The 72,089-nt window shown below is 36.5% G+C and overlaps 3 protein-coding genes and 1 pseudogene across 4 annotated transcripts; all 4 read right to left on the reverse strand.

Moving 5' to 3' along the window:
• Window positions 1-10,753: 10,753 nt before the first annotated feature.
• On the reverse strand, window positions 10,754-11,799 carry LOC100619788 (olfactory receptor 4B1-like). Its single transcript, XM_016422846.2, has one exon. The coding sequence runs from the start codon at window positions 11,752-11,754 to the stop codon at window positions 10,825-10,827; it is 930 nt and encodes a 309-aa protein (XP_016278332.2). The 5' UTR covers window positions 11,755-11,799; the 3' UTR covers window positions 10,754-10,824.
• Window positions 11,800-30,978: 19,179 nt separating this feature from the next.
• LOC100619908 (olfactory receptor 4B1-like) lies at window positions 30,979-31,777 on the reverse strand (annotated as a pseudogene).
• A 13,357-nt stretch (window positions 31,778-45,134) lies between these two features.
• Window positions 45,135-59,767, reverse strand: LOC100017853 (olfactory receptor 4B1). 2 transcript variants are annotated; one of them, XM_007497447.2, is made up of 4 exons: window positions 59,604-59,767; window positions 53,436-53,648; window positions 52,260-52,751; window positions 45,140-45,623 (listed from the first exon to the last, which is right to left on the reverse strand). In XM_007497447.2, exons 3-4 carry the CDS (start codon window positions 52,705-52,707, stop codon window positions 45,304-45,306), a joined length of 768 nt encoding a protein of 255 aa, XP_007497509.1. In that variant the 5' UTR covers window positions 52,708-52,751; window positions 53,436-53,648; window positions 59,604-59,767; the 3' UTR covers window positions 45,140-45,303. The 2 variants fall into 2 exon arrangements, with proteins under 2 accessions (XP_056657734.1, XP_007497509.1); XM_056801756.1 differs by having other exon boundaries at window positions 45,135-52,751.
• A 6,047-nt stretch (window positions 59,768-65,814) lies between these two features.
• Window positions 65,815-66,761, reverse strand: LOC100017748 (olfactory receptor 4B1-like). Its single transcript, XM_056803700.1, has one exon. It carries the CDS (start codon window positions 66,724-66,726, stop codon window positions 65,815-65,817), a length of 912 nt encoding a protein of 303 aa, XP_056659678.1. The 5' UTR covers window positions 66,727-66,761.
• Window positions 66,762-72,089: the final 5,328 nt, after the last annotated feature.

Consider the following 72,089-nt stretch of genomic DNA (forward strand, 5'->3'; position numbering starts at 1 on the left):
TATAATGAATTGTGAATGATTTAGCTCTTTTCAGCAATAAAATGATCCAAGACAGTTCCAAAGGATTTATGATGAAAAATGCTATCCATCCTCAGGGGAAAAAACTCATAACACCTGAATGCAAATAAAAGCACACTTATTAAAATTTTCTTTATTTTTCTTGCTTGTTTTTTCATCTGTTTTATTTCACTACACAGCTAGTATGAAAATATGCTTTGCATTAGTACATATGTATAACCTATAGAAAATTGCTTGCCTCCACAAGAAGGAGGGAAGGAAGAGTGAGAGGGAGATAATATGAAACTCAAAATTTTTTTAAATGATAATTTTTTTACATATAACTGGTAAAAAATAAAATATAAAATTAATTTTTAAAAAAGAAACCATGAGGTCCTATCCATCCTCTCAGACTATAAATGCAGTGGGCTGACAGCCATTTAATAGATTTTTTTGTAAGGTTAGGTATTATTCATTATATTTGTTGTTGCTATTCCAAAAACAAATGTCACATATACTATTGGCAAGATAATTTTAGGGTTGTGACTTAAAATCTAGATTTAATTGGTCACCAGGGGAAATCCCAAATAAAATACCCAAGTCAATCTGGAAATTTATGGTAATTTAATTAATATAGAGGGAAGGAATTTAAGGAGAAGGAGGGAAGAGGATATAGGATTTCTCCTGCCTGGCCTGTGCCAGGGGGAGTTTAAAATCCCTGCCTCTAGGTCTCTGAATAAGATTAGAGGCTTCTAAGAGGATAAAGTTGGAAAGTAATGGAGGAAAACTCAGCCTAGAGACTCACCACTGAACCAGACAATAGCTTGTAGCCATGCTAAGATGCCGAAAGGCCCAGCACACTGCTACCAGCCAACTCTCCGCCACAAACAGGCCCTGGAGAGAGAAAGTTAGCCAAATATATAGACCTTTCACCCCTGTGATCCCACCTCTAAATACCCATTCTTTAGTTTTCATCCTCTTTGATTTGATTATATCTTTAGAGTAATTTAACACTTCTTTAAGTTCACCTTTTGTTAGTTACTTGACCTTTTGTGATTAATTTATAGTTTTATAGTTTATGTATATATATATATATAGTTTATAGTTACTTAACACCTTTTTGTATTAAGATCTAAAACTAGACACCTTAAAGTTCTGGTTTCACTATAAGGTAAGAGCTAAGTATCTTCATCATTCAATCAGGAGTTTACAACTTTATCTTCCCAAAAAGTAAGATCTAGTGAGGTGGAATAATTTAAAGTTCACATTATCTAATCATGTTTGTCTGCTTCTATGAAGAGTTGATTACATTGTGCCACTCACTAGGCATGCATATATATAGTTGATGTCAATGTGGAATTCCTGAAAGAAAAAGACTCTTTGCTGAACAAGGCCAGATGAATGGTTATCCATGTTATCTGGAGATTAAATGGATGAAGGACAAAATGAAAGACACCACAATGAAGAGAGAATTGATTTGAGGGGTAAGAGTGGAAAGTCTTTACTACATCATATGAGAGAGAGATATGTGTATAAATTAAACTATGCCTTGCTTATTTTTATTTATCTAGAGATGAACATACACAAACATTATTCTTCATACACATACACACACATACACATACACTTCATACACATACACAAACATCATTCTTCAAACATTAGTTCCATTGCTCTACTTAATGTTCTCTTGGTTTTGCTCATTTTGCTTTTCACTATTTCATGAAGATTTTCCCATATTTCTTATGATACAGTAGTATTCCATCACATTCATGTGCCCCAACTTATTTAATCATTCTCAAATTGATGGACATCCCCTTCATTTCCAGTTCTTTGACACCACAAAAAGAACTGCTAAAATATTTTAGAACATTTAGTTCCTTCTCTTTTTTTCCCTGATCTCCTTAGCAAATAAACCTAATAATGGTATGGCTGGGTCAAAAGCTATATAAAGTTTTATAAATATTTGGACATAATTCCAGATTATTCTCCAAAATGGTTGGATCAGTTCATAGTTCCATGAACAGTATATTAGTGTTCTCTTTTTTCCATATCCCCAGCAACATTTCTCATTTTGTCCTTTTATCATTTTAGCTAATCTGTTATGTGTAAGATGATATCTCAGAGTTGTTTTGATTTGCATTTCTCGCATTAATGATGATTTAAGCATTTTTTCATATGCTCATATAGCATTTTGATTCCTTCCTCCAAAAACTATCATTTCATATCCTTTGATGAATTCTCAAATGAGGAATGGCACATATTCTTATAAATTTAACAAATTTCTCTATATGTTTTCAATAGGAGTCCTCTTTCTGAGAAACTATTAAACTATTTCCCCAAATTACTGCTTTTCTTCTAATCTTGGCTATACTACATTTACTTGTACAAAACCTTTTCAGAATAATGTAATCAAAATTATCCATTTTACATATCATGATGCTTTTTATCTCTTTATCCATAAATTACTCTTCTATCCCAAAATCTGATAGTTAATAAGTTCCTTATTCTTCTCATTTGCTTATCTTTCCATTTAAGCATGTTATAGATCCATGTCGAACTTATCTGGGTAAATGGTTTAAGATATTTATTTATATCTAGTTTTCAAATACTGAATTCTTACCCTACAGTCTAGAATCTTTACTTTTGTCAAATTAAAGATTACTTGAATCTTTTCCTTCTGTTTGTTGTATACCTATCCTGTACTTCTGATCTAATATTCTATTTTTTTTAATTCTTGTCCTCTGTCTTAAAATCAATACTGTTGTAATGATGGGGAGTAAGACAAAAGAACCATGGTGGGGAGATGGAAGTTGAGAGCTCTACAATGCATGAGGCAAGAATGACAGTTGGAAACTGAACAAGGACTTCTGGGAAATTCTCCTGAGGGGCAGGGTCTTGAGGGAGGAGACACAAAAGGGAGTGGAAGAAGAAGCTGTTTCTCTGGGCCATTTTCAAGACACCTGTGGAGATTTCTGGCACTGAGAAATCTTAATATCACGGGTTCCTGTTTAAAACTTTGCTGGTTCCTATCAAGAAAAATTAATTCCTCTGAAGACTTTCATTGCATAAGGTACTGGACTCAAATCTTGGTGAGCAGTACTCTTCCCTTTTCTACCTCTCCCCTGCCTATGGGAAAACCTTGTACTTCAGTAATTAAATTTATTTAGAAAGAGATTTAGGGCAACCCCTCTAACTCCTCTAATCTTTACCCTTTTCCCAATCAACAATTAAATCAAATAAGCAGTCAGATAGAGAATTCAATCTTGTTTATTTACATCTAGAGAGTAAATCCATTAGCAGACTCCATCTTGTTGCCAACTTTCATGAAGACACAAGGGGGAGGCTTGGGAGCTCCCCAAAGCAGTGCATATCCGGATTGAGGTCCCACATTCCTTTCCTTGTAGAGAAGACTTCCCTGTCAGCACGGCCATCAAGGGGTAAGCCTTCACCAAGGGGAGATCTCCACTGTGTCTCCTTCAAGTAATTCAGGGACTCAGGGAGGGAGTAGTGAGGAAAGCCATTTTCATCAAAACTTTGATCACTGCCTTCAACCCTCATTTCTCCATCTAAGGAGTGAGTCCCCCCAAACTTGCAGTTGGCTGAGCCAGTTTTAGGAGGAAACGGTGCTATAAGATAATAGAAATTTATTTTTAAAGAATCAAACATTTCTCAGAGGAGAACCAGGAGGTAGACATTTTGTTTTTCCACTCACTACAGTAGCCTAAGAGGTCCAACCATCTCAGAGAAGAAAATTTAAAGGGACAGCAACACAGTAAAAAATCAGACAGGGAAATACAAAACAATGGAAAAGTCTATAATAACAATGCTATTTGCAATATTCAGCAGCATCTTCTTGCTATATGAATCCTGGTCAATGCTGTATGACATATGGGTATGAGAGATTCCACAATACCTCTTAGGAATCATAGCCATTTATGAATTACCATTGGCTAAAAATAGAACTGGAACAAGTCTTTGCATTCTTACCTACAGTTTTTGCAGCCGTGTTTTCCTTCCTATAGTTCTATTACTGTCTAAAAAAATCTAATCAAGAAAATACTTAGACAAAAGGAAGATAAGGAGATACAGATCCTGACACTAAAAGAAAAGATAACCAAATTAGAAAAAAATAGAGATAATGAAAAATCACATGGAGGAACAAACACTAGACATGGCAACACAAATTGTAAAAGAGATAAAGGCAAAAGTGCAAATAGCTAAAAAGGAAGTAGAGAATCCAGTATCTATCCTACCCATTTACAATTGGGCCTTGATACAACCAGATTCTGGCATCATTCATGTAAAGATTCTGAACAAAGATCCTCAGATCTAGAAAATTTGAAAAAAGGGACATCTGCTTTTCCTGAGCCCTTTCCAGGCCATAAGAGAATTCAGACTCTCAATCAAACTTTTGATCTGACATTCTCAGACATTGAAATTCTTCTTTCGGAGATGTTTACTCCAGCAGAAAAAAGTAAAATTCATTCAGGAGACTAGAAGTAACCCTAATTTCACTTCACGGATAGAGCATTTTGAGGACCTGGAACTTTACAACCATTCAACTTTAGTTTATTTAAGAAAGGCTAGAGAAGACTTGGTGGAGAGTATGAAAGTTTTCACCAAGCATCCCGACTCATGGGGGAAATTTGAAAATATAAAGCAAGAAACAACAGAGCATCCTCAACATTCCTCGATCACTTGCTAGAAGCTGGGGAAACTTTACTAGGGTTTCAGGACTGGTCAGAAATAAACCTCCAGCACATTAGGAGGCAATTCATTAAAGGCAGTTCCTTACCTATCAGGACATATTTCAAATGATATTGTCTAGGTTGGGAAAACCTCAACATTGAGTACCTTCATAAAACTGCATCTTATGTTCATGAAGGATCCAAAGAAATCATTGACTCCAAACAAACTCTAAAAGAAAAAGACCAGATCAAAGATTTAAAGCATCAATTAAATAATGCAAAGGAAAACATAAAAAATAAGGAAATCAAGGAAGTGAAATCATGAGCTACTTTCCAAGCCCTTAGACCTAGATACCAAAGTCAACAGTGTAGGCAACCAAGAAACTCATACTAAAACAAGAACACTAACAAAAGATGTTTCTTATGTGGAAAATTTGGACAGATTGTCAGATTTTGCCACTACAAGGCTCAATTAAACTTGAACACAAACAACAACAGAACTATAACATAGTTCTATATTATATAGGAACTATAATAACTACAACATAAAAAACTTAAACAATTCAAACAAGTTAATCAGATGCTGGGACCACAATTGTAAAATATATAGACTAAGTTCAGATCTAAAGAGCATGCAAGAAGCTATAGCCCAGGGAGCAAAGCCACATTATTTGAGCATGGTTGCAGGACATAATGCAGAATTACGAAGCCAGGATCCAGGCTTAGCACACAAAAGAAAATTTAAGGGGTGCAAAACTGAGTCTAAACATGGGAAACAACATATAAAAGTTTGGGGCTTGGAAATAGATGATGGGGATGGTAAAGCACAAACTAAAACTGAAGAGCAAATAGAGGAAGAACAGCAGATGTTAAGGAATGTAACAGAAAACAAAGATAAAGTATATAGGATAGAAACTAAAGATTCAAAAACACAAGAAAAATACAAAAATGTTCTTACAACAGACTTAACATCAAATATAGCAACAGTTTTGATTAACAATGATAGGGAAATTGCAAAATATAGAGTACCAGAAACTATATTAGTTCAAGAAACAAATAACTGAGTGTTCTGAGCAGTTTCTCATACAAACTGCAACTGCCAGGAAAAAAGCTGAAAAGAAGACTTTAAAAGTGACCCTTGGAAAATAAAAACTATAGAGTTAAGCAGAGAAACAAGTAGATCTCCTGGAGAAGCAGTAGAAAAGAATATTAAAAGGGACGACAATACCTTTGACATATCAATACAATCAAACCTCAATCCAGAAGTCAAAGAGTTTTACCCCAAGCCAAACAATGCTACAACTCCAAGCTTGTGATCTTTGAGAGAAGTCTCCAACTGAAAGTAACTCCACTTGCTTAACTGTCAATCAAACTGAGGAATTAATCCAAAAGAATGTACAAACAAGAGAAAGCAAGGAAAAGAAAGGAAACAGAGCAAGCAAGGGAAATAGACACAAAGTCAAGCAATACCAAAACTTTGTTGCCTGTACATTCAAACTAGATCAAAATGTTACCTTCACAATCCCTGACTCTATAATCTAAAAAACATCTATACCAGAAGCACCTAAGGGGAAGGGAAGCTTAAATCAATCATGCATTCCCATCACAGATATATGCATTCCTCAAATGCAAGCTTTCCCTGGGTTTGACTTTGTACAGCCTCTGCAAAGCATGTTCAGGGAAGCAGAAGAATGCTTACCTTTACCATGGTCACAAACAAATCCCACACAAGATCTTAACATAATTACTAACAATACATATACAGAGAAATCTGAATCAAACAACACTTTGCAACTCAATGAAGGAAACAGTTATAATAACAATATAGAAGCCAACCAGCACAAATGGAGAAAGGAACCCATTGCAAACTCAAAACACATTGAAACCTGATAGTCCAGAGCTAGAACAAACATCATCCAATTCAAACCAAGAATGGGACATAAGAACAATTGAGTTACAAGCACCTGTGGTTCAAGTCAATCAAGATACAGAAAATGGGGAACCACAAGTAATGATCACAGTAGGAAATGAGATATACAGAGCTTTGAGAGATACTGGTGCCACAAGATCAGTTCTCAAAACATCACCAGAAAATAGTTCCATCATAAAGTTTGTCCAAGTCAAAGGGTTCATAAATTAAAATTAAAAATGGTAAAACTTGGTCCTCTCACCATTGATAACAATTTTCTCTTGATACCTGAATGTCCTTCTAAATTGCTAGGTAGAAATCTGCTAGGCAAGTGTGAAGATTGGATTTGGCTATCTCCTGATTGTAATAAATAATGAACGTACTTAGCTCTTCCTTTATTGGGAAGATTGAACTGTAATCCCCTATCTATTTTTAGATTTTAATCCCCAAAAGTGTTAACTCAGTATTTAAAGTAGACCTAACCATTTTAACCACAAGAAGGTGTGAACAAACTACAAAAAGGCGAGAACTACCCACAAAAAGTTGTGAACAGGGGTCAGCAGGGTAGCTCAGTGAATTGAGAGCCAGGCCTAGAAATGGGAGGTCCTAGGTTCAAATCTATGCTCAGACACACTTCCAAGCTGTGTGACCCTGGACAAGTCACTTGACCCCCATTGCCTAGCCCTTACCACTCTTCTGCCTTGGAACCAATACACAGTATTGATTCCAAGACGGAAGGTGAGGGGTTAAAAAAAAAGTTGTGAACACCCATTTCATGCATTAAGTTGGAGGTCTGTGACCCACTTATGAAAGAGTGGGCAGTCCTGGAGAGGAGCATCTGCTGTGATTGGTAGACATAAAAATTTAGGGGAGGTGGCACAAGAGGAAAAGGTATTTAAATAGAGGAAACAGAGGGTTACATTAAAATGAAGGGTAAAGAATAGTCACTTGGAGGAGAGACTTCAATCAGTCTCTTGGAGCCAGACTGGAAGACAGACACTTGAGGAAAGACTGGAAGACAGACATTCAGACTTGGAGTGAAGACACCTGGAGGAACTTGGACAGGAGACCTCAGACTGCTTTACTTTTAGATGATCACCAATGTGAAATAAAGGCTGACTTAATTCCTTGCCCTTTCTGGAGGTGTGAACCTCTGAAAAAGGCCCATCATCTTGAGACTCCTTTCCCCTGATTAGGGCCTTAGAATTTCTACCTGGCTCAGACGAAACCTGAGTTCTCTCTCTCTCTCTCTCTCTCTCTCTCTCTCTCTCTCTCTCTCTCTCTCTCTCTCTCTCTCTCGCTCTCGCTCTCGCTCTCTCTCTTTCTTTTAATATCTTCCCTTCATAAATTCCATTCTACCTTAGTAACTCATTTTGGGATTTTTGTGTCCCTGGTGACCACCAATTTAAATATTCAAGGTCCAAACATAAAAATTTAACATACAAGATAGATGCAACACTTCAATTGATAAAACTGGACAGACTCTGCCAATAGTAATGTTTCATCTCAGGACAAAGCCAAGAGAAGACTTACACCTATCTCCATTCAAGATGTTATATGATCCAAACAATCAATAAACACTTAAATGTTTCCTATGTGCCAAGCACTGTACTGAGTTCTGAGAATATCAGGATAGACAAAAGGAACCTCTACCATCTAAGAGCTTACATCCTAATAGGAGTGACATCATGTGCTTAAACGTGCAAGATACTACATACATAATACATGGAAGGGAAACTGAAAGAGGAAGATGTTAGCAGCAATGAGGGAAGGAGAGGGGCTTCCTGGTGTTTATGACTGCTGAGATCATATATGTAAAATCAGTCATGAGTCTGACAATGAGCATTTATTTAGCACCTATAATGTGCTAGGTGCTATGTTGTGAAAAACTTTTTTATAATAATTACAAGCATTATTAGATTTTTTATACCCTTGAAGAAGGACAGTAATGGATTAAGTGATTTGCCTAGAGACACATAATCAGGAAGTAAGGCTAGATTTGAACCCAAGAACTCCTGTCTCGAGGTCTGACTCAGTCTATTGCTCCACCCAGCTAACTTCTACATGTACTATTCTTGTTGCTATTACTATTACATCCAAAATGGGAGAGGAGCCATGGAACTACAGAAAGACAAATGTTCCAATTTTTCTCAGAAGCAATTGGAATGGAATCAGAAAACCAGTGAATTTGACTTTTATTTCTAGAAGAATTCTCAAATATAGGATTAAGGACAGGTTTTCTGAAAGCATTTAGAAAATGAAGGAGTGGGTGCTAAATGCCACCACAACTACAACAGGAGCAGGCAATGCCAGATTGAGTTCTTTTCCTTTTTCTCACAGGATGACTAGACTAACCTAAATCTGGAGGATGTTGTAGACAAAGGATATTTAGATTTCATCAAAGATTCAAAACATTTAAGAATCTTTTCATAGACATGCTTGTGGAAGAGGAGAAGAGATGCTGTCTAAATAGTAGCTGGATTCAGAACCATTTGGATAACCTGGACCAAAATACAACTCATTCCTTTCCTTCAAACTCATTTCTATTCCTAACTTCTCTATAACAATCTTCCTGGCCACCAAGGTTCAAAAACAAGTGTCATTCTCAATTTTTCTACCTCACTCCCTATAACCAGTTTTAAAGTCCTATCCTTTTTACCAACCTACAATCCCCTAATGTATGCCCCTACTGAACTCTTACACTAAATCCATCCTGTGAAAATGTGGGGTAGGGCCATACTAGTTTAACTGCATGGCATTGAATTACAAAGAGGAAAGAAAGAAGGATAAAAAGAAAAGGCAGACAGAGGAGAAGGAGGAGGAAGAAGAGAACAACAAGAACAAGAAGAAAAATTGATCTAGTACTTGAAAAGTGCCTGTATATAAATATATGTAACATATATAAAATCTCACTTGATTCTCACAACATGGTGACTTGATACTCTCATTATTGTTGCTTTCAGAAGAAACTTAAGCTAAGAAATGCTAATGTGCTTCCTCAAGACACGCAACTAGTGAGTGTCTGAGGTGGGATCCAAAAGCCCTTTGCAAACGCTAAAGCATGACCTATGGCAGTTTTATTAGTATTACTAAGGGGAAACAGATGCATGTAACCATTATAAAATGATCTGTAGATGTAAGAGATTCATTCTACAAGAGAATCAGACAATGAATAATTGGCAAGAGAATAGATTGGTTTGAGATTTCCTTTCCCCAAGAAGTTTCCTTCAGAATCATCATTTGTTAAATGGGTATTGACAAAGAGAGTGAAGGGACATGAAGTATCACACTATTTAATGACATGCATAGATTCATAATGGAATATATCATTTATTTTCAATCAGAGTAGCAACAAAAAGAACAGTAATGGTTGGAACTTTCTGTAGGTTAATTCTGAAAAGAAAGATCTAAGGGCAGTGATACATGCACTGCTTAAAAATATTTCTTCTTCATTCACACCTGTGTGAGGATGGTCACCTGTTCTGGCAAACAAGTTAAAGAAATTTGTTTTAATTTAGAAGATATGAAAGGAATTCTGAGTCCAATTGATATCACCACATCTCTGAGACATGCTATTCTAGACATAGATGTGGTGCATTTTGCTCAGCTTAAGCCAGCACACCTATAAATTCTAAAATGCAGATGCACAAATGATTTGCACCTCCTGAAATGCAAAAACTTTCCTCAAACAGTGAGACTGAGAGCTCAGAGTTAGGAGGCCATCTAGTTTGGGGGGACAATTTCACCCTAAATTCTTTCTATTTCAAAAACAAATTATCTTTACTTTGAAAGGTGTTTCTCCCAAGATAAACATTGTGTAAACTATCATTAAATCAAGATTAAGGAATTGGGAACACCTTACTATGAAAGAATTTGAAAATACTGACAGCCCAAGTGTATCTGAGGCCGCGCTGTTTGGGAATTGAAACTAAAGGTGGCTCCAATGATCCTTTGATGTGCTGAATTCAGCTACCAAACATTCAAGACACAGGGACCAATAGACAGAGGTAATGTAAGTACCCTAACCTAGATATTTTGATCCTAAAGTCAGTACTCTTACCCCTGGACCATATCCATCCTCAGCTCACTACAATCATACGATTATATAGTCTAATTCTCCCTCTCTCATGTTTAATGAGGATTTTCCTGTATCCAAACATGAATCAAATACAATATAAAGACCCACTACCCACAAAGTCACAATACATTGTCTTCACATGCTCATTTTCATTCCCCTCCCAAGTTCATTATCTTGACCCACAACCTCCTCATTGCATTCTTCACTTCTGCATTTCTCAAGGTATAGATGATGGGGTTCAACATTGGCGTAAGCACTGTATAGAACACAGACACAAGTTTGTCTTCAGTAAAGGTGGAAGAGGGCCTCAAGTAGAGAAAGATGGCAGGACCAAAGAATAAGAGAACAACAGTGATGTGGGAGGCACAGGTGGAGAGAGCCTTGCGCCTCCCCTCTGCTGACTGGTTTCTCAAGTGAACCAGGATAACAACATAAGAAGAAACCAAGAAGAGAAAGGAAATCACAGAGAATAAACCACTATTGACAAACACAATAATTCCTGCCACAAAAGTATCAGTGCAGGCAAGCTTGAACAAGGGATAGAGGTCACAGAAATAGTGATCAATCACATTGGGACCACAGAAGGGCAATTGGACAGTGATGAGAATCTGAATAACAGAGTGGAACATACCCCCTACCCAGGAGCTAAACACCAGCATATGGCACACAGGACGGTTCATAATGGTCATGTAATGCAGGGGTTTGCAGATGGCCACATACCGGTCATACGCCATCACTGTGAGAAGGAGGATCTCAGCAACTCCAAGGAAGTGGGAAAAAAAGATCTGGGTCATGCAGCCATCCAATGAGATGGTTATATTCTGAGTCAATAAGCCAGAAATAAACTTAGGAACAATAGTAGAGGAGTAACAAATCTCTACTAAGGAGAGGTGGCTGAGGAAGAAGTACATGGGGGAGCTCAGACTCTTGCTTATGTTAACAGTCAAGATGATGAGTCCATTGCCCAACATTGTGGCCATGTACATGGGAAGAAAAACAACAAATGAAACTCTCTGTGCTTCTCGATCTTGGAAGAGCCCCATAAAAATTAACTGAGTCACATTGTTGGTAATAGCCATGGAATCCAATTAGGTCATCACAACTCTAAAGAAGCTTGATAGACCTGAAATAAAACAAAGGAAGATGAGGTCAGCATCATTAGTAAGGGCAAGTATCCTATGGGAAGTAAAACAAATGGATTCATGGATGCATAGGCTGATGAGCTGATGCACAAATGCATGAATGCAGGGATTAACATATGCATGGATAGATATAGGGATTCATGAATGAAGAGATGTTGGTAATGGATGGATAGATGAATGAAAACATACTTATTAAGTGCTTACTATGTGAAAAACTCTGTGATTAATTCTGGGATTAGAAAAGATTGGAGCACATTCTCTGATCTTAAGTAACTCCTATTTGAATGGGGAAGATAATATATAGACCAGGTTTTTTTTTTAATTTTCTGTAATTCAGATGCTTTAAAATGTTAAATGAGAAGGGTGACCTAAAATTTATGATATTGGTCCTAACTCTATAAATTAAAGGGGAATTATTATATTGAATAAAAAATTTAATTTAAAACATGAAATGATAAAAAGAGAAAAACAGGTATTTTGTTACATTTTAAGAGGCAGTGATAGGGATAAAAAATAAAGAGACAACTGAAAATTAAAACCATATAAATAATAATAAAAATATCATAAAGGCTCTCTTAATTTAGAACTTTAAGGTCTGCAAAATGCATTACTTGCATTAACTTTTTTGATCCCCCCCCAAGAACCTTATGAGTTATGAGAAGTAACTCAATATTTACTTCACATGTAACTCATTCCTAAGTGCTACCCATTTCAATATCTGTTTGATTTATTAATCACTCAGCATTCATGACATGAATCCCAAGAATGAGACGTGTGAATATACTGAGCCTCAGAGAAGTCACATAGCTAGTAAGTTCTGGAGATAAAATTGAAATCCAAGCATCTCTTGACTCCAGGTCCAACAGTCTTTCCACCATGAGAAACTGAATAAATACATGAACATCCAATGATATTGCAATTGAATTGCAAAAGGACTGAAACAGAAAAGCATCTTTAGTGTGAGACTTAAGTGATCTACTAAAGAAATATGTGCCAAACAGAAAAATAAATAAGATGTTAGAGATTAGAACAGAATATTAGAAAGATTAGCCTTGAGATTAAGTGCAACTGTCTGAATTATAATATCATCAATCTAGTGCCAGAAGGCATTACAGAGACCACTGAGTCCACATGTCTCATTTTACTGCTAAGGACACTGAGATCTAAGAAGAGTAATGTAAGTAACTTACCTAAGGTCACACAGGTAGTAAGCTTATCAGTGAGGGTTCTAACTCAACTTTGCTGACTCTAGAGACAATAGTCTTCCCCCTGCATAATGCAGAATGTTAGGGCAGTTGGTCTCTGTTCAAGAAATATAGGGAATGTTTACCAACTGGTTTGCATTTTGGACCACACAAAGAATGTATCCAAAAATACAGAATGAATCCACTGATGTCAGAGTTTTCAATTGGTTCAAACTCTTGGAAAGCAACATAATATAGTGCAACAATAAAAACTACAAATCCAGGTTAGCTACCCAAAAAAATGCTTTCAAATAAAGGATATAGAAAAAAGACAATGACTATGTTGTAAATGCAGATAGGTGCCAATTAGTAAGAATAATGAATCCCATTTTGGGTTATAATTGTATATATATAATAAGGGGATTGGATACAGTTCAAGTGTCAAATGCAGTATACGCAACTTCTGTATTGAACTTAAATGTCAATGAATACTAGAAATGTGTGGTATCATCATTATTTAAAATCTTTTTACCTTACCTTGTGTATTTTAAATGGCATTTTTTCTATATTCTCAATACAAAAACTGAAGAGACAAGGGAAATTGGGTAAGAGTTTGACGAAAAATTCAAAAACATTTAACATTTCATGACAAAATTTCAATGGAATAAAAAAATTGAAAGTTTATGATGGTTAATTAAATTTTTCTCATAGATTTAGAGACCACAGATAGACAGCCAAGAATTTACCTTGGTAAACTTGAGATCTTTTTAGAGAACTGCAGGAAGACTTATAGTGCTTTCAGGAAAAGAGAGTAAAAGAGAAGGGAGAAAAATGGAGTGAATGGAAAGATGAAAAGACTCACACAAGATGAAGATAAATAAAGGGGGCTTAATACAGCAGAGGATATTGGTCATAGAAGATAAGAAGGTAGAGAGGAGGACATAATAAGAGAGTCCTTTTTCATTCTCATGATTCTATTTCTTACCAAAAAAATCATTTTGTAACTGACTTTTGACAACAAAGGAATCTGTATTTCAAAACACATACATGTAAATTGTCATTTATATTCACTCTTTAATTAAACAGGTCAATAAATACTGTAACTTACATTGATATATGTATAATTAAAATAAATATATGCTAGTTATGACACTTCTAAATTTTTCAGAGATCAAACTGCTAGGAAATAGGATGAATAGTAAGTGATTCAATCTAAACACTGAAAAAATATATTAAGCATTTATTATACATGGAAGTATCATGACAGGCATAAAGAGTAGAAAATTTATTTTACAACAGATCAGACTTCAAGGGGTTCACATTTTATTAGAGGCAATTATGCTTGTTTCAATGTTAGGGGTTTGAAAGTCAAAGGATTAAAGACCGCACAGTTTCTCTTAACTGGGGTGGTAGAGTGCACAAGGAGACAAAGGAACTGAGGGATAAGAAAAGGAAAATGTACTAGCTGGTAGCCTTCTCCATCTTGCTTTATTTTTACTCTCTTCTCAAAATTCTTTGCATATAGTTTCTCACTCTGATCTCCCTTTCTAACCATGCAGAAGTGATACTTCCTCAACCTTTGCAATACATACTCCCACCAAACCCAGACCAAGGGAATTAAAAGTGAGCCAGCCAGTGGCAGGCAAGGATATCCCTATGTTTATAAACTTTCTCAGCCTATAAAATTCACATCTGGAGAAATATTATAAACAGCCATGGAAAAATAAAATCAATAGACCTTTAAAAGCATGTCTAAGATGATAACTGGAAATCACTAACAAAGACTGAGGACAGAGGCAAGATGGCAGGGTACCACAAGGGAAATCCTTCAACTCCTCAGAATATCCATCCAAACTGATCTTTAAAAAGTGCTTAAAAGGCCAGAAAGTAAAGAAGGATGAGCAAAGAGTCTCTCCCACTAAACAAAAGGTGAAAGGCACCCAAAGGGAATGGATTAACACAATATAAGGGGAACTAACCAGGGGCAAAATTCCACAAGGTAAAGCGCAGGCAGACCAACACCTTCCACCTACTGCATCATTAAAGAACCAGGATCTGGTCAACCTCAGGATTAAGGAACGTAGGCTACACTAACAAAAAAAGCACTTTGAACTTTTACCTGGCAGTGAGATTTGGAGGTCCATACCACTGGGCTCTCTCAGACCTCGGACAAGGAACCAAAGATAGCCCCATGCCAAAGCCTTGTGAGACAGAACCTAAGATAAAAATTACCAGCAACTTGTAGGATTCCCAGTCCTCAAGCAGGAAAATTGGCAAAAAAGCCACCAAAAAAAAATATCCTGACTCAAAAAATTTCTATGGGGGAAAAAAAGCAAAAAACAAAAGTAATATTAGAGGTTGAGAAATAAGAAAGCACATGCAAACATTCCCCAAAAAAATAGTTGCAAGCTCTGGAAGATGTCAAAAAAATGTTCAATAACCAAAAAAGATAAGTAGAAGAGAAATGGAAGGGAAAGTGGGGAAAAGAAATGACAGTAATGCAAAAAAGAAAATAACAGTTTAAAAAGTAAAATTGATCAAATAGAAAGAGAGATGCAAAAATTGAATGATGAAATAAGCAGATTAAAAACCAGAATTGACATACTAGAGGAATAGGCAAAAAAGTTGAAAGATGAAAAATGCACAATGACAAGGAGATTAGACCAAATGGAAAAGGAAAAACAAAAGATCACAGATGAAAATTGGTCCTTAAAACTGAAACTGGCAAATACAAGCTAATGATTTCATGAAATCAATAAATAATAAAACAAAAACAAAGGAATGAAAAAATAAGAGACAACATGAATTTTCTCATTAAAAAACACCTGAATTGAAAAATAGATCCAAGAGAGACAATTTGAGAATTATTCCACTACCTGAAAATCATTACCAAAAAAAATCCCAGACATCATAGTATAAGAAATTATCCAGGAAAACTGACCTAATATACTTGAACAAGAGAGCATAATAAACATTGAAAGAATCCACAGATCACCACCTACAATAGATCCCTAAATGACAGCTCCCAAAAATGTTCTAAACAAGTTCAAGAGCTTCCAGGTCAATGAGAAAATAATTCAAATGATCAGAATGAAAAAAAAATCAAATAATATGGAGCCCTAGTGAAGATTACAAAGGATTTAGCAGCTTCCACACTGAAGGACCAAAAGGCTTGGAATATGAAATTCCAGAAGGCAAGAAAACTGGGTGTACAACCAAGAATCATCTACCCGTAAAAAATAACTATATACTTTAGGGGAAAGAATAGGCATTTAATAAAATAGATTTCCAAGCATTCTCAAAGAGAAGACAAAAATTAAACAGAAAATTTGATGTCCAAATACAAGATTCAAGAGCACCATAAAAAGGTCAATAAGAAGGGAAAAAAAAATTTAAGGGCTTCAACAAGATCAAATTGATTATATTCCTATATGTAAAGATGATATTTGTAACTCTTAAAAATTATCATTATCATAGTAGTTAGAAGAAATACACATAGGAAGAGGGTATGGTATAGCTATTTAAGATGATATGTAAAAAATTTTAGGGGGGGGGAAGAGCATTGTAGTAAATGGAAAGGAAGAAGTAGAATAGGGTAAATTATACCACATAAAGAGGCATATGTTGAAGGGAGGGGAATAATATTATTACAAGGAGAGTAGAATTCAGGTGGTGAAGGGTAATACTTAAACTTTACTCTCATTTGAATCAGTTCAGAGAGGAAAAACAGCCAGATTCATTGGGTTATAGAATCCTATCTTACCTTATGAAGAAGTAGAAAGAGACTAAAGGGGAGTGTGGGGAAGAACATAAGGTAAAGGAGGGAAGAGTGAGGGAAGGTGATTAAAAGACTCTAAAGAGAAGTAGAAGGGGAATAAGCATGGAAGTTGTGGAAAGGGGTATAAAATAAAGGAGGGAGAAAGGGGGACTGATTCAAAACAAAACACTGGTATGGAGGGAAAGAGTGAAAGGAGAAAGGGCACAGTTCAAAAAGGAAATCAAAATGATAGGCAATTTACAGATGGTAATCATAACTGTGAACATGAATGAGATGAAATCACCCATAAAACAGAAGCAGATAGCAGAGTGTATTAAAAACCAAAATCCTATCATAGGTTTTTTTATAAGAAACACATTTGAGGCAGGTAGAAATACATCAATAAAGATAAGAGACTGGAGCAGAATTTTGGGGGTGAGAAAAAACTGAGAAAAAGACAACAGTAGTAGCAATCATGACCCAAGATAAAGCTAAAGCAAGAATACATATTGTTAAAAGATATAAGGAAAGTAATTATAACATGATAAAAGGCAGTATAGACAAGAAACATCAGTACTCTACATATATGCACCAAATGGTATAGCATCTAGAATTTTAAAGGAGTAATTATTGGTGGTTAAGTAAAAAGTAGATAGGAAAATTATACTAGTGGGGGCCCTCAACCTTCCCCTATCAGATCTAGATAAAGAGAAGCAAAAAATTATTAAGAAATTAGTAAGAGAAGTAAATGAAATTTTAGCAAAACTACAGTTAATAAATAGTTGGAGAAAATTGAATAGTATTAAAGATATATACCTTCTTTTCAGCAACACATGGCACATATTCAAATACTGACCATCTACTAGGACATAAAAACATCACAAACCAATGCAGAAAAGCAGAAATAATGAGTGCAACTTTCAGATCATGATACAATACAAATTATAATTAGTAAGGGTTCATGGAGAGGCAAATTTAAAATTATTTGGAAACTAAATAATCTATTTCTTCAAAATGGGTGAATCAAAGAAGAAATCAGAAATAATGACAGACTTAAAGAGAATGACAATGAGGAGACAACATATCAAAATTTATGGGATACAGGCAAAGCAGTAATCAGGGGAAATTTTCTATCACTCCATTTTTTTATCAACAAAAAAGTAAAAGAGGGCATCAATAAAGTGGGGATGCAATTAAAAAAAAACTAGAGAAATAACAAATTAAAATTCCTCAAATAAAGACCAGATTGTAAATCCTAAAAATCAAAGAAATTCATAAAATTGAAAATAAAAGAACTATTGGACTAATAAATAAGACTAAGAGCTGGTTCTCTAAAAAAAAACAAATAAAAGAGATAAAGCATTGGTTAATCTAATATAAAAAACTAAGATGAGAATCAGATTAACAGTATCAGAAATTAAAATGGTTATCTCACCTTTAATGAAAAGGAAATTAAGACAATTATAAAGAGTAATTTTGCCAAATTATATGGAAATAAATATGACAATCTAGGTGACAAATATTTACAAAAATAAAAATTGTCTAGATTAACACAAAGAAGAAATACAATACTTAAGTAATCCCATATTAGAAAAAGAAATTGAACAAGCCATTGAGGAACTCCCTATAAAAAAATCCTGAGGGCCAGATGGAGTCACAAGTGAATTCTATCAAAATTTTAAAGAACAACTAATCCCAATACTATACAAAATATTTGAAAAAATAAGCAAAGAAGGAGACTTACTAAACCCTTTTTATGACACAAATATGGTACTGATTCCCAAATCAAGAAGACCAAAAACAGAAAAAAAAACTACAGGCTAATCGCCTTAATGAATATAGATGCAAAAATCTTAAATAAAATACTAGCAAAGAGGCTATAGCAAGTTATCACAAGTATTATTCATTATGATCAGGTGGGATTCATGCCAGGAATGCAAGGCTGGTTTAATATTAGAGAAACCATCCATAAAATTGACCATATCAACTACCAATTAACAGAAACCACATGGTTATCTTAATAGATGCAGAAAAGGTCTTTGACAAAATACAACACCCATTCCTATTGAAAACACTAGAAAATATAGAAATTAAAGCTCCTTTCCTCAAATTAATAACCAATATATTTAAAACCATCAGCAAGTACCATCTGCAGTGGTATTATGCCATATTTTATGACTAAATATTTTTCCTTTCTACCTCCCTAAAGTATTCCTATTTCCAAAAGGAAGTTTCAGTAGCAGAGGAAAACTAATATGAATTACAAGGTCCTATGATTTCCTTTTCAACATTAAATCTAAATATGGCTTACATGATACATCTCTGAGTTATGCTTTAATTATTGCCTCCCAGAATTTTGGACTAAATAGGAATTCCAGGATATCTTAACTATAATTCTGAAAGCAAAGGCCAGTCTGATTCAAGCCATTGTTAAGACCAGAGCATCACTGAAAATTTATGTCAATTTGTATTTTGCCTAATAGTTAGGGAAAATGCTGTTTTGTATTTCTGAATTCCACATGAAAACAGGAGGATGAATCAAATAAAAACATTATATTCAGCTTCAACCTTCATGGCCAGTACATCAATAAAATTTATAAATTCCTCTCAATAATTGGCAATATTTCTTCTGCCAGAATCTCCAATAAGAGCTAAAAATATAACTAAAATTGTTTTTTTTATTTCGTTTATTTAATTAATTAATTTAGATTTTTTATGGTTAATTGATTCAAGTTCTTTCCTTCTCCTCTTCCCACCTCTGTCCTGTGGTCAATGAACAATTTCACATTTCATCAAGACCTATTTCCATATTATTAATATTTGCCCTAGGGTGATTGTTTAGTCTACATCCCCAACCATATCACCATCAAACCACAATAACACTAATATTGTTGATAAGAGACATAATAGAGGAGAAATTTATTAAGTAAACCATTATCCTGTTGCATGTAGTTATCCCATATAGCTCTGTGCCCATTCTTGGAAGGTGCCTCAATTTTTCTATACTGTAAAGGCCTCCCCAGGCAGTCAGGAAAGCTGGGAGTCATAGTGGCTAGAGGACTGGACAAGGAATCAAGAGAACCGGAGTTGAAATCCTGAAATGTGTTTCTAAGCAAGCTCTTTATGAGGGGACAGCTCAGTGGATTGAGATCCAGGCCTGGATCCTAGAGGTTCTAGGTTCAAACATGGCTTCAGACACTTCCTAGCTGTGTAACCCTGGGGCAAGTCACTTAAACCCCATTGCTTAGCTCTTACCAGGCTTCTCCCTTAGAACCATAAATAGTATTAATTTTTAAAGTTGAAGGTAAGAGTTTTGTTTTTTTTAAGATCGCTATGAACTTCAAGTTTCCTGATCTAAAAAATGGGGATAATAATACCTATCTCACAGGAATATTATAAGTATTAAATGAAATAACATATATGAAATGCTTTAAGAATGTTAGACTGATATATAAATGTGAGCTATTAAAATTGCTATTATTACAATCTTCCAGAAAGCAAAATACACACAATCAGAAGAGTTTCTAAAACTTTGCCACACTCTACCCTTCAGTTCTCTCTGATCATAAATGTTTTCTCTGGGAATCAAAATTATTTTTAAGTTATTGCTGTTGGATTGAGAGTTTTTACTGTGAGAACGGAGACTTTCCCAGTCTCTTTTACTGATGGAGATTATGCAAAATAAATTATTTTTTCTGCGTCTTTATTTCACTTGTATTCTGCCTAGAGGCTACTATTAGGAAGAATATTATTGAATAAGTAAGAAGTTTTGATGAGTTGAGTGGAAGTCAGAATGGAAAGCAGGAGACTCTATCAGATCCTCAGGTTGGGGGGGGGGGGGTTAACTGCCACTCTGGACTCTAAGATTCTGAGCAGCAGGTCTCTGAGGGGCCTTTGAACTGAGCCTGCTTCCAGACAAGGCTGTTTCACATCCTCTCAGAGACTTTTCCTCTAAAACCTTTGGAAATACTTGGAAGTATCTGGAAAAGATTGGAAACTTTGGAAGAGAGAAGTGACTTCATGTTCAGTGTTCAAGAGAAGAAAAAGATCTTTTTTCTGTCTTTTAACCCAGATTGGGGCCAGGCCTAAGGCCCGGCGGTGGTCAGGGCAACTCTGACTTGCTGACACTGAACTTATCAATTTGGGAAATTATTTTCAAGAAGCTCAATACATTATTCATATGCTAGTAGAAATAGGTTATTTAGAAAAGGAAATCTGGGGTTTTAGGAAGTGATAGAATAGGCTGGTTTTCCAGGAGAGTCTAGTTTGAGAGCAGGTGAAAGCTTCGTACCCATTAGTGTTTAGGATTTCCTGTTTATTTATCACCTTCTTAAAACATTATTAGTCTTAATAAACTGGGAATAAGTTGTTCTTTTTCCATCTGTCTCCTGCATTATCCATTGTGCTGGCCTACAACCAAGGCCCACTACTGTTACCTTGGCCCTTCTATACAAGGTATCAGATTAACAACAACAGATATTGAGTTCAATATTATCTTAACGCTACAAAAGGCACGAGATTAGGAATGCACCAGAAAAAATTATACAGTTACATTTGGGAGTCCTGATGACTACAAATGAAAATAATTTTGAAAAAAGGTCACACATGCAAATGTATTGTGTGATGAATGGACTTCCCACATTCTCCCTCTGGGACAGAAATGAATCAATACCCAACTTAAACTTGACTTTCTTTCCTTATTCTCAGGAATCCCAGCCAGTCGATTCTGAAAGTCCTTCAGAAGCCAGGAGCATTCAGTCCCTAGAAGTAGATAAATCTTTGTTTGACATAATTCTGCCTTGAGGCAGGGTTGAAGTCAAGATGACTTCCAAAGATGAGGCATTCCAAAACATGCACTCAGAGCTCTGTAGATAATCAGAAGGATTCTAGACTGATGAACAAGTTGTGGTAGGCAAACACTGAAGATCTATACCGTCCCCAAAGAAATTTTACTCTGGTTATTATTCTATTAAAGAGTAAAGAATAAATCAAATCTTTTTGAACATATATCATCTCACACTTGCCCGAAGATATTAGTTGTTGTGAAAAGTAAAGAATCAGAAAATAGAATTTCAGGGTTGGAAATGACATGAGAACAGAGATTATTAGAACATAGAATTAAGTGAGAATACAGTGAGGGGCTTTAGAGCACTAGAAATAGAATGACAGATTTGAGAGTCAGTGAGCCAGAAAACAAGCATTTATTAAAACAATGTATTGGCTGACCTTGAATTCAATTCTTGAGATACAAAGAAAGGCCAAAAGAAAAAGTACTCACTTGCAAGGATCTCACAATCTATTTGTAAAAATGGCATGGAAACAACTATATCTAGCTAATTCTGAGGTGCCCTCACCTTATAAAAGAAACTAAGTCAGCAGCTAAGAGCAGGAGATGAAAATCCCTGAGGTCTTTCTCAGCTCCCTTAGGAGAGAACTATGCCAAAGAAATAATGACGTGGGGAAAGGCAGAATGCCTGTTTCAATTATGTATTTAGTGGTCTGAGTTTTTGCCCATTTCTAATGTAGCACTGCTGGGTATCTCTGTGAAAGGTAGAGTCGGTCAACAAGTACCAGATCCTCTCTACTCCTTCCTCTCTGGTGATTTAATGAGTCAGATCATGGTACAACAATTAACTTACTTCTAGTCGAGAAGAAATAAAATGGCATGCAGGTCCATGTGGCCCCTTCCTCTGAAATTATGAAATTTTAAGTAAATAAAAAGTTATTAATATTATTGTGCCAACTTAGAGGCCACACTTGGGTAAATCCCTAACAATATTTTCCTCTCAGTCATAATTGAATGTAATGTAGATAAGGTTAACGAATTTATAAATAATGTGATTGAATCAAACAATAATATAATTAGTCTTAATAATTGTGAGGAAAAGGAAAATTGTAATGTAAAATTAGTGGAAAATTCTAGTGATTGTGAAATAATGGAAAATAATGAAGAATGTAAATTGGATGAAGATAAATTGATTGTAAATGAGAACAATGATACCAAGGTAGAGATTATAAAGACCAATGAGAGTAGTGAAAAAACTGATGATGGTGTTAAAGAAATCTTGGGAATATCGTGAAATTCAAGCAGATTTAAATTTGGATGTACAGGAAATGACTGAGCTTTGTACTTATGTTACTCTACTAGCACTAATATTAAAAACATTTCAACCACCAAATACTAGAGAACAATATGTGTCTGTAAATATTGGAGACCAGATTTATGACCTTCTGGTTTATTCAAGAGCCAGTAAATCAGTTTTGCTAAGTTTTCCTAAGAATTGAAGAGCTGTTGGTACAATGGAAATAATAGGTACTACTGGTAAACCAGAGTAGCAAATCAGACAGAATAGCAAAATTACAACCAAAAATATTTACTTCAGGTCCATTATCTGAGGAGCATGCATTTCTTTGTATGCCAGACTATCCAATGAATCTTTTAGGTAGAGATTTATTATGTAAATTAAGGGCAACAATCCAATGTGCTGATACTGGAGATATCTCATTACATCTACCAGAAGAATCTCTTAAAGCTTTTTCATTGCTGTTCTTAGATTCAGTCAGTAAAGCGGGTGACTTAGATTCAATCTATCCAATACCTGAGGATATCCCTAAAGATCTTCAGTTAAAGTCTTCCACAGATGTAGGTATATTGAAATCAGCTACTCCAGTCAGGGTGAGGACTAATGAAGGACAAGTTCCTTGTGTACCTCAATATCCCTTGACTAAAGAAGCAATTGAGGGTATAAGACCAATCATTGAACTCTTAATTCAACAAGGAATCATAATACCTTGCTTCTCAGAATTTAATACTCCTATTCTTCCAAAAAGCCAAAGATAGATCAGGGCAGCAAAGTTGTATATCATTTTATAGAAGGTTTAAGAGAAGTCAATGATTATGTAATCAAGACTCATTCTTTGTACCAAGTCCAACTGCTATAATTTCTTCCATTCCAAGTCAGACAAAATATTTCACTGTGCAAAATATTTCACTGTGGTAGATTTATGCTCAGCTTTTTTCTCAATTACAATTCATGAGGATTCTCAAAAGATCCTTGCTTTTACCTGGGGAAAAACCCAGGGGTCCTAGACTTGTTTGCTCCAGGGATTTACTCATCTAGCCAATTTTCATAAATTCTGAATAGAGATCTGAAAATTATAACATTTAAAGAAGGTAAATTCGTGCATTTTGTGGATGATATTTTTTGCATCCCCAAATGCCAAGGTGTGTCTGAGAGATAGCAAGATTCTTTTGTTAGAATTATATAAGCATGGGCATAAAATCTCCAAGGTAAAATTACAATGGGTTTTGCCTTGAATGCAATATCTTGGTTTTGTGTTATCAGAGGATTCAAGAAGTATCACACTGAAAAGCATAGCAGATATCCAGAAACTGAGTGCTCCTAAGACCAAAAAGCAACTCAGAGCTGTTCCTGGAACAACTGGATTCTGTGGACAATGGATACCTGGATATAGTGAACTAACAAAATGTCTAAAAGATTTAACCAGGAATACAGAACCTGAACCTCTGAAACTAAAGCCTGAACATCTGCAAGCCTTAAGTAAGCTTCAAGAAGCCATTTTATGTGCTCCAGCTTTGGGTATCCCAGACTATAAAAAACCATTCCAACTATTTGGCAATAAAATTAAAGGTATTGCTACTGGTGTACTGACAGACTTTAGTACAAGTTATTGTCCAATTGGATATTAGAGTTGTCAGCTTGATACAATATCTGCTGGTACAGTTCCTTGTCTAAGGGGTGTAGCAGCTACAGCTGTGTTAGTCCAGAAGTCAGCAGATTTAGTTTTGAGATGTCCATTGACTGTATCTTGTTCACATCAAATAGAAGCACTAATGAGGAAATTTTGTACTCAAGCTTATTCAGATCAGTGAATTTCTAAGTATGAAATTATTCTCCTGGATAGTTTGAACATCCAGTTGAGGAGGTGTAATGTATTAAATCCAGCTATGTTTCTTCCTTGATTTGCCAAAGAAGAGTGAACCACTACATGACTATATAGAAGTAGTAAATCTAGTGGATATGCCTAGGATGGATTTGAAAGACACTCCTATTGAAAATTCAGACTTGGTATTAATGTATAATTGGAAATTTGTTACCCTAAAAAAAAAGAACTACATTTCCCATGAGCCCACTCACTGACTTCCTGTCATTACATACTTCCTGTAGACAGAATATATAATGTGAGGATTAGGACAGTCCCACCTCTTCCTGGGCTTGCAGCCAGCAGTGATGGTGGTGAGTGGGGATTTTTAAAATGGCTAACCAGCCATGGGCACATGGATTTTATTTTGTCCCCTCTTTATTCCTTGATTTCTAATGATCATTTATCCAGGATTAAAATTTTTATTTGAGAAAGATCTTCAAGGAAAGAAGCTTGCTAACTCCTAAAATCCAGAGAATGAACTCTTTGCAAAAAGATGCCTGAAAAAACTACACTACAATAGGAAAATCCAGAACAAACTTTGGGGTGTGGTTGATTGAACTGAAGATTGATTGTACATTTATTTTGAATGTACACTCTTATGCCAAAAGGGAACTTCCCCCTAATTGGTTTTTATCAGTGCACCCCGCAATCATTGGTTTTGTTCTCTTTTCTTTTTATCCACAAATTATTGTCATTTCAAAGTTGGTAAGTTTACAAGACCCATAGGAGAGACTAGTCTTCCTTAGCTCTCAGGGGGTAATGTAGAGTTGAAAATGTTACCCTAAAAAAAATAGAATTACATTTCCCATGATCCCACTGAATTCCTGTCATTAAGTACTTCCTATAGACAGAGGATATAATGTGAGGACAGGGAGATCCTTGCCTCTTCTTCAACTTGCAGCCAGTGGTGATGGTAGTGAGTGGGTATTTTTTAAATGGCTAACAAGCCATAGGCACATGGTTTTTATTTTGTATCTGGTTTATTACTTGATTTCTAATGATAATTTAATAAATCTCTTAAAATATAATATTTTTTATTATTGAGACCTAATTTTAACCTTTACATTATATATGGATGGTTCTTCTTATTTGTGTGATAGAATTCGATGTACTGGTGCTGCACATGGTCACAGAATTTGAGACCATGTGGTATGGCTCATTACCTAGCGACCTTAGTGCTCAAGGAGCAGAGTTGGTGGCACTGAGGCAAGCATGTCTTCTAGCTGATGGTAAAAGGACTAATATTTATACAGACTCTCACTATGCATTTTCAGCATGTCATGCAACAAGAAAGACATGGAAACAATGAGGTTCAATTACTGAATCAAGAAAACCAATTGCACATGCAGAAATCATGCCTGAGTTGTTGGATGTTATCCAAAAACCAAAACAGCTAGCAATGATCCATTTTAGAAGTCATACTTCTGGCAGAGATTTAGTCTCTAAAGGAAAACATAGAACTGATATTACTGCTAATTTTGCAGACAGGAATGCTCCGGTGTATGTAATGAATTTGTGAACTACTGAGTCTGATGATTTAGAAAGAGCTCATGTAGACTCAGGAATTCAGAAGTAGAAGGAAAAATTTGGAACAAGGAAAGAACATGGAATATGAGTTGCAAACACTGGAAAACCTCTGTTACCAAAATGTTTTTATACCTATTTGTGTCAAGCCATTCACAAAAAAGATCATTTTGGTACTCAAACTGTAGTAGACTCTGTAAAGAGACAACATTTAGCACCAGGAATAAGTACTGTTGCAAATAACCTCTGTACTACTTGTTCTGTTTGCCAAAAATTCAATCAAGTTGCATTCAGAAAAAAAGGTTTGGGTGGTAGGCCTTTGGCATATTGTCCATTCAATAATTTGCAAATACATTACATAAGCATGCCAAAAGCTGGAAGATACAAGTTTTGCCTTGTAATTGTAGATAAATTAACAAAATGGCCTAAAGTTTTTCCATCTAATATTAATACAGCTAGCTTTGTGGTGAAAGTATCACTTAAGGAAATTATTCCTAGCTTTGGTGTACCACTTACCATAGATTCTGATAAAGGATGTCATTTTACATGAGATATCCTGAAAAGAGTCTATGAGAATCTAGTAATAATACTTAAATATCATGTTCCTTATCATCCACAAAGTTCAGGTCAAGTAGAGCATGGGAATAGGGAACTCAAGTCTATAGTGGGGAAAATTTGTGCTGAAACTCATCTAAAATGGCCAGATATTCTTCCCAAAGCACTGTTTTACCTATATACAAGACCAAGAGCATATTTCCATATATCATTTTATGAAACACTCTTCAGATATGCTCCACTGCAGGCAAAAACTTGTAAGACTGTTTATACATCTCTCTTAGGAGGAGATTGTCAAGTTGCTTCATATTTAAGTGCATTACAACAACAACTTAGAGAACTGCATGATATGGGTGTATTGATCCAATCTGGTCCATTTGATTATTCTCTTCATAATTGTCAACCAGGTGATATGGTGTATGTGAAAATTTTTGCAAAAATATCAGCAACATAAGAGAGTTGTATAGGTCCTTATACAATTGTGTTAGTTTCACCATCTTCAGTGAAAATATTAGGAAGAGATTCGTGGTACCATTGTTCACATGTTAAATTAGCTCATGGAATTGATAACGAAAATGTAGAAACTATAGAAGAAGAAAATGAAGAAGAATAAGTAATCAGAAGCTGAGATTCATCAGTCAATAGAGTCTACAGTCAAAAAGATCAGTAAGGAGAGCACCATTCAAGTGGAAGAGGACATTGCAGATGAAGAGGAGGATTCAGAAAAATGATAGACATTGTAAAAAAGACTGAAAGACTTATAAATATTAAGAAGATGAAGACTTTGAATGGAATTTCCAATGAAGAGGATCAAGTGATTGATGGACTAATGGTTTTAAGGAATTTGGGTAACATAACAAAACATATATTTATAAGCATTCACCAATACATTTTACTACTATGAATTTTGGAGAGGAAGAATTCTTCAAACAAGATGAGAAGAAGAAAAATCAAAAGTTTTGGTAAGTATATTACATGCAACAATAACACAACAATAACACTGGCATAACACTAACAAAACAACATAACATAGCATGAATAACAACATAACAAACACATTTACACAAAAACATACCCATGTTTGGGATACATTGATTCAGTAGTGGAATAAGTGAAATAATGTAGAGCTAGAGACTAACAATGTTATAAGTAGTTATATATAAAGTACTTAGTTGCTAACAAAAAAAGCTACTTAGTTTACAATAGTAATAGTATAGGTAGATAAGATTAGATTTAGGAGATTTTATTAAGATTAAGATACTGAACTACACCACAAAATACATTACAACATACATAACCAATATACATTATATCACACATGACATATAACATCACATATCACACAAAAATGTAAATACATATGTAAATATATGTAACTAGTGTATATTATATTTAGGATAATAAAATTAATTGTATTATATTGTATGTATATGTATATATGTAACATGTGAAAATGCGAAGTGTATAGATGTGTATATGTATAACATATATGCATGTATTGTGTGTTGTATGTATATATGTAAAACTTATGTACATAAATCATATTTGCTAAGTTCTTAACATATACTATGGTTATGTTTAATTTTCATCTATTGTTAAAGGTATTTGCATAAGTAAGTTTGGTGGTTTGGTTTAATTTTTTTGTAAAATTTATGAATGTTGTGTTTATTGTATTTTTTGAAAAGTTTTGTCTGTTTGCTGTTTATGCATTGCAATAGTAGGAGAATTTTCTGTATTAGTTGATAAGAGTACTATTTTATGATTTTAACGTTTTGCATGAATTTGTGTTTGTTTTTTATTTTAATGTTCAGTGCTTGTTTTGCTTTTATATATATTCAATCTGTATTTTCAACATTGTAATTGTTCATTGTATAATTTCCTTTTTTCCTTTCCTTGATTAAATCCCTAGAATAGGATAGTATCAGATAGAATAAGATAGATGAGTGTAGGATGTTTATTATTTGGGGTAGAAATTTTAGTTTAAAGCAAATATAACTTTGTTAGCACACAAGTGTATTCAACACGATTTTGGCTTTGTGCAAAGGGGGAAACTGTTGGAAGTGATTTTAGCAGGAGTAAGCTGAAAGCAGGAGATTCTGCAGGCCAACATTCTGGGGCTCTCAGGAGTTGAGGGACTGATCACACAGACAGTTTCTTGGGAGCAGTTGGATTTCTTCTCTGGAGGAGAGAGGGAGACTTGAAGCTGCCTGGAAACTGGACCTTCCTACAATCAAAATCATCTTAAGGAGGTGATAGAGATAGTGGATAAAATTACACTGGTGGATGGTATGTGTTAACCCATCACTCCCCTTCTGATCCTGATTCTGGCAGTGCTACTCTTCATCCTGGAACTTCTGCTTGACCCAAAATGGACCCCAATTGTATGAGATTAACTTTGACGTTTGTTCTTGCTCCTACTAAACCCTCCCTAATATTATATAAATACATATATATAAAACAAGTACCCCAAGAGTCAGTATGCATTGTCTTCACATGTCTATTTTCATTCCCTGCCCAAATTCATTTTCCCCCACAACTTCCTCATTGCATTCTTCACTTCTGCACATCTCAAGGTATAGATTCAACATTAGAGTAGTAGTGGTAGTCTCTCAGTGACCGAGAATGACAATTGTCTTTGTGTATTATCATCTATTGATGTACCCTCATGTGGCTTTGAAGTCCAAAGACTGAGGCGCAGAGTTTGTGGCACATGGGGCATGGGACACCAGTTGTTACAGGAGGTGCGGTTGTGGCCTGGTGTCGGCATTCACGCGCAGTGGCAAGATGTCGACTTCGCTCATCTTCAAAGGTGGTGGCGGCATGGTTAATGTGGGTTTGCCAGTTGCTTCTGTCAGAGGCAGCGAGTTCTAGTTGCTTTGGTGTAATGCCATCCCACTTCAAGTTTGACTTTAGCTGATCCTTGAATCTCTTCTTGGGTCAACCTTGTTTCCTGAGTCCAGCTGACAGTTCACCATAGAATACCTGTCTTGGTATTCGCTGTGGGTCCATGTGGATGACATGTACAGACCATCGTAGCTGGGTTTTGAGGACCATTACTTCAATGCTGGTGGAGTTGGTTCTGTCGAGGACTTCCTGGTTGGTGATTCGGTCCTGCCATCAGATCCTCATGATTGACCGGAGAGAGCGTTGGTGGAATTGCACCAGCTGTTTCATGTGCTTCCGGTACAGTGTCCATGTCTCACAACTGTACAGAAGTGAGCTGAGGACCACTGCGTTATACACTTTGAGCTTCGTCGCAGTGCTTCTACTGCTGTGTTGGAGGACTTTGCAGCGCAGCCGCCCGAGTGCCTGGCTGGCCTTTTGGATCCTGGCATTAATCTCATGGTCTAGGGACGCGTCGTTGGCGATGGTGCTGCCCAGGTACTTGAAAGTGTTGATGTTAGAAAGCTGCGTGCGGTCGATTATAATGCACGGCTCATTAGTTGGCCTCCCTGGTGCAGGTTGAAACAGCACCTCTGTTTTGCTGAGGCTGATAGTCAGGCCAAACAGTTTTGTTGCGGTAGAGAACCTGTCCACAATGGTTTGAAGATAATTTTTTTTGGTGGGCCATGAGAGCACAGTCATCTGCGAAGAGAGCTTCCAGGATGAGTCTCTCTGTTGTCTTTGTTTTTGCAGTCAGGTGCCGAAGGTCGAATAGTGAGCCATCCAGTCGGTATTTGATGTAGACGCCCAGGTCTAGATCCATCACAGAATGTCGTAATACTTGGGTGAAAAATAGGTTGAATAGTACCAGAGCGAGGACACAGCCTTGTTTCACGCTATTGGAGATGTTGAAGCGATCAGAAGTCTCTCCACCAGATAGGACTTCCCCTGTCATGTCAACATGAAAGCTGGATCAGTTTGACGAATTTTGCTGGACAGCCGAGCTTGCTAAGGATCACCCACAATGTGTCCCTGTTCAGTGTTAAATGCCTTCGTCACGTCTATGAAGACAATGTAGAGACTCAGATTCTGCTCAAGGCATTTTTCCTGCATTTGCCTCACCGTGAAGACCATGTCGATGGTGCTGCAATCTGGTCGGAAGCCACATTGTGATTCAGACAGGTTCTGCTCTGAAACAAATGACAGGAGTCTGTTGAGTATAACATGAGCGAAGATCTTTCAAGCAGTGGAGAGTAGTGAGATGCCTCTGTAGTTGTCACAGGCGGCTCGTGCGTTACATTGGAGTAACCACTATATAAAATACAGACACACAGACACAAGTTTGTCTTCAGTAAAGGTAGAAGATGACCTCAAGTAGAGAAAGAAAGCAGGACAAAAGAATAAAACAACAACAGTAATGTGAGAGGCACAAGTGGAGAGAGCCTCACATCTCCCCTCTGATGACTGGTTTCTCAAGTGAACCAGGATGACAACATAAGAAGGAGAAGGAAGCATGAATCCATCATACCACTATTACAAACACAATAATTCCTTCCACAACAGTATCAGTACAAGCAAGCTTGAACAAGGGATGGAGGTCACAGAAATAGTGATCAGTGACATTGGGACCACAGAAAGGCAACTGAACAGTCATGAGAATCTGAATGACAGAGTAAAACATGCCCTTAAGTCAGGAACAAAACAACAGTGCATGACACATAGGATCATTCATGATAGTCATATAATGGAGGAGTTTACAAATGGCCACATACTGGTCATAGGCCATTACTGTGAACAGGAGGACCTCAGCACTCCAAATAAATAGAAAAAGAAGATCTGAGTGATGCAGCCATCCAAAGAGCTGGTTTTGTTCTCAGTCAATAAGTCAGAAATGAATTTAGGAACAGATATCTAATAAGGATAAGTAGCCGAGGAAGAAGTACATGGAGGTATTCAGAATTTTGCTGGTATTGACTGTCAAGATGATGAGGCCATTGCCCAAAATTGTGGCTACATACATTTGCAGAAAAACCAGAAAACACACTCTCTGCGCTTCTTTCTGAAAGAGTCCTGTAAAGATTAACTGGGCCACGTTATTTGTTATGGCCATGGAATCCAATCATGTCATATCAGTTCTAGAGAAATTTACTAGGCTTGAAATAAGACAAAAGAAAAAAGAAGTACCATGAATATTTTATTCTTCATATAATTTTCTTCTCAATTCCCAATAATGTTTAATTCCATAATGTCAATATATTTTGTTCACACTTCTTTTTCCTAATCCTTTAGCAATATATTTGGAATAGAATCACAATTGGAAAAGATCTCAGAATTTACCTACTTTATCCCAAACTCTAAAGAAAATCCTCTTTGCAAACTGATAACTGATTATTTAGACTCTCTTCTTTTGAGATAGCTCCTATCATAAGGCAATCTTCCCCAAAATGGAGCTAGAATCATTCTCTTAGCTATATCTAGGCATTGCTCCTTGTTCTATCCTCCAAGGCCAAGTAGAGCAAATCAGATCTTTCTTTTACATGATAACTTTTCAAATATTTTAAAAAGAGCCATCATGCATTGTCCCTTAGCCTCATTTTCTACAGATTAATGATCTACAAATTATTTAACCAATCCTCATGTGGAATAGCCTCCTAAATTATCACCATTTCTTATGGCAAATAGAGATTCTAATACACTGTTGGTGGAACTGTGAACTGATGTAACTGTTTGGGAGTGCACTCTGGAATGATGCCCAGAGACTCAGAAAACTGCATATACCCCTACACCCAGAAATAGCACTATTGGGTCTATTTTCCAAAGAGATCATGGAAAAAGAAAAAGAACTTTATTATATCTCTCAAACTATTTATAGCAGCTCTCTTTGTGGTGTCAAAAAACTGAAAACTGAGAGGATCTTCTCAACAGGAGAATGGCTAAATAAGTTGTGACATAAAATTGTTATGGAATACTACTATACCATAAGAAATGATGAGCACATTAATGTCAAAAAATTATGGAAATACATACACAGTGAAATGAGTAGAACTAAAAGGACAGTATATTATAAGAATAAAGGCGCATATCCAAATATGCCAAGTGTTATTTTTATAAGATTTAATAATAATAACTTGAAGCAAAGGAAAGAATACCTTCAGTAAAGAGAAAACTTCCCAGAATGCACACCAAGGAGAGAACACAGAGCCTCCAGAGAAGCACCAAGGGCAGCATTTTCAGCATACTTATTTCCTAAATGTAAGCACACAGTCAGGATGTAAAGAAAAGGGATGCTGGGCAATGTAGTTCAGGAGTATAGAATTTCTATTTACACAATATACAGCTACAGATTTAATGCCTGAAGAATATTTTTGAATATCCATCTCCAGAGAAAGAACTATTAAATAGAAATATGAAAGGTATTATTTATATGTGTATTTTTGGGGTAAATAATACCTTGTATATAAGTTCTTTGATGGCAGGGTTTGTTTCAGTCTTTCTTCATATCCATAGACCTTAGCATAGTGTCTTACTCAGAGTAACTGTTTAATAAGTGCTCAAAGCTTGATAAGTTGATTTCCAGCTTAGTAGACCTTTATTCTTTGGGCAACACCATCCTGTAAACCTCAAAATTCCTTAGACTTATAAATGTTGGAAATTTCACCATTGGGATATTTCATACTTGGAAAATTTCTTACTAATAGTCTATTGGAATGGGAAGCCCATTGGCATGGGAGGTTCCTTCTCTTCCCTTCTTAAGATTACTTTAGGACAGAAACCCTTTGCTGAACAATGGAAAGGACTTTGACCTATGCTTAAGCATAGAACAGGAATTTCTTTGAGTCTTGATTGATTTTAGAATTGATACAATGGAGATACTTGGAATAAATCTCCACCCTATTCAGTCCTAATAGGATTGAGTAAGGACTGCAGCCTAGATCAAAATTTAATTATTCCAATCTCTACCCTACTCAAGTTAACAGGATTTAGAAAGGGCTGTAGCAAAGGAGTAAAGATTTAATCATTTGAAAATATGACCTTCAAGAGACATGTGCAAAAGCCAGAAACCGCTGGGCGGTCCTGGGTTAAGCTAGAGCCTCCATTGGCACAGGGAAATTGATGAACAGTGATTGGTAGATGGGAGAACTGAGGGGGGGAAGGTGGAGAGTTGGTCGGTGTGGTTCCTGTGGCTCTGAGAAGGCTTGCTCTGAAGGAAGCTGAAGGTGGGGGCCTCTGAGACTGTTTCTCCATTTTGGACACGTGAGTAATAGGGACTGATCTCTTTTCTTTGCCCCAGCTATCTAAGGGCTTGGGCCTTTTGGCCCAGCCTAAACAGAAGGGGTATTTAAGCCCTATTCCCTTCTCTCCCTTTTTCTCTCTCTCTATCTCTAATTCCTTTCTTACTCCTATTGTAATTAAACTCCAAAAAAGGCTGACGGCTGACTTGAGTTTTTCATTTAGGAATTACATAGCTGATTCCTTGGCGACCTTAAATTAATATATATCAGTCTTTTAAAGTGATTCCCTTGTTACAATCCAGAATCCAGGATTATCTCTGCCATAATGGATCACTGCAGTGGAATTACAGTATTATGAATTTTAGAGCTAAAAGGAACCTTAGCAAAATTCCAATTCCTTCTTCTTTCCAGTGGGGAAACCCAGAATCAGAAAAGCTTGTTGATGAGCAACACAACTGAGATTATAAGTGGCAAAACCAGAATTTGTTGTTATTCCATCCATATAAAATGCATTAACCAAGACGGTTGGTATACAAGAAAATGGATTTTGAAAAACATATGGTGAAACACATGAATGATGGAAAGAAAGCTAAGTGGCTGTGTGGATTAAGAGCCAGACCTAGAGATAGGAAGTCCTGGGATCAATTCGGGCCTCAGATACTTCCTAGATGTGTGACCCAGGGCAAGTCATTTAACCTTGATGGCCTGGCTTTTACTACTCTTCTGCCTTGGAACCAATATACAGTATAGTTCTAAGACAAAAAGTAAACATTTTTTAAATGAGAGACAAAAATTATATGAAGAAATGCCCTGGAAAGAAGCTACAGAAAAACATACTTGGGTTCTTCATCTATTACATGAACATGGACAGAAGCAGTAAAGTAGTAAATATGAGCATTACCATCATAATTTTTGCAAAACCCTTCACCTTTTCTCATTCCAAAAATCTAGAGAGGAAAGTGCTATTATTACCACCATTTTACAAATGAGGAAGCTGAGGCAGAGACCTTTAAAGTGACTTGCCCAGGATTATACAACTAGTGCATGAGGCTGAATTTGAACTCAATTCTTTCTGAATTCCAGTTCTCTATCTTACGCTATATATGTATTGCATAAACAACTATTGTATATATATTAATATATAGGTACCTATATACATATGTATATATGTAATATATACACACATAAATATTTCAATGGCATCCTGAACAAGGGAAAAATATAAAAAAGACTCACTTTACAAGTTTCATACTCCATTCTCTATACATTTGTACTTGGAATCTCAAAAAATCTCTGCAATTTTAAACTGTTAAAGCTTTTTAAAGTTGTATTGAAGTTTTAAAATAACAAAGCTTAACAGGTCACTAAGACTTTGAGGTCACCATGTATATTTAAGGGAATGGTAGAGAAGAAGAGGGGCAACAAGACTCAGAAGACACTACTGTCTCAGAAAAGGAAAAGAAACTGGCAAGTAACTTAGCAAGAATGGGAGAGAAAAAACACTAATTCAATTATATATATATATTGTATATTAAAATAACCCAAAGAGGCCAAGGGTAAATTAATGAATTAACAATAACCCCAGAATCAAAATGGAAACTTTTAATGACAGATCAGATTGTCTAATAAACTTCTTTAGTATCTATGTATTAAGATATCTGACAGGAATTCCTCAAAAAATAACTTGATAATTGGTGAGAATTATAGAAATGTTTTAAAAGAATGTGGATTTTCTCTTCAATAATATTAATTAGGGAGAAAAGAGGAAAGCCTAAGCCCAATTAGGTCTAAATTCAAAAGCACCAAACAAGAAATAGATGATACTCCATCTCAGTTTATGGACAGACTTATTGTAGGGAATATATATATGGACTTTGATCTATCCAGAGAAAGAGACATTAGACAAATACATAGACAATTCGTTAAGCATTATTATTCAGTGGTAAAAGACTACTTTAAAACTAGCTGCCCAAACTGGGATTCTGTGGACCTCAAAGAATTGAGGAGAGCAGCAGTCTACATTTATAAATCAATCAATCAATCAATAAAGAGACATGAGGAAAACAGTAAATCAGTAGAAGACTTAAAGAAAGAAATTGAAATGTTAAAACGAAAACTGAAAAATCATGAAGAGACCATACCCCCTTTTCAGCAATCCACAGATAATTCAATAACATGTCTTTACTGTGGAAAAAGAGGTCATGTAATGATGGTCTATAAGAACTGACTACGGAAAAAAAAAGAAATAATAACAACTTTAGAAATAATAACTATAGAAATAATTGTAATGATGATCATAGAAATCACAACTTTAGAACTGATGGAAATAACTATAATGACTATAGGAACCAAAATTTTCGAAATCAAAATCATAGTGTTTTGTAGTAAAAATCAACTGAGCCTCACTCTGTAAGGGACAACAGAATGTCCCACAACAGAATATTCTGGGCAAGGTCCCAGGAATTACAGGATCCCTGAAGTATGCCAGTAGTCACATAGTCAACTACCTTTCATGTCTGTCCAAGGGCCCACCTGATAAGTGTAAATCTTGAAATCTCTCAGACTTGTGAATGTTAAAAATTTCCCCATCAGGGAATTCTTAATTGGAACAAATTCCCTACTGAGAAACATTTCCCATTTTGATGTGAGAACTCGCCAGGATCAGAAATGGGAGGACCTCTACTCCACCTGTACTTAAGACTGCTTTAGGGGAGAAAACTCATTGCTAAACAAAAGAAAGTACTTGGATCCATGCATATGGTGGGGCAAGGAGTTCTTTGAGCCAGGCCTGTTTTTAGAATTGATACAATGAGATGCTAGGTACCTAAAAGGGTCAGGAAAGTTTTCTCTTGATGAGATTAGTTGACTCAGCTGTGTTTTCTCTCGTTCAGACATACTGAGGATCTTGGTCGACACAGCATCATTTTTTCTGATTCAGACTTACTGAGGAGATTGGTCAACTTAGCAGGAATTCAGATGGGCAGTCCTTTGGAAAGCGTCTACAGTGATTGATAGATGTAGGGACTTAGGGGAGGTGACATAGGAGAAAAACCCCTATATAAGAAAAAGCAGAATCTCTTGATAGAGGTATATCCTTTTGGAGAAATCCTTTTGGAGGATCTCTGATGAGGATCGCTTGGGAAGAATCTCTTGAGAGAGGCTCTGGAGAAAGGCCCTTTGGAACAGTCTCTGGGTGGAAGGCTCTCTGGTGAAGTCAGCTGAGATGGAGCTGGCCTGGTGTCACTAAAATCCTTGTTTAGTCAGACCTTGTGGTGAGTGTTAAAAAACTGACTGATTTCTCTCTTAAGGCTCAGGTCTAGGCCATATTGGCTTGAGGCCCTTCATACTTATTCCTTTCTTACTCTCTCTCTCTTTCTTTGATTACTCATTGTATTGCTAATTAAAATCTCTATAAAACCCAATTGACTTGGGTATTTGAATAATTGGGAATATTTCCCTGGCAACCACCTTATATTTGATTTTAAAACCAAGACACTGTAGTGAAACATATTTCTGCAGTCAAATTTACTCACCCTCTCTTATATCTATCACAATTTATATCTTCCACCATTTTAACTCACTACAGTTTAAGACCTCAACCATTTTAAATCTCACATAAGCCTGCCTTTCATGTCTGCCTGGCATCACCTACCTGTTATGCTTAGACAACATCATTAACAGAATGTTCTAAAAATATTGTTGTTCTCCCTTTTTCATGTAACTCAACTATGGCCACTATAACTTATATAATATACCCCATTCAGACTGCGCTTCAGGGGAACTCACTTGGCTGAGTTTCCCCTAGTGAGCTAGTAATAAAGACTTCTCCTTGCCTGACTTGCATTGTTACCGTGTGCTCCTTGGGTGGTCTACACTCAGATCCCAACATATGGGGGCTCGTCCAATTGATATGACACCCTGAGGGCCTCCAGAACAAGGGAAGTTCTCTCCTAGCTTTTGTGGAGACTCTCCAGAGGTGAGCTGAGTGGCTGTGCTGTGTGCTTTGTTGTGTGATTGTGTCTGGGAGGATTTCGGGCTCTGGGTGGACTTACGACTTAGTGGACAGATTAATAGGCGTGCCTTCCTGGCAAGATAGAAGGTCGTCCTATGTCAAGTCCCCAGATGAAAGCCCAATTCCTCACCTTTTTTGAATGAAGACTGGTGACTACCACAGTACCTCTTTCCCACAAGGGACCAGGTTGGGAAAACCAGGAAGTGAGTCCATTCAGACAGGTGGGAAGGGAGTCATACGAAAGCTTGGAGACAGATATATGGAACTTCAGAATGTTGGAGGCCTTCTGTCCCCTAGGAAATAAGGAGGTGACCAGGGTTAGAGGCCCTGGCAGATTTAGAGATCAGGGTTAGAGGCCCTGGTGGAATTAGATTCCAGGAAATCCTGTAGTGGGTGCACTATGGGCACAGGATACATAAGAAAAAAAACTGGGTCTTTTTAGAAGGACACCAGGAAGGGCGAGTCGGAGTCCTGAGCAAGCTCCATCCCCATTTCAAATTTTGTGTGGTTCCACAAAAAGGATTCTTTGTCTGTCTTTTTGTCTATCTGTCCTTTCTGTAACACTTCTCTGGCCAGAAATGGGCCAAAATCAGTCAGTCCTCCTGGACTTGGTCCTGAGCCACTATCTGGACTTTAAAGCCCATGCCCATAAATTGGGAGTGACAGTAAGGTGGGGAAAACTACAAAACTTTTGTAACTCATAGTGGCCCACTTTCGGTGTTGGATGGCCCTGGGGAGGTACTTGGGAGAAGTCAGTCATCTCTGGCCGTATTCTCCTTCCTGGCCCAGAGGAGCATCCAGACCAAATGCCATATATTCTAATTTGGCAGGTTCTGGTTTTAGATTCCCCCATCCTGGCTTCAGTCAAGTGTGGAAGCATCCAGCTCGAGAAACAATCAGCTTGCCCTGGCTAGTCGATTACCTAGTGCTGACCATAATATAGCTCAGAAACCACCCCCAGTGTTACCTACCCCAGAGGAGCCTCCCCTGGATCCTCATATTCCTCCACCACCCTATGTGCCAGGATTCCAGCCTGCACTCTACCCTCTGTTGCCCCTTCAGGAAGGGAATAATGAGGTGGCGGTGGTAGTCCCCCTGGCGGAATTCCCCTCTCCTGCACACCACACTTGGGGCACCATGAACATCATGTTCCCAGCCCTGAAGTTCCCTCTTCTACTATTACCCTCCCCGTTTGCAGAGTTGGTCCTATGGTGCCAGAAGGTCCTTTAGTCCACCAATATTGGCCTTTCACTTCAAGTGATCTTAATAATTGGAAACATCAAAACCCACCCTTCTCTGAACAGCACCAAAAATTAATCGACCTGATCGAGTCAATTTTCTTGACTCACAGTCCCACCTGGGATGACTGCCAACAACTCCTCCATACTCTCTTTACTTCAGAGGAGCAAGACCACATCTATACTGAGGGGCACGAATTGGTCCTTGGGGATGATGGTCAGCCCACCACAGATCCAACCCATCTGGCTGTTGTTTTTCCCGCTGCCCACCCAGACTGGGATTTTGCCTCAGAGGAATATATGGAGAGTCTTTGAAGTTACTCTTTTGGCGGAGCTCCTTGCAGCAGCCTGAAGCCCACTAATTTGGCTAAAATTGAATCCATATGCCAGGGTCCTGAGGAAACCCCAGCGGCGCTTTTAGAATGCCTACAGGAAGCATTTAGAATTTATTCTCCCCTAGACCCCATGGAACCCACTACTCAAACAGCAGTTCTTTTAGCCTTTGTTAATCAGGTGGCCCCAGATATTCAGAGGAAGCTCCAAAAGCTAGACGAATTTGCCAACCAGCCCCTCTCCGACCTCCTAAAAATAGCCAAGAAGGTTTTTCACTCTTGGGAAACCCTGGAGGAGCAGGCAGAAAGATTCAGATGGGAATACCTTGAGTGCCAAACACAGCTCAAGAGGGAGGAGGAGGAGCGGGAGAAAAAAAATGACAGGAAGAGCTACAATCCTGAGTAGAAAAATCTAGGAGGGAACTCCTGAGAAGCCAACAACAAACAACCCGTATATTAGCAGCCACTCTTGCCTTTTTCACCCTTCCTCTTGCACCCATTAGCCAGCCCAGTTTTGCTTTTGAATTGTTCTCACCCATGTCCAATCTACTATTCAACTCACTTGGACTCGATTGCCCCAAAGCTTAAAATTAATCCCCTCCCTCTTTAGTGATGTTTTGGCTCAAGATTTGCAGCCATTCGGGAAACAGAATCCCGAGGTTACCCTTTTACAATATGTTGATGATCTCCTCTTTGCTGCTCTGACCAAGGATTCTTGTAAAACTGCAATGGAAGCTTTGCTCAGCTTCCTTGATTCAGCAGGTTACCGAGTGAGTGCAAAAAAGGCCCACATCGCTCGCACGGAGGTCTTCTTCTTAGGATACTGCTTGCAGGATGGATTGCACTGGCTAACCCAGGAGATGACCCAAACTATTCTTTCCATCCCAACCCCATCAAACCCTCGAGAAGTTCAGTGGGGTATTGCAGACTCTGGATACTGAGTTTTGCTGCCCTAGCCAAGCCTCTGTATGAGGCCACCCACGAATCCCCCTCCTGGGTATGGACTGCTGATATGGACACTTCTTTTCATCATCTCCATGCAGCTATGCTTGAGGCCCCTGCCCTGGCCCTTCCTGACCCGGACAAGTCATTCCAACTGTTTGTGTGACAGAGGCCAGCAGGATTGCAAAGGGAGTCCTTAATCAAAAATTGGGACCCTGGGACCGACCGGTGGCATATTTATCTAAGCGCCTAGACCCTGTGGCTGCTGGCTGGCCTGTCTGCCTCCAGATTATAGCAGGAGTAGCCCTCCTAGTTAGAGATACTGATAAACTCACTCATGGTCAACCTTTGGTCATTGCCACCTCACATGCTGTAGAAAGCATCCTTCGTCAACCCCCAACCTGTTGGATTTCCCACACCCATCTTACACATTACCAATCCCTCCTCTTGGACAAAAAACTTTCTTTCCAGGTTGTGGCCGCCTTGAACCCTGCCATCCTTCTCCCCACCAGTTTGGGGACTGAAGCAATACACTCTTGCCAGAATGTACTTGTAGAATCCATTTATGCCCGGCATGCTTTGAAAGATACCCCTTTGCAGAATTCAGACTTTATCCTTTTCACTGATGGCAGGAGCTTCATGTCCCCAGCTGGTCGGCGGGCTGGTGCAGTGGTCATGAACAATGCTAGCAAGACTCCTTGGTGTGCCTCCCTTCCAAATGGAACCTCCACTCAGTGGGCTGAACTGGTCGCCCTGACTATGGCCCTGTGCTTGACTAAAGGGAAGTGACTGACAGTCTACACCGATAGCTGATATGCTTTTGCCATCCTGCATGTACATGCCCCAATCTATCCAGAGCGGGGATATATAACCTCAGCAGGTAAGCCTGTTGTCCCACCTCCAGGACATCCAGGGACTCCTGGCAGCTATCTGGGAAACCAAAGCTGTTGCTGTGGTACATACCCCAGGACATCAGCTGGGTACATCCCTAAAGGCAACAGGAAATCGGCTGGCTGATGAAGCTGTAAGGGAAAGGGAAACACAAGAGGGAAAACATATAAAAATTGATTTTATTGTTAAGGAAGGGAAAGGAATAAGGTCTTAGGGATTTACTTATGCTTATTTTTAATTAAAAAACTAACTAACTATGCTAACTAGGTTACTAAACTAAAAGAACTTAACAAAATATCCAAATATCACAGCAGGGGTCCAAAACCAGTTAGAGCCAGGATCTGTTGTTGTTAGATGTCCAAGAAAGTCCTGAGGTCCAAGTGACACTGAATGCTGCCAGCAGCTAGCTACAGGAATCCTTCCTCTGTTCAACAAAGGGAAATCCTCTTGATACCTTCCTCTCAACTTCCTCAGGAGACCAAAAGAAAAGTCCATTGGGGCAAGATGGAATCTTCCCAGATCCTGCAGCTCAGGCTCCCATGAAACCGTTGGTCACATGCCACTGTTAATCATACCTACGTTTGCACTTTTCAGTTTTTGCACAGTTTTGCAGATTGCAAACCTTTCCATTCTTTATTAAAATTGCATATCCAAAAGCTTTAGGCTATGGAAACCTGCCATTTATTGATAAATTTTATGGGACTGTGATTTATGATTGTGTCTGATTCTAGGAAATGGGATCAAAAAAGCACAGATTTTTATCTACACAATGCCATAGAAGCACAGATTTAACCTGAAAAGTGACAAAAGGAGCACACAGGTCAAAAGGAAACCAATCCATTTGAGATTGGTGAACTTCTACACCAATATGAAAGGATTTGGAGCTAGTGTGAGACTCAAGGTTGAGGCACATGACATATGTTAAGACACAGGACTTCTTGATCTACACACCTTGGAAAATACTTTCAATGAAAGTACCTAACAATTGGCTATTCTGGCTCCCCTATCCCTGGGAAATGACAAAAGATCAGACAAAGAAATAACACTTCCTTCTTTTACAGAAAAATCTAGTCTTGTTTTTTCTCTCTTATGACAACTTCCTGTAGTCCTGACTTATAATGGGTAAATACAATATTACTGCAATTTTTCCCCTACAGATTTGTGGGATAAAAATTACTTTTATTGGACCCTAATAAAAAAGACATATTATGAATTTATTCTTTTCTAATTCAGAAATGTTATATATTTAGTTTTTGATATTTTGATTCTGAATTTTTAATTTTTTTCACTCAAAGTTTAATTTTTTCTTTCATTTATTTCTTCTATTTATGTTTTTGGTTTTTCTTTTGATAATTGACTCATACACCCATAACTCAACCACTTTGATTTGATCTAGGTATTGATAAACACTCTCTTCAGGGAGGATTGTATTGTATTTTTATTTTTTTATCCAAAATTTAAAATTTTGTTTGAAAATGATTTCAGGAAAAGAAGTTTGGTAACTCCTTGAATCCAGAGAATGAACTCTTTGAAGAAAGATGCTTGCTGAAACCTACACTGTATCAAGAAGATCCAGAATGAACTTTTGGGTGCAATCAATTGAACAAAAGGGGATTGAACATTTATTGTAAATGTACACTTTTGTGCCAAAGGGGACTGCCCCTAATGTGGCTTATTATCAATGTGCCTAGAAAAAAATTGGTTTTGCTTTCTCTGTTTTCTATTTCTCTCTAACTATTATAATTTCCTCTTAGAAAGTGAAATATTTTATACATCTGTAGTTAGAAATTTTTAGGGCTATAAGATGATGGTGTTAAATGATCAATGGGGAGATAAGTATCCCAATGATCACCAGGGGGAATTGTGAAGATTGGATTTAACTATCTCCTGATTGTAACAATGAAGGTACTTACTTCTTCCTTTATTGTGTAGATTAAATTGTAATTCCCTATCTATTTTTAGATTTTAATCCGCAAAAGTGTTAATAAAGTATTTAAAGCAGATCTACCCATTTTAACTACAAAAAGGTGTTAACCTAACTACAAAATGTGATAACACCCATTTCATACATTGAGTGGGCAATCCTTTAGAGGAGTGTCTGATGTAATTGGTAGACATAAAATTTAAGGGAGGTGACACAAGAGAAAAAGGTCTTTAAATAGAGGAAACTGAAATAAACAAGGAGATAGATCAAAGGATCAGTCACTCAGTGCTGAACTGGAAGACAGACACTTTAGGAGAGACTGGAAGACAGGCACTCAGACTTGGAGTGAGGACACTTGGCTGTGGAACTGGACCCCTGGAGGAGCTCATGCAGGAGACATCAGACTGCTTTCCTTTTAGAGGGTCACCGTGGTGATTGTAAAGGCTGACTTAGTTCCTTGCCCTTTCTGGAGGTGTGAACCTCCAAGAAAGGACCATCATCTTGAGTCTCCTTTTCCCTGATTAGGGCCTTAGAATTTCTACCTGGCTCAGAGGAAGCCAGAGTTTTCTCTCTCTCTCTCTCTCTTTCATTCCTTAATATCTTCCCTCTATTATAAATAAACTACCATAAATTCCATTGTACTTTAGTAATTCATTTTGGGATTTAGAAATTAAATCCTTGGCAACCACAAATTAACATATCAAGTCCAACCAATTAAATTTAACAAGGCATAACTCCAGGTTACCCTTCAAAATGGTTGGATCAGTTCATAGTTCCACCAATAGTGTATTAGTGTGTCTTTTTTCCATATCCCCAGCAACATATCTCATTTTGTCCTTTTATCACTTTAGCTAATGTTATGTGTGAGATGATATCTCAGATTTTTTTGATTGCCATTTCTCACATTAATAATGATTTAAGCATTTTTCATATGTTTATGTAGCATTTTTATTCCTTCCTCCAAAAACTATCAATTCATATCCTTTGACCATTTCTCAATTGAGGAATGACTCATATTCTTATAACTTTAATAAATTTCTCTATATGTTTTAGATAGGAGACCTCTTTCTGAGAAACTATTAAATTGGCTATACTGCTTTTACTTGCACAAAAACTTTTCAGTTTAATGTAATCAAAATTATCCATTTTACTTCTCATGATGTTTTTTATCTCTTGTTTATTCATAAGTTACTCTTCTATCCCTAAATCTGATAGTTAATAAGTTCCTTATTCTTCTCATTTGCTTATATTTCCATTTAAGCCTAGGTCATAGATCCATGTTGAAATTATCTAGGTAAATTGTTTAAGATATTTATTTATATCTAGTTCTCAAATACTGAATTCTTACCCTAAAATCTAGAATCTTTACTTTTGTCGAATGCAAGATTACTTTAATCTTTTCTTTCTGTTTGTTGTATGTCTATCCTGTTCTACTGATCTACTATTCTATTTGTTTTTTAATTCTTGTCTTCTGTCTTAAAATAAATACTATTGTGATGATGGGGAGTAAGAGAAAAGAACCATTGGAGGGTGTGGGGAATGGAAGTTGAGAGCTCTACAATGCATGAGGCCAAGAAAGACAGTTGGGAACTGAACAAGGAATTCTGGGAAATTCTCCTGAGGAGCAGGGTCTTGAGGGAGGAGACACAAAAGGGCGTGGAAGGAGGAGCTTTTTTTCTCTGGGCCATTTTCAAGTCACCTGTGGAGATTTCTGACATTGATAGAAATCTTAACATCATGGGTTCCTGTTTAAAACATTGCTGGTTCCTGTCAAGAAAACTTAATTACTCTGAAGACATTCCATGAACTATTGAGTTACTGAACTCAAATTGATAAGCAGTGCTCTCCCCTTTTATACCTCTCCCCTGCCTATGAGAAAACCTTGTACTTCAGTAATTAGATTTATTTAGAAAGAGATTTAGGGCAACCCCTCTAATCCCTCTAATCTTTACCTTTTGCCCCAATCAACAATTAAATCAAATAAGCAGTCAGATAGTGAATTCAATCTCATTTATTTACATCTAGAGAGTAAGCCCATTGGCAGACTCCATTTAGTTGGGAGCTTTCAGGAAGACAGGACAGGGAGGCTTTTGAGCTCTCCAAAACAGTGCATATCTGGATTAAGGTCCCACATTCCTCTCCTTGTAGAGGAGACTTCCCTGCCAGCATGGCCACAAGGGGACAGGCCTTCAACAAGGGGAGATTTCCATTGTGTCTCCTTCAAGTAATTCAGGGATTCTGGGAGGGAGTAGTGAGGGAAGCCATTTTCATCAGCTCTTTCCTCACTGCCTTCAATCCTCATTTCTCCATCACTCCACACATCAATCCAAGGAGTGAGTCCCCCAAAACTTGCAGTTCGCTGAGCGAATTTTAGGAGGAAACCTGCTATAAGATAATAGAAATTTATTTTTCAAGAATTAAACATTGCTCAGGGGAGAAGCAGGAGGTAGACATTTTGTTTTTCCACTCACTATGGTAGCCTAAGAGGTCCAAACATCTCAGAGAAGAAAATTTAAAGGGAAAGCAACACGGATAGTACAAAATCAGACAGGGATATACAAAACACTGGAAAAGTCTATAATAACAATGCTGTTTGCCATATTCAGCAGCATCTTTTGATATATAAATTTTGATCAATTCTGTATGGCATATGGGTATAAGAGATTCCACAATACATATTAGGAATCATAGCCATTTATGACTCATATAAATGACTAAAAAATAGAACTGGAACAAGTCTTTTCATTTTTGCCTATAATTTTTGCAGCCATATTACCTTTCCAATAGTTCTATTACTGTCTAAAGAATCTAATCAAGAAAATACTTGGGCAAAAGGAAGATAATAAGGTACAGAACCTGACACTAAAATAAAAGATAACTCAATTAGAAAAAAAATAGAGAATGAAAAATCACAAGGAGGAACAAACACTAGACATGGCAACACAAACTGTAAAAGAGATAAAGGCAGAAGTGCAAATAGCTAAAGAGGAGATAGAGAATCCAGTATCTATCCTACCCATATACAATCAGGCCTTAATACAACCAGATTCTGGCATCGTTCATTCAAAGACCCATAAACCTTTCTCTCCCTCAGATCTAGAAAATCTGAAAAAAAGGACACCTGATTTTTCCTGAGCCCTTTGAAGGTCATAAGAGAATTCAAACATTTGATCAAAATTTTTGATCTGACATTCTTGGACATTGAAATTCTTCTTTTGGAGATGTTTACTCCAGCAGAAAAAGTAAAATTCACTCAAGAGACTAGAAGTAACCCTAATCTCATATCACAGCCAGAGCATTTTGAGGACCTGGAACTTTACAACCATTCAAATTTAGTTCATTTAAGAAAGGCTAGAGAGAACTTGGTGGAGACTATGAAAGTTTTCACCAAGAATCCTGACTCATGGAGGGAATTTGAAAACATAAAGGAAGAAAAAACAGACCATCCTTCTGCATTCCTTGATCAGTTGCTAGAAAATGGGGAAACTTTACTGGGGTTTCAGAACTGGTCAGAAAATAACCTCCAGGACATCAGGAAGCAATTCATTAAAGGCAGTTCCCTACCTATCAGGACATATTTCAAATTACATTGTCCAGGTTGGTAAAATCTCAACACTGAGTACCTTCATAAAACTGCATCTTATGTTCATGAAGGATCCCAAGAAATCATTGACTCCAAATAGACTCTAAAAGAAAAAGACCAGATCATCAAAGATTTAAAGCATCAATTAAAGGATGCAAAGGAAAACAAAAAAAAATTAGGGAAATCGAGAAAGTGAAATCATTAGCTATTCTCCAAGTCTTTAGACCTAGATATAAAAATTAACAGCCTAGACAACCAAGAAACTCATACTACTATAACAACACTAATAAAAGATGTCTCCTATGTGGAAAATTCAGACATATTGTCAAATTCTGCCACTATAAGACTCAATTAAACTTGAAACCAAACAACAACAGAAACAGGAACTATAATAACTACAACACGAAAAACATTAACAATTCAAACAAGTCAAGCAGGTCCTGTGATCACAATTGTAAAATATATAGACAATGGCCAGATCTAAAGAGCATGCAAGAAGCTATAGCCCAGGGAGCAAAGCCATGTTATTTGAGCATGGTTGCAGGACATAATGCAGAATTATGAAGCCAGGTTCCAGCCTTTGCACACAAAAGAAAATTTAAGGGGTGCAAGACTAAATCTAAACATGGGAAACAACATATAAATGTTTGGGGCTTGGAAATAGACGATGTGGATGATGAAGGACAAACTAAAACTGAAGAGCAAATAGAGGAAGAACAGCAGATTTTAAGGAATGTAACAGAAATCAAATATAAGGTATATAGGATAGAAGCAAAAGATTCTAAAACACAAGAAAAATACAAAAATGTTCTTACAACAGACAACATCAAATATAGCAACAGTTTTGATTAACAATGATAGGGAAATTGCAAAATATAGAGTACCAGAAACTACATTAGTTCAAGAAACAAACTTAACTGAGTGTTCTGAGCAGTTTCTCATACAAACTGCAACTGCCAGGAAAAATAAACTGAAAATCAGACTTTAAAAGTGACCCTTGGAAAGGAAAGAAATATAGAGTTAAGCAGAGAAACAAGATCTCCTGGAGAAATGGTAGAGATTTTTATGGGGGAAGACAATGCCTTTGACATATCAATACATTCAAACCTCACTCCAGAAGTCAAAGAGTTTTACCCCAAACCATCTCCAGAGAACAATTCTATTTAAACAATGCTACAACTCCAAGCTTCTGATCTTTGAGAGAAGTCTCCAACTGAAAGTAACTCCACTTGCTTAACTATCAATCAAACTGAGGAATTAATCCAAAAGAATGTACAAACAAGAGAAAGCAAGGAAAAGAAAGGAAACAGAGCAAGCAAGGGAAATAGACACAAAGTCAAGCAATACCAAAACTTTGTTGCCTGTACATTCAAACTAGATCAAAATGTTACCTTCACAATCCCTGACTCTCTATAATCTACACAACATCTGTACCAGAAGGACCTAAGGGAAGGGAAGCTTAAATCAATCATGCATTGCCATCACAGATATATGCATTCCTCAAATGCAAGCTTTCCCTGGGTTTGACTTTGTACAGCTTCTGCAAAGCATGTTCAGGGAAGCAGAAGAATGTTTACCTTTACCATGGTCACAAACAAATCACACACAAGATCTTAACATAATTACTAACAATACATATACAGAGAAATCTGAATCAAACAACATTTTGCAACTCAATGAAGGAAACAGTTATAATAACAACATCGAAGTACCAACCAGCACAAATGGAGAAAGGAACCCATTGCAAACTCAAAACACATTGAAACCTGATAGTCCAGAGCTAGAACAAACATCATCCAATTCAAACCAAGAATGGGACATGATAAAAACTGTGTTACAAGCACCTATGGTTCAAGTCAATCAAGATACAGAAAATTGGGAGCCACAAGTAATGATAACAGTAGGAAATGAGATATACAGAGCTTTGAGAGATACTGGTGCCACAAGATCAGTTCTCAAAACATCACCAGAGAACAGTTTCATCTTGGGGTCTGTACAAGTCAAAGGAGCCACAGAAGAAACTCAAAGGTTTCATAAAATTAAAATTAAAAAATGGTAAAACTTGGTCCTCTCACCATTGATCACACTTTTCTCTTGATTCTTGAATGTCCTTCTAACTTGATAGGTAGTGATCTTCTATGCAAGATAGGTGCAACAATCCAATGTGATCAAAGTGGACAGACACTCTGCTAATATTAATGTTTCATCTCAGGACAAAGGCAAGTGGAGACTTACACCGATCTCCATTAGAGATGCTATATGATCCAAACCATCAATAAGCATTTAAATGTTTCCTATGTGCCAAACCCTGTGCTAAATTCTGAGAATTCCAGAATAGACAAAAGGAACCTCTACCATCTAAGAGGTTACATCCTAACAGGGGTAACATCATGTGCTTAAACGTACAAGATCCATACAGAATACATGGAAGGGAAACTGAAAGAGGAAGACGTTAGCAGCAATGAGGGAAGGAGAGGGGCTTCCTGGTATTTAAGATGTGGAAAGTATGATTGCTGAGATCATGTATGTAAAATCAGTCATGAGTCTGACAATAAGTATTAATTAGCACATACAATGTGCTAGGTGCTGTGTTGTGGAAAACTTTTATATTAATTTCATGTATTATTGTATTTTTATACCCTTGAAGAAGAATAGTAAGGGCTACGCAGAGATTAAGTAATTTGCCTAGAGATACATAGCCAGGAAATGAGGCTACATTTGAACCTAAGAACTACTGTCTCTAGGTCTGACTCAGTCTACTGTGCCACCTAGCTGACTTCTACATGTACTATTCTTGCTGCTGTTACTGTTACTTCCAAAATGGGAAAGGAGCCATGGAACTACAGAAAGACAAATGTTCCAATTTTTCTCAAAAGCAATTGGAATGGAATCAGAAAACCAGTGAATTTGACTTTTATTTCTAGAAGAATTCTCAAATACAGGATTAAGGGCAGGTTTTCTGAAAGCATTTAGAAAATGAAGGAGTGGGTGCTAAATGCCACCATAACTATGACAGGAGCAAGCCATGCCATATAGATTTCTTTTCCTTTTTCTCACTAAATGACTAGACTAACCTAAATCCAGAGGATGTTGTAGAAAGGACACCTAGATTTCATCAAAGCATTTAAAAATATCTTCATAGACATGCTTGTGGAAAAGTAGTAGAGATATTGGCTAAATGGTAGCTTTATTCAGAACCATTTGGATGACCTGGACCAAAATACAATTCATTATCTTTCTCTCCAACTCTTCTCTATTCCTAACTTCTCTATAACAATCTTCTCAGACAGAGGCTCAAAAACAAAGGTCATCTTCAATTTCTCTACCTCATTCCCTGTAACCAGTTTTAAAGTCCTATCCTTTTTACCAACCTACAATCCCCTAATGTATGCCCCTACTGAACTCTTACACTAAATCCATCCTGTGAAAATGTGGGGTGGGCCCATACTAGTTTAACTGCATTACATTGAATTACAAAGAGGAAAGAAAGAAGGATAAAAAGAAAAAGCAGACAGAGTAGAAGGAGGAGGAAGAAGAGAACAACAAGAACAAGAAGAAAAATTGATCTAGTACTTGAAAAGTGCCTGTATATAAATATATGTAACATATATAAAATCTCACTTGATTCTCACAACATGGTGACTTGATACTCTCATTATTGTTGCTTTCAGAAGAAACTTAAGCTAAGAAATGCTAATGTGCTTCCTCAAGACACGCAACTAGTAAGTGTCTGAGGTGGGATCCAAAAGCCCCTTGCAAACACTAAAGCATGACCTATGGCAGTTTTATTAGTATTACTAAGGGAAACAGATAAATGTAACCATTGTAAAATGATCTGTAGATGTAAGAGATTCATTCTAGAAGAAGATCAGACCATGAATAATTGGCAAGAGAATAGATTGGTTTAAGATTTCCTTTCCCCAAGAAGTTTCCTTGGGAGTCGTCATTTGTTAAATGGGTATTGACAAAGAGAGTGAAGGGACATGAAGCACCACACTATTTGATGACATGCATAGATTCATAATGGAATAGATCATTTACTTTCACTCAGAGTAGCAATAAAAAGAACAGTAATGGTTGGAACTATTTGCAGGTTAATTATGAAAAAGAAAGATCTAAGGGCAGTGATACATGCACTTTTTAAAAATATTTCTTCTTCATTCACCTGTGTGAGGAAGGTCACTTGTTCTGGCAAACAAGAACATGAAGTTTGTTTTAATTTAGAAATTATGAAAGGAATTCTGAGTCCAATTGATATCACTGTATCTCTGAGACATGCTATTCTAGACATAGATGTTGTACATTTTGCTCAGCTTAAGCCAGCACACCTATAAATCTAAAATAAATTGTGCATCTAAAATGCAGATGCACAAATCATTTGCACCTCCTGAAATGCAAAAACTGCCCTCAAACAGTGAGACTGAGAGCTCAGAGTTAGGAGGCCATGTAGTTTGGGGGGACAATTTCACCCTAAATTCTTTCTATTTCAAAAACAAATTATCTTTACTTTGAAAGGTGTTTCTCCCAAGATAAGCATTGTGTAAACTATCATTAAATCAAGATTAAGGAATTGGGAACACCTTACTATGAAGAACTTGAAAATACTGGCAGCCCAAGTGTATCTGAGGCCGGGCTGTTTGGGAATTGAAACGAAAGGTGGCTCCAATGATCCTTTGATATGCTGAATTCTGCTATCAAACATTCAAGAACCAGGGACCAATAGACAGAGGCAATGTTAGGACCCTACCCTAGATATTTTGATTCTAAAGAAAAATCTAAAGATTCTTACCACTGGACCATATCAATCCTCAGCGCACTACAATCATACGATTATATAGTCTAATTCTCCCTCTCTCATGTTTAATGGGGATTTTCCTGTATCCAAACATGAATCAAATACAATATAAAGACCCAATACCCACAAAGTCACAATACACTGTCTTCACATGCTCATTTTCAATCCCCTCCCAAGTTCACATTCTTGACCCACAACCTCCTCATAGCATTCTTCACTTCTGCATTTCTCAAGGTATAGATGATGGGGTTCAACATTGGCGTAACCACTGTATAGAATACAGACACAAGTTTGTCTTCAGTAAAAGTAGAAGAGGGCCTCAAGTAGAGAAAGATGGCAGGACCAAAGAATAAGAGAACAACAGTGATGTGGGAGGCACAGGTGGAGAGAGCCTTGCGCCTCCCCTCTGCTGACTGGTTTCTCAAGTGAACCAGGATAACAACATAAGAAGAAATCAAGAAGAGAAAGGAAATCACAGAGAATAAACCACTATTGGCAAGCACAATAATTCCTTCCACAAAAGTATCAGTACAGGCAAGCTTGAACAAGGGATGGAGGTCACAGAAATAGTGATCAATCACATGAGGACCACAGAAGGGCAATTGGACAGTGCTGAGAATCTGAATAATAGAGTGGAACATACCTCCTACCCAGGAGCTAAACACCAGCATATGGCACACAGGACGGTTCATAATGGTCATGTAATGCAGGGGTTTGCAGATGGCCACATACCGGTCATAGGCCATCACTGTGAGAAGGAGGATCTCAGCAACTCCAAAGAAATGGAAAAAAAAGATCTGGGTCATGCAGCCATCCAATGAGATGGTTTTATTCTCAGTCAATAAGCCAGAAATAAATTTAGGAACAATAGTAGAGGAGTAACAAATCTCTACTAAGGAGAGGTGGCTGAGGAAGAAGTACATGGGGGAGCTCAGACTCTTGCTCGTGTTAACAGTCAAGATGATGAGGCCATTGCCCAACATTGTGGCCATGTACATGGGAAGAAAAACAATAAATGAAACTCTCTGTGCTTCTCGATCTTGGAAGAGCCCCATAAAAATTAACTGAGTCACATTGTTGGTAATAGCCATGGAATCCAATTAGGTCATCACAACTCTAAAGAAGCTTGATAGACCTGAAATAAAACAAAGGAAGATGAGGTCAGCATCATTAGTAAGGGCAAGTATCCTATGGGAAGTAAAACAAATGGATTCATGGATGCATAGACTGATGAGCTGATGCACAGATGCATGAATGCATGTATTAACAAATGTATGGATAGATATAGGGATTCATGAATGAAGAGATGATGGTAATGGATGAATAGATGAATGAAAACATACTTATTAAGTGCTTACTATGTGAAAATCTCTATGATAAATTCTGTGACTAGAAAAGATCGGAGCACATTCTCTAATCTTAAGGAATTCCTATTTGAATGGGGAAGATAATATATAGACCAAGTGGTTTTTTTTAACTTTCTGTAACTCAGATGCTTTAAAATGTTAAATGAAAAGGGTGACCTAAAATTTATGATATTGGTCCTAATTCTATAAATTAAAAGATAATTATATCGTATAAAATTTTAATTTGAAATAGGAAATACTAAAAAGAGAAGAACAGGTATTTTGTTACATTTAAGGAGACAGTGATAGGGATAAAAAATAAAGAGACCACTGAAAATGAAAAGCATATAAATAATAATAAAAATATCATAAAGGCTGTCTTTTTTTTAGGTCTGCAAAATGCCTTACTTGCATTAATTTTTTTTATTCCCGCCAAGAACCTTATGAGTTATGAGAAGTAACTCAATACTTACTTCACATGTAACTCATTCCTAAGTGCTATTTGATTCATTAATCACTCAGCATTCATGGCATGAATCCCAAGAATGAGACCTGTGAATATACTGAGCCTCAGATACAATTGAAATCCAAGCATCTCTTGACTCCAGGTCCAACAGTCTTTCCACCATGAGAAACTGAATAAATACATGGATATCCAATGATACAGCAATTGAACTGCAAAAGGACTGAAAGAGAAAAGCATCATTAGTGTGAGACTTAAGTGATCTACTAAAGAAATATGATGTGCCAAACAGAAAGATAAATAAGATGTTAGAGATTAGAACAGAATATTAGAAAGATTAGCTTTGAGATATATAGAAGTGCAACTGCCTGGATTATAATATCATCAATCTAGTGCCAGAAGGGATTACAGAGACCACTGAGTCCACATGTCTCATTTTACTGCTAAGGAAACTGAGATCTAAGGAGAGTAACATAGGTAACTGACCTAAGGTCACACAAATAGTAAGCTTATCAGTGAGGATTCTGACTCAACTTCTCTAACTCTAGAGGCAATAGTCTTCCCTCTTTTTAATTCAGAATGTTAGGGCACTTGGACTCTGTTCAAAAAACACAGGGAATGTTTATGAAAATGGTTTCCCTTTTGGACCACACAAAGAATTTAATGAAAAATACAGAAGAGAGTGAGGCTGCTCTGTGGATTGAGAGCCAGCCTTGGTCACAGGAGGCCATGAATTGAAATTTGATTTCAGATACTTCCTAGTTGTGTGATCCTACTTAACCACCATTGCTTATCTCTTACTACTATTCTGCCTTAGAATCAATGCTTAGTATTGATTCTAAGGTGGAAGGATTTTTCTTTAAACAGCCACACATTCACTGATGTCAGAGTTCTAAATTGGTTCAAACTCTTAGAAAGCAACATAAGAAAATGTAACAATAAAAAATAGAAATCCAAGTTAGCTACCCCAAAAAATGATTTCAAAAAAAAAAGATATAGAAAAAAAAACAATGTATATGTTGTGAATGCAGATAGGTGCCAATTAGTATTAATAATTATACATACTATATATATATTGTATATATGTATATACAATATATACAATAAAATTATATACAATTACAACCCATTCTGGGTTGAAATCGTATATATATTATGGGGATTGGTTACAGTTCAAATGTCAAATGAAGTATGCACAACTTCTGTATTGAACTTAAATGTCAGTAAATACTAGAAATGTGTGGTATCATCATTATTTAAAATCTTTTTACCTTACCTTGTGTATTTTAAGTGGTATTTTTCCTGTACTCTCCAATACAAAAACTGAAGAGACAAGGGAAATTGGGTAAGAGTTTGACTGAAAATTCAAAAACATTTAACATTTCATGACAAAAATTTTAATGGAATAAAAAAATTGAAAGTTTATGATGGTTAATTAAATTTTTTTCATAGACTGAGAGAACATAGAAGAAGCCAAGAAGTTACCTTGGTAAACTCAAGATCTTTTTAGAGAACTAGAGGAAGACTTCTAGTTCTTTCAGTAAAAGAGAGGGGAGAAAGATGGAGTGAATGGAAAGATGACAAGAATTACACCAGATAAAGATAAGTAAAAAGGGCTTAATACAGCAGAGGAGATTGGTCATAACAGATAAGAAGATTGAAAGGAGGAAATAATAAGAGAATCCTTCTTCATTCTTGGGATTCTATTTCTTACCAAAAAAAATCATTTTGTAACCAAATTTGACAACAAAGGAATCTTTATTTCAAAAGACATACATGTAAATTGTTATTTACCTTCATTCTTGAATTAAACAGGTAAAAAATACTGTAACTTACACTGATATATAAAACTAATAAAAATAAATATATATTATTTATGACACTTAAATTTTGCACAGAGCAAACTACAAGCAAATTGGATGAGTAGTAGGTGATTCAATCTAAACACAGAAAAAAATATTAAACATTTATTACACATGGAGGCATCATGGCAGATGTAAAGATTAGAAAATTTATTTTACAACAGATCAGACTTCAAGGGGTTCACATTTTATTAGAGGCAATTATGCTTGTTTCAATGTTAGGGGTTTGCAAGTCAAAGGATTAAAGAGTGCACAGTTTCTCTTAACTGGGGTGGTAGAGTGCACAAGGAGACAAAGGAACTGAGGGATAAGAAAAGGAAAATGTACTAGCTGGTAGCCTTCTCCTTCTTGCTTTATTTTTACTCTCTTCTCAAAATTCTTTGCATATAGTTTCTCACTCTGATCTCCCTTTCTAACCATGCAGAAGTGATACTTCCTCAACCTTTACAATACATACTCCCACCAAACCCAGACCAAGGGAATTAAAAGTGAGCCAGCCAGTGGCAGGCAAGGATATCCCTATGTTTATAAACTTTCTCAGCCTATAAAATTCACATCTGGAGAAAGATTATAGACAGCCATGGAAAAATAAAATCAATAGACCTTTAAAAGCATGTCTAAGATGATAACTGGAAATCACTAACAAAGATTGAGGGCAGAGGCAAGATGGCAGGATAGTAGCAGGGAAATGCCTTGACTCCTCTGAATATCCATCCAAATTGATCTTTAATAAGTGCTTAAAAGGCCAGAAAGTAAAGAAGGATGAGCAAAGAATCTCTCCCACTAAACACAAGGTGAAAGGTAGCCAAAGAAAATGGATTAACACAATAAAAGGGTAACCAACCAGGGGCAAAATGCCACAAGGTAAAGCACAGGCAGACAAACACCTTACACCTACTGTACCATAAAAAGAAGCAGGATCTGATCAACCTCAGGATTCTGGAACATGGGCTACACTAACAAATAAAGCACTATGGATTTATACCTAGCCGTGAGATTTGGAGTTCCATACCACTGGGCTCTCGGGCCTCTGACGGTAAACTAAAGATAGCCCCAAAGCAAAGCCTTGTGAGACAGAAGCTAAGATAGAAATCGCCAGCAACTTGTAAGATTCCCAGTCCACAAGCAGGAAAATTAGCAAAAAGCCACACAAAAAAGATTTTGACTCGAAAAATGTCTATGGGGAAAAAAAAACAAAAAACAAAAGTAACAGGAAAGGTTGCAAAACAAGAAAACACATACATACTTTCCGCAAAAAAATGGTTGCAAGCTCTGGAATAACTCAAAAAGTTCAATAACCAAAAAAGACAGGTAGAAGAGAAATGAAAAGGAAAGTGGGGAAAAGAAATGACAGAAATGCAAAAAGAAAATAACAGCTTAAAAAGTAAAATTGATCAAATAGAAAGAGATACACAAAAACTGAATGTTGAAATAAGCAGATTAAAAACCATAATTGATCTATTAGAAGAATAGGCAAAAAAGTTGAAAGATGAAAAGAGCACCATGAAAAGAATAATGGACTATTTGGAAAAGGAAAATCAAAAGATCACAGATCAAAATTGGTTCTTAAAACCAAAATTGGGAAATAGAAGCTAATGATTTCATGATATCAAGAAATAATAAAACTAAATCAAATGAAAGAAAAAATAAGAGAAAACATGAATGTTATCATTTTAAAAATACCTGAATTGAAAAATAGATCCAAGAGAGACAATTTGAGGATCACTCGACTACCTGAAAATCATGACAAAAAAAAAAAATCCCAGACATCATAGTACAAGAAATTATCCAAGAAAACTGACCTAATATACTTGAACAAGAGAGCATAATAAACATTGAAAGAATCCACAGATCACCTCCTACAATAAATCCCCAAATGACAACTCCCAAAAATATTCTAGACAACTTCAAGAGCTTCCAGGTCAAGGAGAAAATACTTCAAATGACCAGAAAGAAAAAAAATTCAAATAATATGGAGCCCTAGTTAAGATTACACAGGATCTAGCAGCTTCCACACTGAAGAACCAAAAGGCTTGGAATATGCTATTCTAGAAGTCAAGAAAAATGGGTGTACAACCAAGAATCACGTACCCATAAAATATAACTAAATACTTTCAGGGGAAAGAATAAGCATTTAATAAAATAGAAGATTTACAAGAATTCAACAGAAAATTTGATGCCCAAATACAAAATTCAAGAGTACCATAAAAAGGTCGGTAAAAAGGAGAAAAATTGTAAGGGTTTCAACAAGATCAAATTTATCATATTCCTATATGTAAAGATGATATTTGTAACTCTTAAAAATTATCATTATCATAGTAGTTAGAAGAAATACACATAGGAAGAGGGTATGGAATTAAGCTATTTAAGATGATATATAAAAAATTTTGGAGGGAAAAAAGAGCATTGTAGTAAATGAAAAGTAAGAAGTAGAATGGGGTAAATTATACCACATAAGAGGCATATGTTGAAGGGAAGGGAAGAATATTATTACAAGGAGAGGAGAATTCATGTGGGGCAGATAATACTTAAACTTTACTCTCATTTGAATTAGTTCAGAAAGGAAAAAAACAGCCAAATTCATTGGCTTATAGAGTCCTATCTTACCTTATGAAGAAGTAGGAAAGAGACTAAAGGGGAGTGTGGGGAAGAAAATAAGATAAAGAAGGGAAAAGTTGGGGGAGGTGATTAAAAGACTCTAAAGAGAGGTAGAAGGGGAATAAGCATGGAGATGGTGGAAAGGGGTATAAAATAAAGGAGAGAGAAAGGAGGACTGAATCAAAGCAAAACACTGGTGTGGAGGGAAAGAGTGAAAGGAGAAAGGGCACAGTAAAAAAAGAAAATCAAAATGATGGGCAATTTACAGATGGTAATCATAACTGTGAATGTGAATTGGATGAAATCACCCATAAAACAGAAGCAGATAGCAGAGTGTATTAAAAAGCAAAATCCTATCATAGGTTTTTTTATAAGAAACACATTTGAGGTAGGTAGAAACACATCAATTAAAGATAAGAGACTGGAGTAGAATTTTTGGGCTGAGAAAAATCAGAGAAAAAGAAGATAGGAGTAGCATTTGTGACCCATGATAAAGCTAAAGTAAGAATAGAACTTGTTAAAAGAGATGAGGAAGGTAATTATAGCCTGATAAAAGGCATTATAGACAACAAATATCAGTACTCTCCATATATGCACCAAATGGTATAGCATCCAGAATTTTAAAGGAGAAATTATTGGACCTTAAGGAAAAAGTATACACTAAAACTATACTAGTGGGGGCCCTCAACCTTCCCCTAATAGATCTAGATAATAGAACCAAAAAATAAATAAGAAATGAGTAAGTGAAATGAATGAAATTTTAGCAAAAATACAGTTAACAGATATCTGGAGAAAACTGTATAGTGATTAAAGGTATATACCTTCTTTTCAGCAGCACATGGCACATATTTAAAGATTGACCATCTACTATGACATAAAAACATGACAAACTAATGCAGAAAAGCAGAAATAATGAATGCAACTTTCAGATCATAATACAATACAAGTTAAATTTAGTAAGGATTCATGGAGAAGCAAATTAAAAATTAAGTGTTAACTAAATAATCTAATTCTTCAAAATGTGTGGATCAAAGAAGAAATAATGATAGACTTAAGGAGAATGACAATGAGGAGAAAACATATCAAAATTTGTGGTATAGAGGCAAAGCAATAATCAGGGGAAATTTTCTATCACTGCATGCTTTTATCAATAAAAAAGAGAAAGAGGAAATCATAAAGTGGGTATTCAACCAAAAAACTAGAAAAAGAACAAATTAAAAATCTTCACATAAAGACCAGATTGGAAATCCTAAAAATCAAAGAAATTCATAAAATTGAAAATAAAAGAACTATTGGACTAATAAGTAAGACTAAGAGCTGGTTCTCTGCAAAAACAAATAAAAGGGATAAAGTTTTGGTTAATCTAATATAAAAAACTAAGATGAGAATCAGATTAACAGTATCAGAAATGAAAATGGTTATCTCACCTTTAATGAAGAGGAAATTAAGACAATTATAAAGATTCATTTTACCAGATTATATGGAAATAAATATGACAATTTAGGTGACAAATATTTACAAAAATAAAAATTGCTTAGATTAACACAAAGAGGAAATACAATACTTAAGTAATCCCATATTAGAAAGAGAAATTGAACAAGCAAATAAATCCTGAGGGCCAGATGGATTCACAAGTGAATTCTAGCAAACTTTTAAAGAACAACTAATCCCAATAATATACAAAATATTTGAAAAAATAAGCAAAGAAGGAGACTTACTAAACTCTTTTTATGACACAAATATGGTACTGATTCCCAAATAAAGAACACCAAAAACAGAAAGAAAACCACAGGCTACTATTAGGAAGTATATTATTGAATAAGTAAGAAGTTTTGATGAGTTGAGTGGAAGTCAGAATGGAAAGCAGGAGACTCTATCAGATCCTCAGGTGGGGGGGGGGGAGGTTAACTGCCACTCTGACCTCTAAGATTCTGAGCAGCAGGTCTCTGAGGGGCCTTTGAACCGAGCCTTCTTCCAGACAAGGCTGTTTCACATCCTCTCGGAGACTTTTCCTCTAAAATCTTTGGAAATACTTGGAGTAACAGCTTTGGAAGAGAGAAGTGACTTCGTGTTCAGTGCTCAACCCAAGAGAAGAAAAAGATCTTTTTTTGTCTTTTAACCCAGATTGGGGCCAGGCCTGAGGCCCAGTGTTGGTCAGGGTAACTCTGGCTGGCTGACACTGAACTTATCAATTTGGGAAATTATTTTCAAGAAGCTCAATACATTATTCATATGCTAGTAGAAATAGGTTATTTAGAAAAGGAAATCTGGGGTTTTAGGAAGTGATAGAATAGGCTGGTTTTCCAGGAGAGTCTAGTTTGAGAGCAGGTGAAAGCTTCGTACCCATTAGTGTTTAGGATTTCCTGTTTATTTATCACCTCCTTAAAACATTATTAGTCTTAATAAATTGGGAATAAGTTGTTCTTTTTTCCATCTGTCTCCTGCATTATCCATTGTGCTGGCCTACAACCAAGGCCCACTACTGTTACCTTGGCCCTTGTATACAAGGTATCAGATTAACAACAACAATCAGATACTGAGTTCAATATTATCTTAATACTGCAAAAGGCACGAGATTAGGAATGCACCAGAAAAAATTGGACAGTTAAATTTGGGAGTCCTGATGACTACAAATGAAAATAATTTTGAAAAAAGGTCACACATGCAAATGTATTGTGTGATGAATGGACTTCCCACATTCTCCCTCTGGGACAGAAATGAATCAATGCCCAACTTAAACTTGACTTTCTTTCTTTTTCTCAGGAATCCCACCCAGTCGATTCTGAAAGTCTTTCAGAAGCCAGGAGCATTCAGTCCCTAGAAGTAGATAAATCTTTGTTTGACATAATTCTGCCTTGAGGCAGGGTTGAAGTCAAGATGACTTCCAAAGATGAGGCATGCCAAAACATGCACTCAGAGCTCTGTAGATAATCAGAAGGATTCTAGGCTGATGAACAAGTTGTGGGAGGCAAAAACTGAGGGTCTATACTGTCCCCAAAGAAATTTTACTCTGGTTATCATTCTATTATACGGTAAAGAATAAATCAAATCTTTTTAAATATATATCAGCTCACAATTGCCCAAAGATATTAGCTGCCATGAAAAGTAAAGAGTCAGAAAATGGAATTTCGGGGTTAGAAATGATGAGAACAGAGATTGTTAGAATATAGAAGTAAGCGAGAATAAAATGAGGGGCTTTAGAGCACTAGAAAAAGAATGACAGATTTGAGAGTCTCAGCCAGAAAACAAGCATTTATTAAACTTAATGTATTGGCTGAACTTGAATTCAATTCTTGAGATATGAAGAAAGGCCAAAAGAAAAAGTACTCACTTGCAAGGATCTCACAGTCTAATTGTGAAAATGGCATGGAAACAACTATGTAGAAACAAACTCTATCTAGCTAATTCTGAGGTGCCCTCACCTTATAAAAGAAACTAAGTCAGCAGCTAAGAGCAGGAGATGAAAATCCCTGAGGTCTTCCTCAGCTCCCTTAGGAGAGAACTATGCCAAAGAAATAATGACTTGGGGAAAGGCGGAATGCCTGTTTCAATTGTTTAGTGGTCTGAGTTTTTGCCCATTTCTAATGTAGCACTGCTGGGTATCTCTGTGGAAGGTAGAGTTGGTCAACCAGTACCAGATCCTCTCTACTCCATCCTCTCTGGTGATTTAATGAGTCAGATCATGGTACAACAATTAACTTACTTCTACTCTAGAAGAAATAAAATGGCGTGCAGGTCCATGTGGCCCCTTTCTCTAAAATTATGGAGTTTTAAGTAGATAAAAAGTTATTAATATTATTGTGCCAGCTCAGGGGCCACACGTGGGGAAATCCCTAATAGAATTTTCCTCTCAGCCTTAATTTAAATTTTGTTTATTTACAGATCATTCCTGATTTCTATATATTGGAGACAAAATCAAGATTCAGGAAACACTAAGACAAAAGAAGGAAGTAAAATATATGACTGTTCCTGTTACAGGACAGGGAAAGAAAGGGAAAGGGGGAGAAAAAAAGACTTTTTAGAACCTCCCAGATTCCTTGAAGTAGTAAGTAAACCTGGCAGCTTCACTCTAGTCCTCTGTCCTAAGATGCTTGTAGGAGTCCAAAGGCCTACCTTGATTTCTTCTTCCTCTTTTGAAACTCATTTGTGCTTCTAGTATCTCCTTTCACTTGTTGCCCCCTGTGGGATTGACTCTTTCTATTTAAGTTCAAGTCCTGGGTAAGAATGGTGACACTGACTCCTCTACTATTGTGGCTGCTCAACTCCTGGAGTCCCCATTCCTTCCTCTCAGTCTTCCCTCTCAGAAATGAACTCAAGCCTACCTGCCCATTCAAAGATCACAATAGAACAAAGCACTCTCAGAGATGAGGGAAAGTTTGTCTTTATAAAGTACAGATCCATGAATTCTGGTCTGCTCTAGAGCCCACTTTCACTAGAAAACACTGTAAGGCTGAGAAGAATGAATCTTCGAACAGTGAACAGCAGGGTATCAGACCTGAAATCTGTTACAGTTTCAGGGTTTCCTGTGTTACTCTGAGGCAACAATGCAGAGAGAATTGGTCTACAGATTTCTCATCTGATGTTAAATGAGGCAAAATGCTTTTCCCAGGTCTCTTAAACAATTTACATCATTTTTTATTAAGCTCCTCCAGTTTCAAAATCCCAAACTCTTTGTTCTAAGACTCTTTCCCATTTTAACATTCTCTTTTCATTCAAATACTCATCCTGATAAGGAGACTTAACTTAATCCTCTTCTTGAGAGACCTCCCTCTAGTTTATAGTGTTTTTCCAATATAATGCCAACATTCTCACTTCTAGAGGCTAGGATGTAAGCCAGGATAACAGGGTTTTAGAATTGTCCACATTCAGGGATAGCCTATATAGGTTGGTGAACGCTCAGCCTGCTCTTTGACTTATTACTGTATTCATTTTCATAATCCCAAATTTTAAAATAATCTAGTGCTATATTTAAATATTTACTCATAAGTTACTAAAGTGGCAGCCACTCTCTCATTAATTAAACAATTGACTCTGAGTCTTTCCCCAATGTTATTAAATATTATTTATTGAAAAATCTGAAGAAACTTTTCCCAATAACCAGTTAAGTTACTTTCACTATATAACAAAATCATGAAATTCCTAGGCTTGATAAAACATTAAATTACTAGTTCAGCAATTTATTTAAATATAAGCAATAATAATACAATGCTCACCACCCAAACTGCTTTACACAGGATCATGGGCTGGGTAACACTAACAATAAAGAGTTTTGGGGAATGCATGGGATTTGGAATCTAAACTGAGACCTTAGAGCAGTGATGGTGAACCTTTTAGAGCCTGCGTGCTCAAACTGTACCCTCATGCCCCATATGAGCTGTCCCTTTACCCAAGACAGAATGGGGAGAAAGTGCTCCTATTGGGCTACTGGGCAGAAGAGTGGGTGAAGAGAAAAATGACCTCAGATGTGGTTAAAAAGCAGAAGGGAGCAAATCCCTCCAGCATGTGTGCCATAGGTTCACCAATGCAGCCTTAGATACATGTGTTATAAATGGCAGATAAATGGAGGGAAGGCATTCTATGCATTAGTGTCACCTGGTATCAAGTTATAGAGGCAAAACATAAAATATAAGGAATGGAAACTAGGCCAACAAGGAGTCATCCCATAAAACATCTTTAATTTACAACTCAAACAATCTCTGTTCTTTCTTCTGACTCTGTTTCCCCATATGTATAACCCAGGGCTCAGGTCTAGGACCTTTCACAAAACTATTCTAATAGATGGACAGAGTGATTAATTTATACTCCACACCTGGGTTAGGAGCAGAGTTGAATGGAGATATTTGGAGAAGGTTAGCCTTTTACTTCTTCATGCTTGGTTCTAAATTCTCTTCAAAGGGAACTTGAGGAGAGAGAAAAAAGGACTTTAGGGAATAGAAAACATGGAAAGCAATCAGGGCCACAATAGGTCCCTGATTTCCAACTAGCCTCCCTAAAGCTCTTCAGAAATTTCCCTTTGGATGAGGTCAAGGTCTGTACTTGATAAACTATCTTGTTCATACTAGGGGAGCTCATTCCTTCTGCCTATTCTTTAATATATTCTAATCTGTATAATTACCCAGAATCCCATTTGCTATTTACTTAGATAGTCTTTTGTGTAACTACCATCTGGTGGAAAGGAACGAAGCCTTAGAATATAAGCTAAGATGTATTCCTTCTTTAAGAGATAGTGATCAGGGAAGAAGCTTGAATCATTTCCCCCAGATGGCCATTACTTTGAGAAGCAGAGAAATATAATTCTTGTTTTGTACACCCTCTCTGAGGAGAGCGATTAATCTAGTAGCCCAAATCTCCTGTTCCTCTTCAGTCAGAAATCCAAGTCTCCCATGGAGAGAGGTAGGCAAGATTCTAGAGATAACTATTCATGTTTCTCCTCAAATCAGATTTAGATAATATATATGGAAATATAAATAAGTTACATGAGCAGCACAGATCTTGAATATGTAAAAGGAAAATTATAATATCTATAATAATAATGTCCAAAACTATTTATTTTGTGCTTCCTATGTGACAAGTTCTGCTCTAAGCACTATCATTGGTAATACAAAAAAGGCCAAAGTACAGTCTGTATCCTAAAGATGCTTACATTCTAATAATGAAAACAACGTACAAAAAAGAGTACATATAAGAGCTATTCAGTATATAGGGAAGGTGGTCTCAGAGCAGAAGTCACCAGCAGCTATGAGGTCTGAGAGAGATCTCATGAAGAAGATAGAATATGAGTTAAGTCCCAAAGGGAGCCAGGAAAGCTAAGAAACCCAGGTGAACAGGGAAAGCAATCCAGGACTAGGAAACAACAAAACAAAAATCCCAATACCTAGAGACTATGTTTAAGACCAGAATCCATAATAATAACAATAAAAATTATACCTAGCATTTACATCACACACTAAGGTATTATAGCTGTATTGGGGATTGGAAGCACCAAGGCACCAAGACTTCTCTGATTTGTTGACCTCGGCTTTTTGGTATTCATTACTAAGGAACTGAAAGCCCCTTACCCCTCAGAAAGATCAAATAACTCTTCAAAATAAAGCCCTGAAGAAAAAATTCTAGGCTTCAGGATCAGAGTATCAAGGGGTACACTTTGGAGCAGAGAAGTTTGCTTGATATCCCTTAAACTACATAACCTTGGATGTTTTTTCTTCACCCTAGTTGTAAAACCAGCCCAGATCAAAAGGTGCAGCTCAAGGAGGATCCTAATATCTTCTTTCTCAATTATTAGTGACCTACCCAAATAGCTATGTATTTATTTTTTTCTAAATCCTAGATTTATCTATTTGTAATCATGGCTCTGGAATCAGAGGGTCATGGTTTATATCTTAGTTTTGACACTGATAATTTTGAAATCTTCAAAAACCCACTTATCCTTCCCAAGACTCAATTTCCAGATTTCTAAAATGAAAGGTTTAGATTCTGTGGTTTCTGAAATCCTTTGAGCTCCAGATCTATTATCCTATGTATCAACAAAGTGGAATGTAAAATCCCTTGAAAACATCAAACTGTGTGATTTTCGTTATTGCATTTTCAGTACCTAGGATAGTGTATAACATAGCAGAACAACTAAAGGGACTTTAGAGAGCATCTGGTTTTATGTGCTCATTTTTCAGATGAGGAAATGTATAAAAGATGTCTTGAAATTTCAAATCCATCATACTTTCCACTAGAAAATTCTTCCTCAGGTCATTCCATTTCAAACATACTATTCCCTTCCTTGTGATTAATTTTAATTCTATATCCTCTCCTGAATCAAATTCATAAGTATTTATGTGTATATGTGGGTGATTATATGTGCATAAATATATAAAAAACACTACCCTGAGAGTCAGTGTGCATTGTCTTCACATGTCCATTTTCATTCCCTGCCCAAATTCATTTTTTTCCCCACAACCTTCTCATAGCATTCTTCACTTCTGCATTTCTCAAGGTATAGATGATGGGGTTCAACATTGGAGTAACCATTGTATAAAACACAGACACAAGTTTGTCTTCAGTAAAGGTGGAAGAGGGTCTCAAGTAGAGAAAAATTGCAGGACCAAAGAATAAGAGAACAACAGTGATGTGGGAGGCACAGGTGGAGAGAGCCTTGCGCCTCCCCTCTACTGACTGGTTTCTCAAGTGAACCAAGATGACAACATAAGAAGAAACCAAGAGGAGAAAGAAGCATGAAGCAATTAGACCACTATTGGCAAACACAATAATTCCTTCCACAAAAGTATCAGTACAAGCAAGCTTGAACAAGGGATTGAGGTCACAGAAATAGTGATCAATCACATTGGGACCACAGAAGGGCAACTGAACAGTGATGAGAATCTGAATCACAGAGTGAAACATGCCCCCAAGCCAGGAACTAACCACCAGCACATGACACACAGGACGACTCATGATGGTCATGTAATGGAGAGGTTTACAGATGGCCACATATCGGTCATAGGCCATCACCGTGAGCAGGAGGATCTCAGCAACTCCAAAGAAGTGGAAAAAGAAGATCTGGGTGATGCAGCCATCCAGAGAGATGGTTTTGTTCTCAGTCAATAAGCCAGAAATAAATTTAGGAACAACTGTAGAAGAGTAACAGATCTCTACTAAGGATAAGTGGCTGAGGAAGAAGTACATGGGAGAGCTAAGACTCTTGCTGGTGTTGATTGTCAAGATGATGAGACCATTGCCCAACATTGTGGCTACATACATTGGCAGAAAAATCCCAAAACATACTCTCTGTACTTCTTGATCCTGGAAGAGTCCTGTAAAGATTAACTGGGTCACGTTGTTTATTATGGCCATGGAATCCAATCATGTCATATCAGTTCTAGAGAAACTTACTAGGCTTGAAATAAGACAAAAGAAAAAAGAAGTACTGTAAATATTTATTCTTCATGTAAATTTTCTTAATTCCCCATATCTCCACAATGTTCAATATATTTTATTCTCAATATTTTCCTAATCCTGCAGCAATGTTTGGTATAGAATGACAGTTGGAAAAGATCTCAGAATTTATCTACTTTAGCCCATGCCCAATAGGGAATCCCCTTTGCAAACTAAGTGGGTATTCAGCGTCTCTCAGAGAGCTTCCAGTGAGAATGAATGTACAATAACATGAAGCAGCTAATTCTACATTGGGATAGCTCCCAACAATTCAACTAAAGTCATTCTTTTAGCTACATCCAGGCATTGCTCCTTGTTCTCTCCTTCAAGGTCAAGTAGGGAAAACCAAATCTTTCTTTTACATGATATCTTTCAAATATTTTAAATGAGTTATCATATGTTGTCCCTTACTCCTGTTTTCTACAAATTAATGATCCACAAATTCTTCAATCAGTTCTCTTTCTGATTTCAAAAACCTCAAAAATGAGAGAATTCATATCAATTGGGGAATGGCTAAACAAGTTGTGGTATATTATCTTCATTTTACAAATGAGGAAACTGAGGCAGGCAGATTTTAAATGACTTTTCCATGATCATACAGCTAGTGTTTGAGACTGAATTTAAACTCAAGTCTTTCTGAGTTTCAGTTCTCTATCTAATATTATATATGTATCACATAAACAAGTATTATATATATATTTTATATATTTATATGTAGGTACCCATACACATGCATTTATATAAACATATATAAATATATGTGTGCATGTATACACACATATTTATATGGCATCATGAACAAGGGGAAAATGCAAAAAAGACTTATCACCTTCCAAGCTTTGTACTTTGTTCTCTATACACATATACATGGAGTCTCAAAAGTCTGGGCAATTTTAGGATATTAAAGCTTTTAAAAGTCTTATTGAAGTTTTAAAATATTAAAGCTTAAAATTTCACTAAGACTTTGAGGTCATCATGTATATTTAAGGGAATGGTAGAGAAGAAGAAGGGGACAACAAGGTTAGGAAGACACTACTCTCTCAGAAAAAAAGAATAGAAACTGGCAAATAAATAGCAAGGACAGGAGAGAAAAACACTAATGCAATTAATATATGTTATATATTAAATAACCCAAGGGGAAGAAACAAAGAGGAAAAATTAATGAATTAACAATCAACAACAAAATTAAAATGGTAACTTTAAATAAAAGTTCAGATTGTCCAATAAACTTTTTTAGAATCTATTAAGAGATCTGGCATGAATTCTTCCCTAAAGTATATAACCAAAAAAATAACAATAATTGGAGAGTGCTATAGAAATTTTTTATAATAATATGGATTTTCTCTGCAATAATATTATTTTGGTGGAAGTCAAATATCTGAAACTGTAAGTGAAAGAAAATCAAAGAACCCATGTAGACAAAGACTTCACAGCTTTATTTACAAGTGAGGATGATGGAACTAGAAGATAGAATAAAGAGAATTGATTTACAGTAATTAGACTCCCCAAAAAAGGGGGTGAAGAAAGAAAATTTAGGAGATCATATAAGAAAAAATGTATCACCTTTCTCCAAGGTTTCTTATAAAAATTAAATGAGGTAATATTTGTAAAGTTCCTGGTACGTAGTAGATTCTATGTGTCCGGTTTTTAAACCCTTTAAAAGTTTTATAAACATTTAAATATTTTTTACTCAAAGTAAATTTTATACCAGTGTTTTTTAAAAACTGTGGAGTTGTCTTCATCTTTAAATATTCCAAGACAATCTCTTAAGGAGAGGCAAAAACAAAAAAAGAAGGGAAGGGAGAAAGGAGAAAAGTCTAAGATCCACTAGGAGTTTTTATGCTAATGTACTGAGAATTTCTCCAAGGTAAATACCAAGAGGACAAGTGGTAGAAATATCAGTGATCTAATGGTAAGATTCAGTTTCTAATTCAATTTCAGATACTTGCTAGCTATGTGATGCTGGCAAGGTACTTAATCTTTTAGTCTCAGTTTTCCAACAGTAAAATGGGGTAATAAAATCCGCAAAATATGAAAAAAAATATGAGGATCAAACAATATTATTCTAAGTAAAATTTGTTGAAAGCAATCTTTTTCAAAATAAGCATTTGGAGCAGCTAGATGGCTCAGTAAATAGAGAGCCATGTCTGGAGTTGGGAAATCCTGGGTTCAAATCTGACCTCAGATACTTCCTAGCTCTATGATCCTGGGCAAGTCACCTAACCCCCATTGCCTAGCCCTTCCACTCTTCTGTCCTGAAATGGATACTTAGTATAGATTCTAAGGTGGAATATAAGAGTTTGTTTAATCTATAAAAAGGAGGGATATGTTATTTACAAATATCAAGGTGAGGGGGAACAGATTTGGGAGGAAATATATAGTAACAAGAGTTCTAGTAGGATTAAATCCTTCCTCTTTGCAATGATCACAAGGGGAAAACAGACCAACAATAGCTTGGATATTTGATTAACAGATGCTCCACAGACTCCCTATAGGAGGAAATCAGGATATCAGGAAGGTTGTTTTAGTTAGCAACTGTCAAATGAGAATTATCAAACAAATATATTTTAAGTGTATATGTAACAGATATTCATAATACTAATAACCAATAACTGGTAGATAAATGGCCAAAGGATGTGAACAAAGATCTCGAAAAAAGAGCTACAAGGTGTTCATTAAAATGTTCCAAATCACTAATAACTAAGAAAGATGAAAATATTTTAAAACCCCAAGATTTTACTGGAGTAAATTGGCAAAGATGACACAAGATGAAAAAACAAATCACCTTTGGAGGCATTGTGGGAAGACATGAATAAATGCATTGTTAGTAGAGCTGTGAATCCACAGAATCATCTGAGAAAGTAATTTGGAATTATGCAAATAAAATCACTAAATTGTCCACATGCCTTGATGCAAAGATTCCACTTTCAAGCATCACTTTCAAGGAAGTCATTGATAAGAAGAAAACCCCCATATATCTTTCGGGGTTTTTGCAGGTTTTTTTTTTAATGTCTGAATTCTATCTCATATGCTCCTCCCACACCCACTGAGGAAATAAATATGACAAAAACTGATTACAAATCTGTATAATGGAGCAAAACAAATCCTCCCATTTGTCATTTCCCCTGTCCCCCCAAAAAAATGCCCATTCACAATTCCCATTCTACTACCCTGCTTTCTTTCCCTGTGACACCATCCATCTTCTTGTTTTTGTTGAATCCCAGGTTATAACTGGTACCTTCCCTCCCCAGGCTGTAATCTCAAATTTTCTGTGATCTCTGAAAACAAGAAAACTCAGCTCCCTTTAAAGATGAATTACCCAGGTTCTGGCTCAAGATCTTCCTGCCAATTCTTTGGTCTCCCTGCCCCTAGGAAACAGCAAAAACTGCTAGAGGCAGTCAAGCCAACAGCCAAAGTCCTCCTCACATGAAAGGACTTATACCTACCCAGAAGAGATGCTAAATGTAAAACCTCAGTTCTGAGATTTCCTAACTTTATAAAAAATGGGATAAACCAGTAGCTATGATCAAGAGATCAAGTTCCCTGAGGTCATCCTCAGCTCCCATAGGAGGGAACTCTGCCAACAAAATGATGGCTTGGGAAAAGGTTGGGGTTTGCTTCCATTAGTTATCTAAGTTTCACACTGTTCCAGGAAATGATGTTCATGTGAAGGGAAGACTGGGGAATAGAAATAGATAAGTGAGTAAACCTGGGATTTCATCGCAAAACTTCATAATTAACCGATTGTATAATTCTGAAGTAGCAGAGATTAATGGGAAGAGTATGAACAGTAAAAAAGAAACTGAGATGCTTTTCTTGCTTTCATGATGATGTTGGCTAGGTCATTTTCCTTCTCTATATTTTAGCTCCCCCATCAACCAAAATCATCTAATTTTATTACCATCTAGTTCATACCTAACCACAGTGATGTGGCAAAGTGGGCAGAGCCCTATTCCTGAAATTAAGAAGACTTGAGTTCAAATCTCATTAATGATGTTATCATAGGTCAGTCATTTAAGCTATTTCCCTCAGTTTCCTCATTTGTAAAATGAGCTGGAGAAGGAAATCCCAAAGCACTCCTGTACCTTTGCCCCCCAAAAAAATGGAGTCACAAAGAGTCAGACTCAATTGCAATGAATCAGCAATAACCAAAAGTTCACATCCTTCTATCTTTTCCATAAGAATAGCATTGGAAACTTCATCAGGAGCTTTGTTGAAATTTTTGTGAATGATATTTGCAGCATTCCCCTGATGTAGCAGTTTAGTAATCATGTCAAGAAAGGAAATACCATTCACCTGGAATGACTTATTTGTGATCAAGCCATGCTAGCTTCTGGTGATCTCTACTTTCTTCTGGAATTGTTCAGTCCAGTTATTCAAAATTACTGGCAATTAGATGGTGCAGTGGCTAGAAGGTTGGACATGGAATCAGGAAGACCCAGGTTTTCTAGCTGTGTGATCCTAGGCAAGTCATTCTTTTGCCTAAATTCCCCCATCTATCAATTAGGAATAATAATAGTACCTACCTCCCAGGGTTGTTGTGAGGTTCAAATTAAATAATATTTGTAAAGCATTTTGCAAAACAGAAAGTACCACATAAGCACCAGCTATTATGACAGAGAATCCTTTTTTTAAATCCTTTATTATCTACTAGGATTCTGTATGCCAAGTATATTTTAATTGGCTATTATGAACTTACCCTCTTTAATCAGCAATTATAAACTAATCCTCCAGAGAGAGAAAAAGTTTGCAATTTTAACTTGAAATGATGGAATTTTCTAAGAACCAAAATTAAGATCACTTGTCAGTCACTTTTTAGATCTTATTCTTTTCTTTTCTTTTAAACTAGCATGTCTGACCTTATTCATTCTTGCCAGACTCCCATTCTCTACAGTCTTCTAAAGATCATTGATAGTAGCCTAGACATCTTATCTGCCATATCTTTTGATACCCATAGGTGATGATCTGTCCTTGAAAAAGTTCACCAGACTGAACCTGTTAGGAGGTTGGGGGGCTCCAGAAAAGGGTTCTGGGATCAGTACAATCAGGGAATGTCAAGTATTGAGTTTAGCACTGAAGACTAGGACATTTCTCTTCTTTAAAAATACTGCCCTTTTATTTCTGTAGAATTGACCTCAGAATAGCCCCATGAAATAAGTGTATATGTACGTACATAGCTCTTTAATATTTATAAAGTACCTTGATAAACATGTTATCTATTGGTCCTCACCATGGTGCTGTGAGGAAGGGAGTTGAAGCATCATGGTCCCAAATTCCATGAA

Source organism: Monodelphis domestica, chromosome 6, assembly GCF_027887165.1.
Source record: "Monodelphis domestica isolate mMonDom1 chromosome 6, mMonDom1.pri, whole genome shotgun sequence".
Lineage (NCBI taxonomy): Eukaryota > Metazoa > Chordata > Mammalia > Didelphimorphia > Didelphidae > Monodelphis > Monodelphis domestica.

Coding starts and splice junctions, on each gene's coding strand:
- LOC100619788 (XM_016422846.2), bottom strand. CDS start 11,754: ATGGCTATTACCAACAATGTGACTCAGTTAATTTTTATGGGGCTCTTC.
- LOC100017853 (XM_056801756.1), bottom strand. CDS start 52,707: ATGGCTATTACCAACAATGTGACTCAGTTAATTTTTATGGGGCTCTTC.
- LOC100017748 (XM_056803700.1), bottom strand. CDS start 66,726: ATGGCCATAATAAACAACGTGACCCAGTTAATCTTTACAGGACTCTTC.